Here is a 72089-nt window from a genome sequence, read left to right on the forward strand (position 1 = left end):
ACATGTATCATCTGCAGATTGCGGTTGTTGCATTGCTCTATCAACTGAAAAGGTAACACTCTCATCCTCTATACTTAGGGTCAGTTTCTTACCAAACACGTCTATCATTGCTTTAGCCGTGTTTAAGAATGGTCTTCCTAATATGAGAGGAACTTGAGAATCTTCTTCCATGTCCAGAACAACAAAATCTACTGGAAATACTAAAGTACCAACTTTAACTAGCATGTTCTCCATTATCCCTCTAGGATATTTTATTGATCGATCGGCTAGTTGTATGCTTATTCTTGTTGGTTTCAATTCTCCAAGATCTAGTTTAGCGTATAGTGAATACGGCATTAAATTTATACTAGCACCTAAGTCTGCCAATGCTTCTATTGAACTAAGACTACCCAGAAAACATGAAATTGTGAAACTTCCTGGATCAGATAGTTTTTCTGGTATCTTATTCAACAGCACTGCTGAACAATTAGCATTCATAGTAACGGCCGAGAGTTCTTCCATTTTCTTTCTATTTGAGATTAGATCTTTCAGAAATTTAGCATATCTAGGCATTCCTGAAATCACATCAATGAAAGGAAGATTTACATTTATTTGTTTAAACATATCCAAGAATTTGGATTGCTCAGCTTCAAGTTTCTCTTTCTTCATTTTACTCGGGTAAGGAAGTGGTGGTTGGTATGGTTTAACATAAGGTTTATCCTTAGCTGTGTTATCTTCATTAACCTTTTCAACTACCGGTTCTTTTTCCTTATCTTGATCAGGTTGTGGTTCTTGTGGAGTAGGAATAGCTTCATCAGAAGTTACAGGTATTTCAGGTGGTTTAAGTGTTGTACCACTTCTTGTGGTAATGGCTTTAGCTGTTTCATTCCGGGGGTTAGCATTTGTATCACTAGGTAAACTTCCCGATTTTCTTTCACCTATACACCTTGCTAGGTTACTTACTTCTTGTTCCAAGTTTTGAATAGAAGCTTGTTGATTTCTAAATGCTTGAGCATTTTGTTCATTAGTTTGTTTTTGAGATGTGAAAAACTGCGTTTGAGTTTCAACTAGCTTCGTCATCATATCTTCTAAATTCGGCTTTTTATCATTGGTTTGTGGTGGTTTGTTTTGAAAATTAGGTCTTTGCTGATTGTAAGTATTATTGGATACTTGTTGATTGCTAGGACCTTGTTGGTTGTTGTATGGAATATTTCGATTATAATTCTGGTTTTGATTGTAGATCGGTCTTGGCGGTTGATAATTATTCTGATAATTATTTCCAGGCCTTTGGTTTATGTTTGAAATATTCTCTCTTTGTTCCATTGTTAATTCAATACTGAGACAATCTTTTGTCAAATGTGGTCCTCCACACTGCTCACAACTAATTCGTATTGAGTGGATATCTTTAGTCATCTTTTCCATTCGTCTCTCGACAGCATCTATCTTTGCGGAAATGGAATCTAAGTCATGGCTAGAATCGGCTCTAGCTGCTTTAGATGATCTAACGATATCTTTTTCTTGGTGCCACTCATGTGAGTGGGAAGCACTGTTATCAATAATTTTATAAGCATCAGTTTTGGTTTTCTTCATAATAGAACCACCAGCTGCTATATCTATGTCTTTTCTTGTAGTGATGTCGCATCCTTGGTAGAATATTTGTACTATTTGACAGGTGTCTAAACCATGTTGCGGACATCCTCTTAATAACTTTCCAAATCTAGTCCATGCCTCATATAGAGTTTCATTCGGTTTCTGTGTGAACGTAACAATTTCTCCTTGAAGTCTTATGGCTTTAGATGCCGGAAAGAATTGTTTAAGAAAATTTTCAACTAAAACATCCTATGTATCAATCGCCCCTTCAGATAACGATTCCAACCAATCTTTGGCTTCTCCCTTTAAAGTTCAGGGAAATAACATGAGATATATCTGTTCATCTTCCACTTCTCTTATTTTAAATAGTGTGCAGATCCTATTAAAGGTACGAAGATGTTCATTTAGATCTTCCTTCGGCGCACCACTAAATTGGCATTGATTAGTCACCATGTGTAGAATTTGTCATTTGATTTCATAATCTGGCGCATTAATGTCTGGATGAGTAATTGCGTGACCTTGGCCAGTGCGTTTAGCTCTCATTCGGTCTTCCATACTTAAAGGTTCCAGATTCTCCATAATTGAATTTGTTGAATCGGAATCACTAGAGGATTCTGATTTAATGGTTCGTTCCTCAACAATCTCTGTTTGAATGATTGGTGGTTCCGGAGGAAAATTTAATGGTTCAAGATCTATGAATTGTCCCTGAATATTATCCGGATTCTCAATTGTGAGGTCGGGTTCAAAAAATAGATTATCGGAAATTTGAATTGTAGTACTTGGTTGACTGGATGACGATTCTAAAGAAAAATCAACGGCGGTAATATTTGCTAGATGTCTTGATCTAGTTACAGGTGGTGAACGTCTTGCTCGGTGCATTCAGTGAATATCCTATTAGTTTTTAAAAGGAAAGAAAAATTATATAAGTTATCCAATTAATAGACTTTTCTGATTTTGCCCACGTTTCGAATAGCCAAAAGATGCAGCAGAGGGGCAGGATTCGTTTGGTCTCAATATAATTGAGGACTGTTTGGCTCCAATAACCCGGTCCACGTACAAATCCAACTATTACTACGAACCAGAAAATTTTGATGTCTATCAATTTAACCACTTAAAATAAATTTTCGTAATTTTAAGAAATTTAGATAAGAAGTAGAAAAAAAATCTATGTCCTAAAACTAGAATTGCGAGAAATAAGAAAGAAAAAGAGTGCGTCGAAAAAGGTCGAAAAATAAAAGGCGTCGAAAAATACGAAAGAAAAAAAATGACTTTAAAACTTAAAAACACTCGACTAACCCAACCTTATTACTACCACTAACTTAAAATTATAATCGCAAATTGAGATTACTAATTGGAATGATAATTGATACATAGGTAAAAGGCGTCTAAAAATATTAAAGCTTACAAGTAAAACTATATCTCAAATGGCAATAACTTAAAAAAAAACACTAAAATTTAAAAAGGCGTCTCAAAATTCTAAAGCACCTAGATCTTAGTCTAAAGAAAAAAACTTAAGGGATTTTACGGCAAAGCCTAAAAATCTAAATAAAAAAAAATAACTATGGCAAAAACTATGTTTAAAACTAAAAACTAGCCAAAAACACAAAAGTTACGCTAAAAACAAATAAAAAGGGACAAAATATAAAAATATACTAAAGGTTGTAAAAAAATACAATTTTTTATAAAAATATTATTTTTATATTATTTATTTTATAAAACTATTAATTTTTATATATTAATAAAACTAAATAAACTTAATATTACAAATTAAATAAATAAAACTAAATTAATTAAAATTAATTAACTAATCAAACCCTAATTAGGTTTTAAAATTAATAATAATAATAATTATCCCGTAATTAATGCTGTTAGGGTTCCTATGTGGCCCGTGTCAGACGGCTCCGCGAGTCGCGGTTGGTCCGGTTTAATAACTCCGCGAGTCGCGGAGGGTTCAGGCTCAGACGAGATGCAGGTCAAAATTCAACAGGTCAGTTTTATTTATATTTTATTTATTTATTTTTCTGTTTTAAATAAAATATATTTATATAAATTTAATAAAACTTATATTTTAAAACCTAAAATAAAAATAGAAATATTTTATAATTTTATAAATAAAACTCTTAAAACTAGATTTATATATATATTTTTTTTCGGTTTTTTTTATGTTTTAAATTAAAACAAAATATTTAAATAAAACTTATATTTTTATAAAATAAAAATAAAGAAACTTTATAAAACTTAAATATTTAACAAACTCTTAAAAATATTATATTTTTGTTTTTCAATTTTATATTTTTGAATATTTAAAACGTATTTTTACAAAAGCGTATTTTTTTTATATTAGCAAACTAAAAATAATTTTTTTTTTTATATATTAGTGTTGCGCTTTCGGCATTTAAGTTCCCCGGCAGCGGCGCCAAAAATACTTGATGTTATGCGAGGTGTATATAAAATAACTTATATTTTACAAGGAAATACTATTAAATACGATACAATTTTACTCAAGATATTTATTTATTTATTGAATGGATATACTTAAACCTTGCTACAACACTTATAGGCAGTGTACCTAATCGTACAGTAGTGTAGTTTTTAGTAAGTCCGGTTCGGTTCACAGGGAAAATCTTTTAAACAAAGCTTAATGCTATATTAGTTTTATTTTATAAAAATACAAATATATATATATATATATATATATATATATATATATATATATATATATATATATATATATATATATATATATATATATATATATATATATATATATATATAAGTAATATTATTATTATAAAGGGGGGGTTTTACCGTTTAATGACCGGTTTGTCGATTTTAAAACTTTAGTCGCAGTTAAAACAAAATGTAAAATATTAAATAAATAAAAGACTTAATTTAAAGAGTAAAGTAAATAACGATAATGAAATTGCGATAAATAAAAGTGCGATATAATAAACTTGCGATAATTAAAAAGTACGATAATTAAAAGTGCAATTAAATACAATAACAATAAATAAAAGTGCTATAATTAGAAGTGCAATTAAATATAAAATAAAGGAAATTAAATATGAAATAAAAGAATTATGCTTATTTAAACTTCCGTAATCATGATGTTTGACGTGTTGATTTTAGTTTTATGCCCATGGGTTAATTGTCCTTTGTCCTGGATTATTTAATATGTCCGTCTGGTTTTAGTCCATAACAATCCATCAGTCATAAATATAAAGTGCGAGTGTCCTCGTCAAATTATCCTTATACCCGAAGTCAAATATTCCAACTAATTGGGGACTTAAACTGTAACAAGATTTTAATACTTTGTTTAATAATTACACCAGGATGTCGACTGAGTGTAATCCAAGGTTTTAATACTTTGTTATCAATTATGCCAAGTGTCCTTGTACATAATTTCACCCCTGTTTTACTAATTCTAGTGGCTATTAATCCATTCCCGTGTCCGGTTAAATGAACGATTATTCGTACTTATAAATACCCCGCCCATCGTGTCCGATTGAGTGTATATGGCTATTTATAGGGACGTCCAATTGTAAATCTTTATATTAAAATTAACAAACTATCATTTAGTTAAACAAATATAAAGCCCATTAATAGCCCATAGTCTAATTTCCACAAGTGTCGTTCTTTTGTCCAAACTCCAATTATGGTACAAAGCCTAATTACCCAATTTTAGTAATTAGCCCAACATCATGATTACTTCGGATTAAATAAGCATAATAATAACTTAGCTACGAGACATTAATGTAAAAAGGTTGAACATAACTTACAATGATTAAAAATAGCGTAGCGTTACACGGACATAATTTCGACTTACACCCTTACAACATTCGCTAACATACCCTTATTATTAGAATTAAAATTAAAATTAAAATTAAAATTAAAATATAAATATTTACGTAAAGATATAGAGAAAGAGAGATTTTAGGATATTTTTGCGATCAAACTGCGTTTAATTGCTTTTATAGGGATTTGAGTCCAGGTGAGCTCCGCGACTCGCGCCCTTTTTGCTCTTCAAACTCCGCGAGTCGCGGAGTTTGAAATTACAGCTCACCCAGCTTTGGCTCTTTGTTTGCCGACGAATTATAAATATATTATAATATATATATTAATTTTAAGAATTAATTATATATTATATTATATTTATATACATAGTTAACTTGTAATTTTTAGTCCGTTGCGTCGAGTGTTGAGAGTTGACTCTGGTCCCGGTTCCGAACTTTCGAACGTCCTTGCGAATAATTTAATATCTTGTACTTTGTGTTTTGAATCTTGTACTCTTGTAATTTCGAGACGTTTCTTATCAATAATTGGAACCTCTTTGATTGTCTTTTGTACTTTTGAGCTTTTTGGTCGTTTGCGTCTTCAATTCGTCGAATCTGCCTTTTGTCTTCACCTTTTATTATTTAAACGAATATCACTTGTAAATAGAACAATTGCAACTAAAAACTTTTCTTTCTTGAGGAATAATGCTATGAAATATATGTTCGTTTTTAGCATTATCAAGGCCCAATTAGTATATAAGGAGTTTAAGGGCTTCATTAGAAGGTAAATCAACCTAATTACTCCCTAACCCTAGAAGCCGTTTTCTTCATAATCTATCCCAACAACCTACACAAGTCGGATCGAGACTTTAGGCATCTATCTAATCCGATCCAAATCGATCTGGTTTGACTCAATCGATCCTCAACATCAACAATTCTCGAAAACCTTTGATCCGAAGATCCAATCGAGCTCCATCAATATCAACATTAACCTCTCTTGTTTTATTGACAAGAGTACATTTGGTAATTATGCATTTTATTACCGCAAACAAATACGATACAAAAAGACAATTTTGATCATACCCCACAATTTTTGTCGCTTTAAACCCTCGTTCCTTTATATACACAAATCACATTTCACTTATCATCATATCTTCTTCATTCTATTACAAGTGTAATAAAAACTTAATCAATATCAATACTAAGCATCAAAAACATGCATACAAAAATACTATCTTCTGATAATTCTTTAAAACCCTACACAATGATCTGCAACCAAAAGTATTTGGACTTGTATTCAATGAAAGAATTACCTGAATCACATGCATGGTTATCGCTAGACGATCCGCCTTGTTATAATTCGTCAATTGGTTCCGATGATCAAGTGCCTGTGATTAGCCTCACAGATCCAAATGTTATGGAGCTTGTTGGCCATGCATGCAAAACATGGGGTGTCTTCCAAATTACTGACCATGCTATTCCTAGGAATCTCCTAGAAGAAATGGAGGCTGCTGGTAGAAATTTATTTGCACTTCCAGCTCAGCAGAAGCTTAAAGCTGCTCGAGCTCCAAATGGTGTTTCTGGCTATGGCGTTGCGAGGATTTCGTCGTTTTTTCCAAAATCCATGTGGTCTGAAGGGTTCACTATTATTGGATCGCCTTATGAACATGCTCGTAAACTCTGGCCTGACCGTTATAGTAAATTCTGGTAAGGTGATAAACATTTTGCTATGATGTATAAATAAAAAATGTTCATGTACGAATTGAAAAGTTTAGGTAAAGTTAGAATATATTTCTCTGTTAGGGCTAACGCGAGCAATCCAACCTTATACTCTAATATACGCAGTCCAGCAGGAATACTCCCTGGCTGGTCACCACAAAATAGCTCAGTGGTTTGGGTCCTGAGTTCTTTGCAAGAAACTAAACAGTATATAGTAGCTATATTTATACATCATACATCACTTATATAAATAAATACATTATATTGAAGATAACAGATAAATAATGTACTGTTTTGATATATTTTTCAAAAGTAATGATGTAAATATCCCTGTCCAAAATAGAAACTACAGTCATCTAAAAAACAAAATTATTTAACTTTTGAATATTTCTGATACTTTTAGGACAATAATTCAACATGCACGAATAATAAAAAAAAAATTGATTTTTATTTCTGGTGATTGATGTTTTGCAGTGATGTAATTGAAGAGTATAAAGAAGAGATGAATAAATTAGCTCAAAGACTCATGTCATTGATGTTAGGATCATTAGGTGTGACAATGGAAGATGTAAAATGGGCTGGATCACAAGGATCATGTCCAGCTTTACAACTAAACTCATATCCAGCTTGTCCGGATCCGGATCGTGCCATGGGTCTAGCCGCTCACACCGATTCAACCCTATTAACCATCCTTCACCAAAATAACACAAGTGGACTCCAAGCTCATAAAGAAGGAACCGGATGGATTACGGTCCCACCTATACCCGGTGCACTTGTGGTCAATGTAGGTGACCTTGTTCACATACTATCCAATGGTTTGTATCCAAGTGTGTTGCACCGAGCCATGGTGAACCGGACCAAACACCGGTTGTCAGTGGCATATCTTTATGGACCACCATCTAATGTTCAAATCTCACCTCTTTCAAAACTAACAGACCAAGTTCACCCTCCACTTTATCGATCGGTTACTTGGAGCGAGTATCTTGGCACGAAAGCAAAACACTTCAATAAAGCGTTATCTTCAGTCCGTTTATGTGCGCCTTTGAATGGTTTTTCGGATACGAACGATCAAAATGGTGTACAAGTTGGTTAGTATATGTGTATGCAATATAGTTTTTGTTATTGATATGATGATAACGTTGTATGAGATGAGAGAGTATAAAAAAACAAACTAGTATATTTGAGGTTTTGTCTTGATTATAAGATATAATATCATGTATGTAAGATAAATGACACAATGTACGACAGAGTTATATATGCCCCAAATATGAAGGAAGATCCTCCTCCAAAGAAAAATATAAACTTGTCTAAATCACGCAATGGGTCGAAATTTTAAAAAGATGCTTGAAATGAACATCATCATATCTTAAAATAATTCCCTTTTGAAAACACCCAAAAATTTAAGCACAACATCCAAAATAGAGTAGATTACAAGTAACAACTAGATGAAATAAAGCATGTATGAGGCCATAGTTATAGCAAATAGATGAGAAATTTTGGCACTTCTCGTAAAAAGCATCACATGCATTTATATTGGTCCTTAACCCCGAAAGGGTAGCTTGGTGGTTGAAACTCGAGGTTGCCTTTAAGAAAAAAATGGCCAACCTAAAAGAACGACAATGAGGAAACGTACCTATGAAGATCCGGAAGCATAGAATGCACGTTTGACGGCATTCGTAGTTTTGGTCCTTATTTTTAGACAAAAACATAATGTATATAATAATATGGAGTATGTTCTTTCATCTGAAGGCGTAGACATAAGTTTTAATGTTTGTACGATAACATTCAAATTTCAACCAGTATACCATCAAGGCTAGCTATTAAGCTAAGCTATAACAATGTATGTATAGTTTAATTAAATTCCATTGCAGTACCAAAGTAACTCATCAATCTTGATGTTATGAGAAGTATTGTCATGAACTATATAATGAGGGGGTGTTTTGTGTTTAAAAAATAGACGGACAAAGTGATAAGCTTTTACATAGCTTTCCTAGTAAAATACTTCAATGAACGAACAATTAGAAATTTGACCCGATCAGTTCTTTAGTTTCAAGTTTACAAGATTCATTTAGGTACTTATATCAGGCCAACGTAAACTAGGCCCATACCCATCTCATTCCCTTCTATATTTCAATCCTCGTTAAAAACATTAACCCAGCCCGTTAACCTAATCAATCCGTTTCTACATATTATATTATAATATTATATTATTATTATTATTATATTGGGGTAGGATCAAGAGGGAAGTAACCAATCGGGGGGAAGCGGGGGGAAGCAATTTTTTTTTTTCGTTTTTTGAAAAAACTTTATTCACGAACATTATAGATGAGATGAAAATATGAACATTTAGTAGAGACACTTTGTGATAAATGTTTTTATTTTGGCGGGAAAACGCTCGAAGAAGTAATATATAACAATTATCGTGTTTTTTGAGCGTATTTTGAGGTTTTAGCTATTGGGGTTTAGATATTAGGGTTTAGAAATTTAGAGTTTAGGGTTTAGATTTAGGGTTTAGATTTAGGATTTAGATTGAGTTTTTAACACGAATGGTTTAGAGTTTAGAGTTTAGAGTTTAGAGTTTAGGGTTTGGTGTTTTGGGTTTATGGAATAAACCCAAAACACCAAACCCTAAACCCTAAACCCTAAACCCTAAACTCTAAACTCTAAATCGTGCTAAATTTTACTTCACAAAACATGAAAAAAAAACTTTCATATTCTTCAAGAACAATATTATCTTGAATGTTATTTTTGTCGATCGTTTTCCCGCCTAAATAATAACATTCATCACGAAGTGTCTCTTCTAAATGTTCATATTTTCGTGTGATCTTGATGCTGGAAAAAAAAATTCAAAAAAAACGAAATTTTTTTTTTTTTTGCTTCCCCGCTTCCCCCCGATTGGTTACTTCTCCATTGATCCTGCCACTTATTATATTATACTAATTCCCGTAAATTTATTACTATAATAATCCTATTGACTAAAAACAATTATTTGTTTCACATACTGTTTCCTACCCTTAAACCCGTCGTGTTTTACTTTTTAGCTTTTCCAACGTCATTTGTTTTAAGATCAAACTTCTAGAGACATCTTAACCTAATTTCTTCGCCTACTCTTCCATATCTTCTTCTTCCCTCTCTTCCAATTTAATCACTAAACACGTTCTTGGCAGCCTGTAGCAAACCCCGCTGCCACCTCCTCTACCGCCATCTCCGCCGCTACCTCAAATCCAATCGCTCAGCGTCACGAACCCCCTGCCTGGAATCAATTTTGTTTTTCATAATGAAAGTAGGATAGAATACGTAATGTTATTGATGATCATTTACAATGCAGTGCTTGGTATTTATACATGCTTCATCTAACTAAGAGTCCACTATTTGTGGAACACATGTGACTAACTAACACTCCACTTAATGTGGATTACAAAAGACTCAATCTACAGCTATTAATTTGTGTACAAATATAAATATAACTGCTATGTGTACATATACAACTATATCGACTATTATCCTCCCTCAGTCACAGCCATAATAAAGCGAAGGCAAAGACTGGATCTAAAATCGTTGAAAAGAACGCGTGGTAAACCTTTGGTGAAAATATCCGCAATTCGGAATCTAGTTGGAACATGTAAAACCTTAACTTCGCCTTTTTGGACCTTTTCCCGAACAAAATGTATGTCGAGTTCGATGTGTTTTGTGCGTTGGTGTTGGACTGGGTTATCGGAGAGGTAAGTGGCGCTAACATTAATTATCACACAGAACCAGAGTAGCTTTATGTAAAGGCATATGTAACTCGAGTAACAAGTTTCGTAACCAGTAGGATTCAGCCACTACGTTAGCCACCCCTCGATATTCTGATTCAGCACTTGAACGAGAGATGGTTGGTTGACGTTTGGAGGACCAAAAAATAAGGTTGTCCCCTAAGAATACACAATAGCCCGAGGTGGAACGTCGTGTGTCCAGACAACCACCCCAATCCGAGTCCGTATAAGATACCAGTTCATGTTTCTTTGAACGTGTCATGTGTAACCCCATATGAACGGTTCCCTTTATATACCTGATGATGCGTTTAATGGCCAACATGTGAATGTCTCGTGGGTCGTGCATATGCAAGCAAACTTGTTGAACCGCATATGCAATATCGGGACGTGTGAAAGTTAAATATTGTAACGCCCCTGCCAGACTTCGAAAATATGTAGGATCTTTGTACTTGTCGCCTGCATTTGAACTCAATTTTCCCATCGTGTCTACAGGAGTAGAAATAGGTTGGCATAAAGTCATGCCTGCTCGACTAATGATGTCATTTGCGTAGGCTGTTTGATTGAGGAATAAGCCATCTGATTTTCGTTGAATTGAGATCCCCAAGAATGAGCTTAGATTACCGAGATCCTTCATGGAAAATTCATTAGATAACAAAGATAATAGTGACTCTCGTAAGCTGTCACTATGTAACGACCCAACCCGTTAACCAGCCGAAAATGTGCCATAAAAAAAAAATTCTGGAACTGCTCATCTGGACGGCGTCCAGCACTGAAGGACTGGACGGCGTCCAAGCCCTTTGGACGGCGTCCAAATGATGTGCCAGATTCTGTTTTGGTTAACGTTTACACGCGAGCGGAAAACCCGCTTCCCGACACTTTTAATTGAAAACACTTTCACAATATATTACGATAAGTTAAACTAAGAGTTTTTTCATAATAAAAACCGAGTTATACGACACCGGGCCAACATCGACCCAATTTACTACCATTGACCATTTCGACCCAATTAGTTTACAAAACATAGACCGAGCATGGGATTGGGGATACGCTACCCAATCTTAATCAAATCCAAAAGCAAGTCTCTAAAGCCAACTATGCAAGTCCTCTAGTCCCCGCTCTTACCCGAGCCACCGTCTTCATGCAATCTATAAAAAAGTCAACAACAAGAGGGTAAGCTAACGCTTAGTGAGTGATAACATACTGCATACATATATATGTATAAAATGGACACGCCACACAAAACCAAATACCGCATACCGGAGCATCCAAGCATAAAGGCAAGCTAGTCTAAGCATACCGTAAGATCACTAAGCAACGAGCTAAAGATACATCAACAAAATATAAGTTCACCAACAACGATGTGAACAATGCCAATAAGCTACACCCGGAGGGTTAGCTATATCACGACAATACAACATTATATGTATACAATATATATATATATATATATATATATATATATATATATATATATATATATATATATATATATATATATATATATATATATATATATATATATATATATATATCGAATAACATAATTGCTTACGCTTACAACACAATAACCATGGTTAACCAAATCTTCGCAAGGGAATGACTTCGCGAAACAAGTCATCGATGTTCATAACAACCATTAGTGCACTTAACACTTCGTACACTAACCCCACGGGTGGCATCTTAACACTTCGATACTTCACCTCGGGTGGCGTCTTAACAAGTCGACACTTCACCCCGAGTGGTGTCTTAACACTTCGACACTTCACTCTTCATTTTACTTGAGGTGGCATCTTAACAAGTTGATAATTCACCTCGAGTGGTGCCTTAACACATCGGAACTTCACCCATTATTCTCTTGGAGTGGCATCTTAGCACATCGATACTTCACTCCGGGTGGTGTCTTAACACATCGAAACTTCACCCCGGGTGGCGTCTTAACACATCGACACTTCACCTGTCACATTACTTTGAGTGGTGTCTTAGCACATCGACACTTCACTCGTCACGTGAAATGTGGTGTCTTAGCACATCGACACTTCACATCTCACGCTACAACAAATAAATACATTATATACCTACGCATATAATTATTCCACTCACTAAATTAACCCTTCGTCATTGGGGTTATATAAGTCCACATCACACGCCCATGTGATAACGTACACACAAAGTGTGCACCTCGTCAAAGGTGGTCAACTAAAACGCACAACCGTGCCAATTGGACCTATACACAAGTCCATCAATCCACCTATATGTGAAGTGAGCTCTATAACCGAGAACCACTTCACCCGACCCGCACCCATCCTACACATACATATGCACATAGGATATTAACACTCACCTTGTCGCCTTACTGAATGTTTCCAAGTAATCCGCGACTCGTCAATGGAAAATACCTATTCCATTATCACAAATACCACAACATAATTAGGGTGGATTTACAAACCAACCTAATTTACACTTAGTGCAATTTCGACCCAATTGCACTTCCAAGCACAAACCGCGCCCAAACTAACCAATATTCACTAACACGAGTGAAAATGGTCCTAACACACCAATTAAACCCGATCACTAGTGTTAAACAAGTGTCATACCCATTTTGACACCGAAACCCTAATTTTGACCCATTTCAAAATTAGTTAACCAAACACACCCAAAAGTGTTCCAACACTTCCAATATCACTAAACCTAGTGATTAAACTCATTATCAAACCCTAATCAAGGCTAAATCGTCAACCGACCCAAAACCCGCCAAGTGACAAGAATAACAAGTCACCATAAACCTACTTCATCATCTAGAAGGGTTTTACAACAAACTAGCTCAAAACCCTAACTTGAATATCAAATCTAACAATTGAAATTCAGAGTTTGAGCTTACCAATACTACCACAACGTAGCTAGGAGCGAGATGAACAACTTTAGAACCCGAGCTTTAGCGAGAATCCGACTCCTTCTTCTCCAAATCCACCTCTCTCTCTCTAAAACCCTTACTCTCTCTCTCTCTCTCTAAAACCCTTACTCTCTCTCTCTAGATGAGGTTGAGAGTGTTTGTGTGGGTGTAAAGTGATCCAAAAATGATCAAGGGATCAGCCTTGAAGGCTCCAAACCGGCACCCAAGTGAAATTGCCATTTTACCCATTTATAACAAATTAAAACAGCTGGCTCGACAGACAGTTTGGACGGCGTCCTAAACCTTGGACGGCGTCCCACCTTTTGTCGCTGGACGGCGTCCCCCTATCTGGACGGCGTCCTGATCTACTACAAAATCAGAAACAGAAATAGGGTGTTACAACTCTCCCCCACTTAGAATCGATCACATCCTCGTGATCCTCGTCACTTAACCAAACAGACCACACCCTACGGTCCTCAAACATAAGTCCCAATCCGACTTTCCTAGGCAACTCTTCCCATTGGATCACCTTTAACAACTAAAATCGTCACCCGCGATTTATCAAAACCACATCCGAGCACTAATACCTGCTCAAGTCCCCATATCGGGAAAAACTCAACCAATCTCGTACCGAGATATAAATTCCTTTGCGTACCTTTACCAAGGACAACGCAAAAAGCGACCAAGTCTCAACCTAAGGTCAACAATCTGAAACGATGAAGACCGAACCAAACGAATCCTGACGGATAACACCAATCACTAAACATCCCTTGTAGTGCGCAATACGACCAATACGCAACTACCGTACAACATCACAAGCAACGGCTAAAACCGTTAGCGCCCAAAATGACCATGGCAACGCTAACCCAAGGTGTAAAAAATCGACTATTGTCACACCCGTAACAACACATGAGCGAAGCGCGGCTATCGCATCACTAATCATACAACATGGTCCTCACGACCCCACCATCGTCGTATAAAACAACCAATAGATCACACCACACGGTCCTTACGACCCCACCATTGGTGTATAAAACAACCAATAGATCTCAAAACAACATGGCCGAAACAACCCGAAATATTGTGAATACGAACAACCCGATATTCACGTCCCACAACATAACTCATGAATGGTACTCTCATTTCCCACCGGTACTCGTATTTCCCGATAATGTTATGCCATGACGACGTAACACTACTCCCTTGATGAAGTCAGCGGACCCCGAAGGTCATGCTCCACCAATCTCAACACCGGATGAAGTCAGCGGACCCCGAAAGTCATGCTTCACCGATATAACACCACGCTCATGATGAAGTCAGCGGACCCCGAAGGTCATGCTCCACCAATCGAATACTCCCATGATGAAGTCAGCAGACCCTAAAGGTCATGCTTCATCAATCACCAATACCATGATGAAGTCAGCGGACTCCGAAAGTCATGCTTCATCAATCAACGCCCTTTTAGCCTCGAACGACGAGTAGTGTAACATCGCGCTCTGCTACGCCATAGTGAATCCTAACGGATACCACTAACCATTCACACACTCGAGCAAGAACCACCTATATCAAACATAGGCAAAAAACAATAATTCTCTATAACAAAATCCGGCACACACCTCCCTTAACCGAAGGATTTCACCCTGCTCACCAAATACGTCCATTATCTCTCAACGAGATTCACCACATTACCACCTCGGTGATAATTCAAATCCAAACCATAAGTATAATTTATCTGAAATTGTAATCTACCACAAATTGACCAAAACCAGGTCTCGACAACATTTTCCGGATCTACCAAAAGCATCATCCGAAATCTCACACAAAAACTTCCTCGTGTGGGAGTGTAACTCCCCCACTTAGAACTACGTTCCATATCTACAACTCGTACTATCGTACAGTGCTATCAATGGTAGACTTTACCAACAATTGGGCTCACACGACCCATCACCACGTCTTGCTCCAACCTTGAGCATACGAAGGATTTTAACCTATCCTTAAACACTTCAAACGAAAAGTGTACCACAAATTACACAAACTATACCCTCGCAATCATCCAATTGCTTTAGTTTGTCAAATTTCACCTAGTCACTCATGTACTTAAGGGTTTCACTTCGGTACCCTAAGTACAATGTAACCATAACACAATTGGAGTCGAACACCACACTAGTAGGTATAAAAGAGGCACCTAATGTCGCGTCACGTAGACTCCTTTACCAACATACATCGTGATTCAAAAAAACTCGATTTCTCGGGTTTCATCCCACCCGTCGAACCTCATGGTTCATCAACTTCAACACAAAAGCGAACACGCGCTTAACAACCGACACCAAAACCCATTTCCATGGCTTGTTAGAAACATTTCCCAAATACTAAGGAATGCTTGGTTGCACCAACTCTTACGCCCTTCGCCCAACAATCAAAACGTCACCATAGGGTACTTCCATTAGGAACGTCACCCATGACGATAACATGCACAACACGATGTATTTAACATCATCCAACTCAACGGCACATAATAAATAATCAAAGGACATATTTATAAGAACGAAACGCACCTTAACGTCTCCTTGCCGCCCCCGTCCTCGCTAACTCGGGACATTCTGACTTACGATGTCCTTCTTCTTGGCAATTGAAACATACCGTGCCATCACCCTTTGGCACCGGATGAAATGTCCCATTCATATTGATTATAAACGATCCATATTAATTGATTTCGTCGCGAGGTTTTGACCTCTATATGAGACGTTTTTCAAAGACTGCATTCATTTTTAAAACAACCATAACCTTTATTTTATCTATAAAGGTTTAAAAAGCATTACATAGATTATCAAATAATGATAATCTAAAATATACCGTTTACACACGACCATTACATAATGGTTTACAATAAGAATATATTACATCAAAAATAAGTTTCTTGAATGCAGTTTTTACATAATATCATACAAGCATGGACTCCAAATCTTGTCCTTATTTTAGTATGCAATAGCGGAAGATCTTAATAATCACCTGAGAATAAACATGCTTAAAACATCAACAAAAATGTTGGTGAGTTATAGGTTTAACCTATATATTATCAAATCATAATAATAGACCACAAGATTTCATATTTCAATATACATCCCATACATAGAGATAAAATTCATTCATATGGTGAACACCTGGTAACCGACATTAACAAGATGCATATATAAGAATATCCCCATCATTCCGGGACACCCTTCGGATATGATATAAATTTCGAAGTACTAAAGCATCCGGTACTTTGGATGGGGTTTGTTAGGCCCAATAGATCTATCTTTAGGATTCACGTCAATTAGGGTGTCTGTTCCCTAATTCTTATATTACCAGACTTAATAAAAAGGGGCATATTCGATTTTGATAATTCAACCATAGAATGTAGTTTCACGTACTTGTGTCTATTTTGTAAATCATTTATAAAACCTGCATGTATTCTCATCCCAAAAATATTAGATTTTAAAAGTGGGACTATAACTCACTTTCACAGATTTTTACTTCGTCGGGAAGTAAGACTTGGCCACTGGTCGATTCACGAACCTATAACAAATATGTACATATATATCAAAGTATGTTCAAAATATATTTACAACACTTTTAATACATTTTGATGTTTTAAGTTCATTAAGTCAGCTGTCCTCGTTAGTAACCTACAACTAGTTGTCCAAAGTTAGATGTACAGAAAAAAATTGATATATATTATCTTGAATCAATCCACGACTCAGTGTATACATATCTCAGTATTGATCACAACTCAAACTATATATATTTTGGAATCAACCTCAACCCTGTATAGCTAACTCCAACATTCACATATAGAGTGTCTATGGTTGTTCCGAAATATATATAGATGTGTCGACATGATAGGTCGAAACATTGTATACTTGTCTATGGTATCTCAAGATTACATAATATACAATACAAGTTGATTAAGTTATGGTTGGAATAGATTTGTTACCAATTTTCACGTAGCTAAAATGAGTAGTTTTTACCAATTTTGTTTTGCTCGCCATTTCTTCGTTTCTAATCCATTTTGAGTGATTTAAGCGGCCACGGTTTCGTATTGAACTTGACTTTATGAAACTAAACAGAAAAGGTATAGGTTTATAGTCTGAAATACAAGTTACAAGTCATTTTTGAAAGAGGTAGTCATTTCCGTCGAAAGAACGACATCTTGATGACTGTTTTGAAAAACATACTTTCACTTTGAGTTTAACCATGATTTTTGGATATGGTTTCATGTTCATAAGAAAAATCATTTTCCCAGAAGCATAGCTTTTAAAACAAAGTTTTTCATAGTTTTTAATTATCCAAACCAAAACAGCCCCTGTTGTAACTACGACGGCGTAAATCCGGTTTTAAGGTGTTTATCGTGTTTCCGGGTTTTAAATCATTAAGTTAGCATATAATATAGATATAGATCATGTGTATAGTTGATTTTAAAAGTATAGTTAGAAGGATTAACTTTATTTGCGAACAAGTTTAGAATTAACTAAACTATGTTCTAGTGATTACTAGTTTACCACTTCGAATATGATAGCTTTTTATGTATGAATCGAATGATGTTATGAACATCATTACTACCTTAAGTTCCTTGGATAAACCTACTGGAAAAGAGAAAAATGAATCTAGCTTCAACGGATCCTTGGATGGCTCGAAGTTCTTGAAGCAGAATCATGACACGAAAACAAGTTCAAGTAAGATCATCACTTGAAATAAGATTGTTATAGTTATAGAAATTGAACCAAAGTTTGAATATGATTATTACCTTGTATTAGAATGATAACCTACTATAAGAAACAAAGATTTCTTGAGGTTGGATGATCACCTAACAAGATTGGAAGTGAGCTAGCAAACTTGAAAGTATTCTTGATTTTATGAAACTAGAACTTGTAGAATTTATGAAGAACACTTAGAACTTGAAGATAGAACTTGAGAGAGATTAATTAGATGAAGAAAATTGAAGAATGAAAGTGTTTTTAGGTGTTTTTGGTCGTTGGTGTATTGATTAGATATAAAGGATAGGTAATTTTGTTTTCATGTAAATAAGTCATGAATGATTACTCATATTTTTGTAATTTTATGAGATATTTCATGCTAGTTGCCAAATGATGGTTCTCACATGTGTTAGGTGACTCACATAGGCTGCTAAGAGCTGATCATTGGAGTGTATATACCAATAGTACATACATCTAAAAGCTGTGTATTGTACGAGTACGAATATGGGTGCATACGAGTAGAATTATTGATGAAACTGAACGAGGATGTAATTGTAAGCATTTTTGTTAAGTAGAAGTATTTTGATAAGTGTCTTGAAGTCTTTCAAAAGTGTATGAATACCTATTAAAACAATACATGTATATACATTTTAACTGAGTCGTTAAGTCATCGTTAGTCGTTACATGTAAGTGTTGTTTTGAAACCTTTAGGTTAACGATCTTGTTAAATGTTGTTAACCCAATGTTTATAATATCAAATGAGATTTTAAATTATTATATTATCATGATATTATGATATATTAATATATCTTAATATGATATATACATTTAAATGTCGTTACAACGATAATCGTTACATATATGTCTCGTTTCGAAATCCTTAAGTTAGTAGTCTTGTTTTTACTTATGTAGTTCATTGTTAATACACTTAATGATATATTTAATTATCATATTATCATGTTATATATAATATAGCAATGTATTAATATGCTTCATATATATTTAGTAAGACGTGGTTATAACGATAATCGTTATATGTATCGTTTCGAGTTTCATACGTCAATAGTCTCCTTTTTAAGTATATAACTTATTGTTACTATTTTTAATGAGATACTTGATGATCATTATATCATGTTAAACATATATATTTATTCATTTATGTATCATCATGTCATATACAACTTATAGCGTTCGTGAATCATTGGTCAAACTGGGTAATCAGACGTTTACAAAATTTCTGTTTCAATTAACCAAGTCTTAACAAGTTTGATTGCTTAACATGTTGGAAACATTTAATCATGTAAATATAGTTTTCATTAAACATATAATCATAGAAAGGTTCGAAAAAGTTCGGGTCACTACAGTACCTACCCGTTAAATAAATTTCGTCCTGAAATTTTAAGCAGTTGGAGGTGTTGACGTATCTTCTGGAAATAAATGCGGGTATTTCTTCTTTATCTAATCTTCTCGTTCCCAGGTGAACTCGGGTCCTCTACGAGCATTCCATCAAACCTTAACAATTGGTATCTTGTTTTGCTTAAGTCTTTTAACCTCACGATCCATTATTTCGACGGGTTCTTCGATGAATTGAAGTTTTTCGTTGATTTGGATTTCATCTAACGGAATAGTGAGATCTTCTTTAGCAAAACATTTCTTCAAATTCGAGACGTGGAAAGTGTTTTGTACAGCCGCGAGTTGTTGAGGTAACTCAAGTCGGTAAGCTACTGTTCCGACACGATCAATAATCTTGAATGGTCCAATATACCTTGGATTTAATTTCCCTCGTTTACCAAATCGAACAACACCTTTCCAAGGTGAAACCTTAAGCATGACCATATCTCCAATTTCAAATTCTATATCTTTTCTTTTAATGTCGGCGTAGCTCTTTTGTCGACTTTGGGCGGTTTTCAACCGTTGTTGAATTTGGATGATCTTCTCAGTAGTTTCTTGTATTATCTCCGGACCTGTAATCTGTCTATCCCCCACTTCACTCCAACAAATTGGAGACCTGCACTTTCTACCATAAAGTGCTTCAAATGGCGCCATCTCAATGCTTGAATGGTAGCTGTTGTTGTAGGAAAATTCTGCTAACGGTAGATGTCGATCCCAACTATTTCCGAAATCAATAACACATGCTCGTAGCATGTCTTCAAGCATTTGTATCATCCTTTCGCTCTGCCCATCAGTTTGTGGATGATAGGCAGTACTCATGTCTAGACGAGTTTCTAATGCTTGCTGTAATGTCTGCCAGAATCTTGAAATAAATCTGCCATCCCTATCAGAGATAATAGAGATTGGTATTCCATGTCTGGAGATGACTTCCTTCAAATACAGTCGTGCTAACTTCTCCATCTTGTCATCTTCTCTTATTGGCAGGAAATGTGCTGATTTGGTGAGACGATCAACTATTACCCAAATAGTATCAAAACCACTTGCAGTCCTTGGCAATTTAGTGATGAAATCCATGGTAATGTTTTCCCATTTCCATTCCGGGATTTCGGGTTGTTGAAGTAGACCTGATGGTTTCTGATGCTCAGCTTTGACCTTAGAACACGTCAAACATTCTCCTACGTATTTAGCAACATCGGCTTTCATACCCGGCCACCAAAAATATTTCTTGAGATCCTTGTACATCTTCCCCATTCCAGGATGTATTGAGTATCTGGTTTTATGAGCTTCTCTAAGTACCATTTCTCTCATATTTCCAAATTTTGGTACCCAAATCCTTTTAGCCCTATACCGGGTTCCGTCTTCCCGAATAATAAGATGCTTCTCCGATCCTTTGGGTATTTCATCCTTTAAATTTCCCTATTTTAAAACTCCTTGTTGTGCCTCCTTTATTTGAGTAGTAAGGTTATTGTGAATCATAATATTCATAGATTTTACTCGAATGGGTTCTCTGTCCTTCCTGCTCAAGGCGTCGGCTACCACATTTGCCTTTCTCGGGTGGTAACGAATCTCAAAGTCGTAATCATTCAACAATTCAATCCACCTACGCTGCCTCATATTCAGTTGTTTCTGATTAAATATGTGTTGAAGACTTTTGTGGTCGGTATATATAATACTTTTGACCCCATATAAGTAGTGCCTCCAAGTCTTTAATGCAAAAACAACCGCGCCTAATTCCAAATCATGCATCGTATAATTCTGTTCGTAAATCTTCAATTATCTAGACGCATATGCAATTACTTTCATTCGTTGCATTAATACACAACCGAGACCTTGCTTTGAGGCGTCACAATATATCACAAAATCATCATTCCCTTCAGGTAATGACGATATAGGTGCCGTAGTTAACTTTTTCTTTAACAATTGAAACGCTTTCTTTTGTTCATCTTTCCATTCAAATTTCTTCCCTTTATGAGTTAATGCAGTCAAGGGTTTTGCTATTCTGGAAAAGTCTTGGATGAACCTTCTGTAGTAACCCACTAGTCCTAAAAACTGGCGTATGTGTTTCGGAGTTTTCGGGGTTTCGATCTTTGCTGGATCCACCTGAATACCTTCTTTGTTCACTATGTGACCGAGGAATTGAACTTCTTCCAACCAAAATGCACACTTTGAAAACTTAGCGTACAGTTTTTCTTTTCTCAGCAACTCTAGCACTTTTCTCAAATGTTCTTAGTGCTCTTGATCATTCTTCGAGTAAATAAGTATGTCATCGATGAAAACAATGACAAACTTGTCAAGATATGGCCCACACACTCGGTTCATGAGGTCCATGAAAACAGCTGGTGCGTTAGTCAATCCAAATGGCATAACCATAAACTCGTAATGATCGTAACGCGTCCTAAAAGCAGTCTTTGGAATATCATCCTCCTTCACCCGCATTTGATGATATCCAGAACGTAAATCGATCTTCGAATAAATAGACGAGCCTTGTAGTTGATCAAATAAGTCGTCGATTCTCGGTAGTGGGTAGCGGTTCTTGATGGTAAATTTGTTCAACTCTCGGTAGTCGATACACAACCTGAATGTACCATCTTTCTTCTTGACAAACAAAACAGGAGCTCCCCACGGTGATGTGCTTGGTCGAATGAAACCACGCTCTAAAAGTTCTTGTAATTGGCTATGAAGTTCCTTCATTTCGCTAGTTGCGAGTCTGTATGGAGCACGAGCTATTGGTACAACTCCCGGTACAAGGTCTATTTAAAATTCAACGGATCGGTGTGGAGGTAGTCCCGGTAATTCTTTTGGAAATACATCGAGAAATTCTTTTGCGACGGGAATATCATTGATGTTCTTTTCTTCGGAATTCACTTTCTCGACGTGTGCTAGTACAGCATAGCAACCTTTTCTTATTAGTTTTTGTGCCTTCAGGTTACTAATAAGATTTAACTTCGCGTTGCTTTTTTCTCCGTACACCATTAAGGGTTTTCCTTTTTCTCGTATAATGCGAATTGCATTTTTGTAACAAACGATCTCTGCTTTCACTTCTCTCAACCAGTCCATACCGATTATCACATCAAAACTCCCTAACTCTACTGGTATCAAGTCAATCTTAAATGTTTCGCTAACCATTTTAATTTCTCGATTCCGACATATATTATCTGCTGCAATTAATTTACCATTTGCTAATTCGAGTAAAAATTTACTATCCAAAGGCGCCAATGGGCAACTTAATTTAGCACAAAATTCTCTACTCATATAGCTTCTATCCGCACCCGAATCAAATAAAACATAAGCAGATTTATCGTCAATAAGAAACGTACCCGTAACAAGCTCCGGGTCTTCCCGTGCCTCTGCCGCATTAATAATGAAAACTCTTCCACGACCTTGTCCATTCGTGTTCTCCTGGTTCGGGCAATTTCTAATAGTGTGGCCCAGTTTTCCACATTTATAACAAACTACATTGGAATAACTTGCTCCGACACTACTTGCTCCACCATTACTCGTTCTGATACCATTTGTTCCTTTCGTTCTGTTAACCCCTGGTCCGTAGACCTCACACTTCGCCGCGCTATGACCATTTCTTTTACACTTGTTGCAAAATTTGGTGCAGAACCCCTAGTGATACTTTTCACACCTTTGGCATAGCTGCTTCTGATTATTGTTATTGTTGCGGTTCTTATTGTTGTTGGGATGATTGTTATAGTTGTTGTTGTTGTTGTTGTTGTTGTTGTTGTTGTTGTTGTTGTTGTTGTTGTTGTTGGACCGTTTGTTGTAGTTGCGATTGTTGTTGCGATTGTTGGGATAGTTGTTGCGATTATTGTTGTAATTGCTGTTGTTGTTGTATTGGTGATTCTTATCACCGTTTTCCTCCCACTTTCTTTTAACTTGCTTCACATTGGCCTCTTCAGCCGCCTGTTCTTTAATTCTTTCCTCAATCTGATTCACTAGTTTGTGAGCCATTCTACATGCCTGTTGTATGGAGGCGGGCTCGTGTGAACTTATATCTTCTTGGATTCTTTCCGGTAATCCTTTCACAAACGCGTCGATCTTCTCTTCCTCATCTTCGAACGCTCCCGGACACAATAGGCACAATTCTGTGAATCGTATTTCATATGTGGTAATATCAAATCCTTGGGTTCGTAACCCTCTAAGTTCTGTCTTGAGCTTATTGACCTCGGTTCTGGGACGGTACTTCTCGTTCATCAAGTGCTTGAATGCTGACCACGGTAGTGCGTAAGCATCATCTTGTCCCACTTGCTCTAGATATGTATTCCACCATGTTAACGCAGTACCTGTGAAGGTATGCATAGCGTACTTCACTTTGTCCTCTTCAGTACACTTACTTATGGCAAACACCGATTCGACCTTCTCGGTCCACCGTTTCAATCCGATCGGTCCTTCGGTTCCATCAAATTCCAAAGGTTTGCAGGCAGTGAATTCTTTGTAGGTGAATCCTACACGATTTCCTGTACTGCTAGATCCAAGGTTATTGTTGGTATGTAGCGCAGCCTGTACTGCGGCTATGTTTGCAGCAAGAAAGGTACGAAATTCCTATTCGCTCATATTCATGGTTTGTCGAGTAGTCGGTGCCATTTCCTTCAAATAGTCAAATGAAACAAGTTAATCATACAGAATATTAAGAGTAGTCAATAGTATCTCGTAGCATAATATGAACTCATTTATAAAAGCTTTTTCTTCATATTAGCGTTTTATAAGTTTAAATTCGGGTAGTACCTACCCGTTAAGTTCATACTTAGTAGCTAATATACAATTCAACTACTACAATTCTATATGAAAAACTGATTATAATAATATTTCGCGTTCAAACTTTTTCACAATATTTTACAAACTTACAATACCGCTTATTTTACATATAACATGAAATATAGCACACAATAACTTTGATACAAGATAGTTGTGAAGATAATTCTAGCTAGTACACAAGTCGCTCAGCAAAGGCAATAAAGACACGTAATTCATACGTCCAGAAACAAGTCATGCATTCTGGTTTTACTAGGACTACTTCCCATCCTTGGTCTTGTGGAACATAACCGTTATGGCCGTTGATAAGACAGCGTGTTGTAACGTCGTCAAAGGGACGAGGGTTACGTAATGTCCAACAGTCCCGTAACAATCTAAAAACCTTGTTTCTCACCCCAACTACTGAGTCCGTCACTTGTGGGAACATTTTTTTTAATAGTTGTAGCCCGATGTTCTTGTTCTCACTTTGGTGAGAAGCAAACATTACTAACCCGTAAGCATAACATGCTTCTTTATGTTGCATGTTAGCCGCTTTTTCTAAATCACGAAGTCCTATATTCGGATATATTGAGTCAAAATAATTTCTTAACCCGTTGCGTAAAATAGCATTTGGGTTCCCCGCAATATATGCGTCAAAGTAAACACGTCGTAACTTATGGATTTTCCAATGTGATATCCTCCATCTTTCGAACGAAAGCCTTTTATAAACCAAGACATTCTTGGAACGTTCTTCGAATGTCTTACAAACTGATCTCACCTTAAATATTTGTGCTGAGGAATTCTGACCGACTCTAGACAAGATTTCATCAATCATGTCTCCAGGTAGGTCTCTTAAAATATTGGGTTGTCTATCCATTTTGTGTTTTTATACTGTAAAATAGACAAGAGTTAGATTCATAAAAAAAATACTTATTAATACAAGCAATTTTTACATATATCATAAAGCATAAGCACACTATATTACATATATTACACCACACGAATACAACTATCTTATTCCGACTCGCTCGTTTCTTCTTCTTCGGTTTTGGTTCGTTTTGCCAAGTTTAAGTTTCTAGGGATATATGATGTTCCCCTAATACGAGTCGTCGTTTTCCACATTGGTTTAGAAAAACCTGGTGGTTTAGAGGTTCCCGGGTTATTGTCACAACTTAAGAAATACGGGTGTTGACGATACATATAAAGTTCATCGGGTTTGGAATCAAATTTCTCTATTTTTATGCCCTTTTCCTTATTGTTCTCTTTTGCCTTATTAAATTGTGTTGGGGTAATTTCTATAACATCATCGGAATCCTTGTCGGGATCCGATTCATCAGAGAATTGGTAATCCTCCCAATACTTTGCTTCCTTGGCGGAAACACCATTGACCATAATTAACTTTGGTCGGTTGGTTGAGGATTTTCTTCTACTTAACCATTTTATTATTTCCTCCACTGGTTCTATTTCTTCTTCCGGTTCCGATTCTTCTTCCGGTTCCGATTCTTCTTCCGATTCCGACTCTTCTTCCGGTTCCTCTTCGGGAACTTGTGAATCAGTCCACGAATTATTCCAATTTACATTTGACTCTTCATTATTATTAGGTGAGTCAATGGGACTTGTTCTAGAGGTAGACATCTATCACATAATATCAAACGCGTTAAGAGATTAATATATCACATAATATTCACATGTTAAAAATATATAGTTTCCAACAAAATTTGTTAAGCAATCATTTTTCAAGTAAACACGGTCGAAGTCCAGACTCACTAATGCATCCTAACAAACTCGATAAGACACACTAATGCAAAATTCTGGTTCTCTAAGACCAACGCTCGGATACCAACTGAAATGTCCCGTTCATATTGATTATAAACGTTCCATATTAATTGATTTCGTCGCGAGGTTTTGACCTCTATATGAGACGTTTTTCAAAGACTGCATTCATTTTTAAAACAACCATAACCTTTATTTTATCTATAAAGGTTTAAAAAGCATTACGTAGATTATCAAATAATGATAATCTAAAATATACCGTTTACACACGACCATTACATAATGGTTTATATTACATCAAAAATAAGTTTCTTGAATGCAGTTTTTACATAATATCATACAAGCATGGACTCCAAATCTTGTCCTTATTTTAGTATGCAATAGCGGAAGCTCTTAATAATCACCTGAGAATAAACATGCTTAAAACGTCAACAAAAATGTTGGTGAGTTATAGGTTTAACCTATATATTATCAAATCATAATAATAGACCACAAGATTTCATATTTCAATATACATCCCATACATAGAGATAAAATTCATTCATATGGTGAACACCTGGTAACCGACAGTAACAAGATACATATATAAGAATATCCCCATCAATCCGGGACACCCTTCGAATATGATATAAATTTCGAAGTACTAAAGCATCCGGTACTTTGGATGGGGTTTGTTAGGCCCAATAGATCTATCTTTAGGATTCGCGTCAATTAGGGTGTCTGTTCCCTAATTCTTATATTACCAGACTTAATAAAAAGGGGCATATTCGATTTCGATAATTCAACCATAGAATGTAGTTTAACGTACTTGTGTCTATTTTGTAAATCATTTATAAAACCTGCATGTATTCTCATCTCAAAAATATTAGATTTTAAAAGTGGGACTATAACTCACTTTCACAGATTTTTACTTCGTCGGGAAGTAAGACTTGGCCACTGGTCGATTAACGAACCTATAACAAATATGTACATATATATCAAAGTATGTTCAAAATATATTTACAACACTTTTAATACATTTTGATATTTTAAGTTCATTAAGTCAGCTGTCCTCGTTAGTAACCTACAACTAGTTGTCCAAAGTTAGATGTACAGAAATAAAAATTGATATATATTATCTTGAATCAATCCACGACCCAGTGTATACATATCTCAGTATTGATCACAACTCAAACTATATATATTTTGGAATCAACCTCAACCCTGTATAGCTAACTCCAACATTCACATATAGAGTGTCTATGGTTGTTCCGAAATATATATAGATGTGTCGACATGATAGGTTGAAACATTGTATACGTGTCTATGGTATCTCAAGATTACATAATATACAATACAAGTTGATTAAGTTATGGTTGGAATAGATTTGTTACCAATTTTCACGTAGCTAAAATGAATAGTTTTTACCAATTTTGTTTTGCTCGCCATTTCTTCGTTTCTAATCCGTTTTGAGTGATTTAAGCGGCCAAGATTTCGTATTGAACTTGACTTTATGAAACTAAACATAAAAGGTATAGGTTTATAGTCAGAAATACAAGTTACAAGTCGTTTTTGAAAGAGGTAGTCATTTCCGTCGAAAGAACGACATCTTGATGACTGTTTTGAAAAACATACTTTCACTTTGAGTTTAACCATGATTTTTGGATATGGTTTCATGTTCATAAGAAAAATCATTTTCCCAGAAGTATAGCTTTTAAATCAAAGTTTTTCATAGTTTTTAATTATCCAAACCAAAACAGCCCCCGGTTGTAACTACGACGGCGTAAATCCGGTTTTAAGGTGTTTATCGTGTTTCCGGGTTTTAAATCATTAAGTTAGCATATAATATAGATATAGATCATGTGTATAGTTGATTTTAAAAGTGTAGTTAGAAGGATTAACTTTATTTGCGAACAAGTTTAGAATTAACTAAACTATGTTCTAGTGATTACTAGTTTACCACTTCGAATATGATAGCTTTTTATGTATGAATCGAATGATGTTATGAATATCATTACTACCTTAAGTTCCTTGGATAAACCTACTGGAAAAGAGAAAAATGGATCTAGCTTCAACGGATCCTTGGATGGCTCGAAGTTCTTGAAGCAGAATCATGACACGAAAACAAGTTCAAGTAAGATCATCACTTGAAATAAGATTGTTATAGTTATAGAAATTGAACCAAAGTTTGAATATGATTATTACCTTGTATTAGAATGATAACCTACTGTAAGAAACAAAGATTTCTTGAGGTTGGATGATCACCTTACAAGATTGGAAGTGAGCTAGCAAACTTGAAAGTATTCTTGATTTTATGAAACTAGAACTTGTAGAATTTACGAAGAACACTTAGAACTTGAAGATAGAACTTGAGAGAGATCAATTAGATGAAGAAAATTGAAGAATGAAAGTGTTTGTAGGTGTTTTTGGTCGTTGGTGTATGGATTAGATATAAAGGATATGTAATTTTGTTTTCATGTAAATAAGTCATGAATGATTACTCATATTTTTGTAATTTTATGAGATATTTCATGCTAGTTGCCAAATGATGGTTCCCACATGTGTTAAGTAACTCACATGGGCTGCTAAGAGCTGATCATTGGAGTGTATATACCAATAGTACATACATCTAAAAGCTGTGTATTGTACGAGTACGAATACGGGTGCATACGAGTAGAATTGTTGATGAAACTGAACGAGGATGTAATTGTAAGAATTTTTGTTAAGTAGAAGTATTTTGATAAGTGTATTGAAGTATTTCAAAAGAGTATGAATACCTATTAAAACACTACATGTATATACATTTTAACTGAGTCGTTAAGTCATCGTTAGTCGTTACATGTAAGTGTTGTTTTGAAACCTTTAGGTTAACGATCTTGTTAAATGTTGTTAAACCAATGTTTATAATATCAAATGAGATTTTAAATTATTATATTATCATGATATTATGATATATTAATATATCTTAATATGATATATACATTTAAATGTCGTTACAACGATAATCGTTACATATATGTCTCGTTTCGAAATCCTTAAGTTAGTAGTCTTGTTTTTACTTATGTAGTTCATTGTTAATACACTTAATGATATATTTAATTATCATATTATCATGTTATATATAATATAACAATGTATTAATATGCTTCATATATATTTAGTAAGACGTGGTTATAACGATAATCGTTATATGTATCGTTTCGAGTTTCATACGTCAATAGTCTCCTTTTTAAGTATATAACTTATTGTTACTATTTTTAATGAGATACTTGATGATCATTATATCATGTTAAACATATATATTTATTCGTTTATGTATCATCATGTCATATACAACTTATAGCGTTCGTGAATCATTGGTCAAACTGGGTAATCAGACGTTTACAAAATTTCCGTTTCAATTAACCAAGTCTTAACAAGTTTGATTGCTTAACATGTTGGAAACATTTAATCATGTAAATATAGTTTTCATTAAACATATAATCATAGAAAGGTTCGAAAAAGTTCGGGTCACTACACCGGACATTCCCAAGACTTGCGACCCCTAATGCCACAATTGTAACACCTAGACGCACTAGAATCCGATATACCCGTCCGTGTACCACCCGTGCTCACGCTTGGACCCATAGTCCTCTTACTTGGAGTACCATAAGAGACAACCTTTCTCTCCCTTGAAGGTTCACCAACCTTCGATCGCAAATACGACTCGAAACCTCTAGCCGCGGCGAATAACTCCGCAAACGTTTTCGCCTGAACTCTGCTAATCTTACTCTTCAAGTCATCATTCAAGGTTCGATAGAAATTCTGCATCAACAAATGATCATTCCCCAAATACTCCGGGCAAAAACGAGCCTTCGCCATAAAGGTCGTCTTGAGAGTATTTAAATCCATAGAACCTTGTTGCAAATTTCGCAACTCATTACGCATTTCCGATAAATCGACTGAAGTTCGGAATACTTCCTATCCATTTCTTCTCGAAACGCACTCATTTGCTCCGAAACAGCGGCCGCAACTCTAGCGTTAAACTCAGCGTCGTTCATCTCGATCCCATTTCCCGTCGCCATTCTAAGGAATGCAAAGCGATTAGACCACGAACGTATAAAATCACACGCACAACACCGCCCCATCTTGCTAAACATTCGTCGTACATCACTTATTAGACATGATTTACACCCGTAATAAGGTTTGCAAGTCCTTATTACGCATACACGCCGTATCGACTCGTTAGTACAACGACCGCCTCACTTGATGATATATGCAAACACAAACAAAATTCTATGCGATATAAACACACGCGAGAATTATTATCACATCACAATAGCATATTAATAATATCCGCATTACTAATATAAATGTTAGTCAACCTATAAACAAGGCACTAGCTAGAACCCATTCCGACCCGTAATCCTACAAGTCCTGCAACAATTAAGCACACACAAAAGTCTAAGTCTAGGCACCTATCTCAAGTCACCTAAATCCCTTAGACCATGCTCTGATACCACTTGTAACGACCCAACCCGTTAACCATCCGAAAATGTGCCATAAAAAAAAATTCTGGAACTGCTCATCTGGACGGCGTCCAGCACTGAAGGACTGGACGGCGTCCAAGCCCTTTGGACGGCGTCCAAATGATGTGCCAGATTCTATTTTGGTTAACGTTTACACGCGAGCGGAAAACCCACTTCCCGACACTTTTAATTGAAAACACTTTCACAATATATTACGATAAGTTAAACTAAGAGTTTTTCATAATAAAAACCGAGTTTTACGACACCGGGCCCACATCGACCCCATTTACTACCATTGACCATTTCGACCTAATTAGTTTACAAAACATAGACCGAGCATGGGATTGGGGATACGCTACCCAATCTTAATCAAATCCAAAAGCAAGTCTCTAAAGCCAACTATGCAAGTCCTCTAGTCCCCGCTCTTATCCGAGCCACCGTCTTCATGCAATCTATAAAAAAGTCAACAACGAGAGGGTAAGCTAACGCTTAGTGAGTGATAACATACTACATACATATATATGTATAAAATGGACAAGCCACACAAAACCAAATACCGCATACCGGAGCATCCAAGCATAAAGGCAAGCTAGTCTAAGCATACCGTAAGATCACTAAGCAACGAGCTAAAGATACATCAACAAAATATAAGTTCACCAACAACGATGTGAACAATGCCAATAAGCTACACCCGGAGGGTTAGCTACATCACGACAATACAACATTATATGTATACAATATATATATATATATATATATATATATATATATATATATATATATATATATATATATATATATATATATATATATATCGAATAACATAATTGCTTACGCTTACAACACAATAACCATGGTTAACCAAATCTTCGCAAGGGAATGACTTCGCGAAACAAGTCATCGATGTTCATAACAACCATTAGTGCACTTAACACTTCGTACAATAACCCCACGGATGGCATCTTAACACTTCGATACTTCACCTCGGGTGGCGTCTTAACACATCGACACTTCACCCCGAGTGGTGTCTTAACACTCCAACACTTCACTCTTCATTTTACTTGAGGTGGCATCTTAACAAGTCAATACTTCACCTCGAGTGGCGCCTTAACACATCGGCACTTCACCCGTTATTCTCTTGGAGTGGCATCTTAGCACATCGATACTTCACTCCGGGTGGTGTCTTAACACATCGACACTTCACCCCGGGTGGCGTCTTAACACATCGACACTTCACCCGTCACATTACTTTGAGTGGTGTCTTAGCACATCGACACTTCACTCCTCACGTGAAATGTGGTGTCTTAGCACATCGACACTTCACATCTCACGCTACAACAAATAAATACATTATATACCTACGCATATAATTATTCCACTCACTATATTAACCCTTCGTCATTGGGGTTATATAAGTCCACATCACACGCCCATGTGATAACGTACACACAAAGTGTGCACCTCGTCAAAGGTGGTCAACCAAAACGCACAACCGTGCCAATTGGACCTATACACAAGTCCATCAATCCACCTATATGTGAAGTGAGCTCTATAACCGAGAACCACTTCACCCGACCCGCACCCATCCTACACATACATATGCACATAGGATATTAACACTCACCTTGTCGCCTTGCTGAATGCTTTCAAGTAATCCGCGACTCGTCAATGGAAAATACCTGTTCCATTATCACAAATACCACAACATAATTAGGGTGGATTTACAAACCAACCCAATTTACACATAGTGCAATTTCGACCCAATTGCACTTCCAAGCACAAACCGCACCGAAACTAACCAATATTCACTAACACGAGTGAAAATGGTCCTAACACACCAATTAAACCCGATCACTAGTGTTAAACAAGTGTCATTCCCATTTTGACGCCGAAACCCTAATTTTGACCTATTTCAAAATTAGTTAACCAAACACACCCAAAAGTGTTCCAACACTTCCAATATCACTAAACCTAGTGATTAAACTCATTATCAAACCCTAATCAAGGCCAAATCATCAACCGACCCAAAACCCGCCAAGTGACAAGAATAACAAGTCACCATAAACCTACTTCATCATCTAGAAGGGTTTTACAATAAACTAGCTCAAAACCCTAACTTGAATATCAAATCTAACAATTGAAATTCGGAGTTTGAGCTTACCAATACTACCACAATGTAGCTAGGAGCGAGATGAACAACTTTAGAACCCGAGCTTTAGCGAGAATCCGACTCCTTCTTCTCCAAATCCACCTCTCTCTCTCTAAAACCCTTACTCTCTCTCTAGATGAGGTTGAGAGTGTTTGTGTGGGTGTAAAGTAATCCAAAAATGATCAAGGGATCAGCCTTGAAGGCTCCAAACCGGCACCCAAGTGAAATTACCATTTTACCTATTTATAACAAATTAAAACAGCTGGCTCGACAGACAGTTTGGACGGTGTCCTAAACCTTGGACGGCGTCCCACCTTTTGTTGCTGGACGGCGTCCCCCTATCTGGACGGCGTCCCGATCTACTACAAAATCAGAAACAGAAACAGGGTGTTACACACTATTGTGTTTCACGTGTAACATTCATGTAAATGATCATTGATAACTCCTAAATTATACAGTTTTTTTATAACATTTTGAGGAGTTATCTTAGTATTTTTGAGTCATTTTGATACTAAAACACAATAAAATGGGTAAAAATGGGAAAAAGATATTTCTAATGATTATGTCCAAGTTATGTATTAAACATGATCAAAAATGAAGAAAATTGCAGATCGGCTGTATGAAGCCGCCGGCATGGTTCTAAGGAAGCCGCCGGCTTTGAAGGAAAAATACCAAAATGTTCCAGAATCGATAATAATTGAAAGAACTTGTTGATCAAGAAAAAGGCAAAGGGAGCCGCCGGCTTCCCAATGAAGCCGCCGGCCTGGTTTACACGTTTTCTCAACTTATTGATCAAGTTCAAGTAAAAATGGAAACAAAATCAAGATAAAATCAGAAAGATCCGGCGAATCAAGTGAAGCCGCCAGCATGGCTATGAAGCCGCCGGCTTCAGTATGACGGTTATAAGGATTGACTTGCTAATCAAGTTTAACTTGCACGAGGAGTCACTGACTCAAGGCAAGTCGCCGACTTCCCAATGAAGCCGCCGACTTGGCAAACCGCCCCAGAATACTATAAATTGAAGCCCCTGGTCTCAGTTTTCATATGTTCAAAAATTCAGAAGTTTGTAGAAGTAGATAGTTCGTTTTTTTAGGGGTTTTCTCTAAACCCTTAGGTTAGATTTACTCTTTCGTAATCAAGATTCAAGATTTTATTCAAGTAATTTTACATCTACCTTCTTTACAAGGTATGATTCTATCTTTAATTTATTGTTTTGTCTATTTTATTTTCTGTAATTGTTTCTGTTCATCTTTATCATGAACTAAACGTTCATAGTGATTACGTGGACGAAATTCAAACTTCATCTGGAATTCAGATGAAGCCGCCGGCTTCACACTCAAGCCGCCGGCTTGGTGTGAAGGAAGCCGCCTGTGACGACCCGAAAAATTTCGACTAATTTTGAACCAAACTCACGATACGATTTCATATTTTGACATGTTAAGAAAAGCCTGTTAGGTTAAGTCTAAAAATTTTTGAACCGTTTCATATATTCAATTGACCTTCGACCATTCTCGATAATTCACGAACCACTATTTGTAAATAGTTATGTGTGTGTGTGTGTGTGTGTGTATATATATATATATATATATATATATAATTGGAAATATAATTCGAAACATTATATGTTGTTGTTATTAAAACGAATTATGTAAAATAAAATAAAAATAGAATATTATAATAATTATTATTTACAACATAACTATATATAAATAAAGTATAGTAAAAATAAATATTAAATGATTGTAATATTCATTTGATGTTCCGATTGATATTAAGCAAACTAAATTCAAACTTATATGATTTTAAAATAAACGGTAATCCGAAAATGAGTTCTATAAATTATAAACTTATTAAAAATGTATTTAGGAGTTGTTTGTTAAATTTTAGAACTTTTTATATTTTACCCAGAATTGAGAGGGACCGTTGATGTAATTTTTATTTAATAAATTAATAATCAAATTTTATACCATAATGACCAGAATAAATAAATGAACTTAATTTAAAAAAAATTTGGGATTTTTAGGAACACTTTTATTTTTAACTGTTTAGCAATAGACACGATATAATATCCTATTAAAGTGTCGGTAGAAAGAATCAAAACCTCGGCTGCATTACTATTTGAATGTGATTTACTTTTCAATTCATAATTGCACGTTTAATTAATTTATTATATTCTTTATCAACTTACTATCAACTTTATGAGATTATATATGCATTTACTTATGCAGAGGAACAAACAACCACACTCCCATTCTTACTATTGTTCTTGATTATCTTTTCAAAAACTAAAACTCATATTTGGTTAACTACTACTACTACTTCTGTCCTACTTCTATTTACAAGTCCGATCACTAATCACTACTACATTTCGGCTCATATAGTGCCCCTCATTTAGATGTGATTACCAAATATCACGTCTAATTAAACATAAGGAACACGTCTAATTAAGATTAAACTTAATATAAAAACAGAACACGTCTTAATAATTGATGCAACACGTCTAATTGAACAATCGGGACACGTCTAATTAAATTTACTAGTCAAAAATACGGAACACATCTAAACAACAGAAGGTGCACGTCTAATTACAAACCAGCAACATGTCTAAATAAGTATAACACCTCTAATTGGTTACCACGTCTAATTAGTTTTACCGGGAACACGTCTAATTGACAACACGTCTAATTAATATACCTAAGATGCACACAACATCACAAGGAACACGTCTAATTATGCTATCACGTCTAAATACTTACCAGGCACACGTCTAAGTAACCTAACACATCTAATTTTTCATATAACCCCCGTAGCACATTAACGGAAGTTAGTTTTCTGTAAACATGACCCCATAAACACGTATACACATTCCCATAAACATAAACTTGAAATCCTCTATCCTATATAAACATAAACCACAAACACTTAATCTGGAAATAATACCAACATTGGACATAAATCTAGACATAAGTAAACAACAACTAGACATAACCATGGGACATAAATCAGTATTCATTTCGATCAACATAATTACATAACAAATTCTTAAAGTTAATTACATTGGTTGCACAATTTACATCACCAAAAGGAGTTACAATTAAAACATTACGCGCTGATTTACATTCACATAACGCGTAAGCTTCAAAAATGAACCATCCATACTTACACATCCAAAGTTTCGTAAAAAAGCATCTAAACATCCCAAACACATATACCATTCATACCTACTAATTACTGAAACTGCCCATACAAACACAAAAAATGCAGAAACCTAACCTCTGCTTCCATACCCAAACATCCCAAACACATACTGTCAATCGAAGTTGTGAACGTCATCTCATGCAAATTCAAACTTTCGCTGCCTGCGGTTGAATACCATCCAAATTTCGTCCCCCGGACTATAGCCACATAAACGAACAAATTTCTTCCAGCCAGAAGAAACACACAAGTTGGGTTTTTTTCTGTTCTTCTCCTCCAAAAGCCCCCAGGTGTGAACTCGGTCATCTATGTCAACGCATTGATAAGAATTTCCTTTCTTTAACTCCGGTGCTTTCTCAAGAAGCTCTTTTGGTAAACGTTGAATCACATTCGTATTATAATTGTTAAACAATGCATCAATATTCGTGAAGAACATGTAAAATATGTAAGGGCATGCTTGGTTGGGGTTACCCTAAAGTGGTTAATGGGTCTTAAACAACTAACCAAAAGAATTCATCCGAGTATTAAACTATGTCTTATTCAACTAATCTTTTAATAGAAAATAATATAATTCATAGTAATGCAAGATAAGATTTCAGTGATGATGTATACACTTAGGGTGTGCTTGCATACAATATGAATCTCATTGTATTCGTATTACCATTACTTTCCTATTGCCCTTACCATTCATAATTTTGAACCAAGCACACCATAAGTGTCAAATGCACACATGTATGCAATAAATAATGGTTGAGTCAAGTATATTATTTATGAAAATAATAGTAACTTACCAACACATTCCCTTTTGGTACGTCAAAGAAACACCAGACATGAGTATACTTCAACCTTGGAGGAGCGTTCGCAACTGCAGCCACAAACTCTTTAGCCTTGATCATCACAACGTCGTCATTATCACCCATGTTTTCTTCATTAAATAATGCATTTAAGCAAACATATGTCAGATACATATCAATTGAAAAAGCCTTATATTTATTTCAAAGTATTATTAATTTAAATTCTTGTCTAACAGCACCAAAATTGTTAACATAAGGATATACTGAAAGTCTATATACATGTGAAATTTTGTGATGTTGTAAAAAAACAAAAAGATGTCTTAAGTTCTATAAAAAAATTTAAATTTATATACTTTAAATAATAATTAAATTGCAAAAGGATTTGTTAACTCTGTCATTCATAATAAAAAAATTTGTTAGAAAAACCATAAGCAGCAAGATTGTTAAAATCTTGCAACAATGAATCATTTTACAAATACACATGACTGTTTCGACAATGAAGCATTTTTAAGGAAGCATTTTTAAGGGTTCTACGTAATATGTGAACCAAATAATCAAATCGATGAAAAAGCAAACAAATAAAGAAAGAATCATTAAATTGGTGATAGATTATGCAATTTTAAAGGAAAAAAAATAGTTGCTTGAGTATAAACCCTAAGCAAAGTCGAAGCTAAAGTTTAACATATTAAAATACTTCTTTAACAATTTTTAATAGATCGATAACTGTATAGAAGTATTATAAATGATGATCGAGAAAAAAGAATAACCTGATCAACTTAGAGATGCACGAACGAAAGTAGGTTAAGCAGTTTCGATGTCGAAGGATGGAAGCAAGTGAAGAAGATCTTTTGATCTTCTGTATATATTTAAATAAAATATGAAGCTCGGTTACCGATATCATCTAATGGGTCGGTTTGCAACTTAAAATGGATCCTTAATTGGGCTTGGGTCGGTTTAAAACTTTTAATGGATCCTTAACTGGGCTTGGACGTAACACCAACTATGAACACGTCTAAATAACAAATTATGTAACACGTCCAATTAATAAACTAAGAGCTAAAAAATAGGAAGTTTGTTACGATCGAGTTTGAATTTGATTTTAATTAGGAAAACTATACTTATAATTAAAATACAAAATTAACTATACTATAATTATCTATAACTAATAACTTATATAATCACCCATAAAATCTTATAAAAAAAATAATACGAACGTACAAGAGTTATCTATTCATTCATTCATTCATAGCTTTTAAGTTTAATCCATTCATTGATCATCATCTTCAGCTGTAGTTTTCGTATTCAATCAGAGGTAACACTTTCTTTCTTTTTATGTTTTGTTGTTATGTTGAATTTAATACATATGGTTGTTGTTTGTAATCATACTAGAAAATATAGTTGTAATTGGTAATATTGTAATTGAATCAGTGATCTGGAACTGAAGTTTTGGATATTTTTGTGCTAGTCCCTGTACGAATACAATTGTAATCAATTAATTGTATTCAATTGTTTTGCTGTAACAATCAGCTAATAATACTATAAAACGACACAATTGATATGATTGATTCTATATTCGACTCTACAACAAAACAAAACTGTTAACACATGCAGAGCATACAAGTGTGCAGGAACCAAACAAACAAAACATACACACCAATATAATACATCTGTATATGCCAGCCATTGCACAGAACATAAATTGTTGCAGAATTGCCCACAGAAACATAAAACTACATATATACTGTGTACACAAACCTATTAAAACATGTTACATTATCATAACAAAATAACGTTAGTTTCCAACAAAGTAAGCATACAAAAGTTACATCAACATTTCAAGTATCGATCAAGGATATTTAGTCCATAACAATTGGATTAATTTCAGTCATACCTTTTCCATCTTTGACGAAAATTTTTTTTGATAGCTTGATCTTTAGGATTCATTCCGATTTCCTTCTTCTTATTGGTTGTACCGGAATTTTTTCTTCAATTCTTGGATTCTTCAACATTGCATCTTTTTCTTTAATCACTGGATCGCTTTCTTCTTCGCTCTCCAGTTCTCCTCCTTTTGCTGATTCTCCATCGTCACCATCTTCGTCAGTTGATTGCTCTTGTTCTTCTTCTTCGGTCTATGTATCTGAGGCTTCTTCAATCACGGGATAGTCATCAAAATTCTCATGGTTGACAATATCTTCTTCGATCACTGGATCTTCATCATGCTTCTCATTGTCAACAATAACTACATCGGTCGCTGGATCTTCATGAAGATTCTCATTGTCAACCATCTTCTCATTGTCATCAACAGCCCGATTCTGATCATACAATATTTCATTGATAGGGTCAAAAACAAATAATAGAGAATACTATAATGATGTTATTCGACCACCAAACGTTGTTAAAAAACTAAAGAATAGATTAACCATTAAGCACCTGCAAAAAATTTGATCAATTATATCAATTACCTTTGTGTTTTTCAAGGCTAAAACCACGTTATGCTTTTTACCGCTCCCCACTTTCTGCTTTTTACCACTTTTGCTAAACCCAATTGTGCTACTAAGACCCCTTGTCCTACCACCATGTTCTTTGCCAACATGTAGTAACAAGGGATCCCCGCCCTCTTTATCAGTTTTTACCTGGATTAAAACAACAAACGTACGTAGGGATGACAATGGTCAAAGCTTCCAATCACCCATATTTATAAAAACAATTAAAAAAGAAAAAGAATAATTGAAAAATTTTTAAAAATGAAATTTTGAAAAATATATATGAAAAAGGGATGATTTATATCGATAAAATTGAAGAATGATTCATATAGGATTGTAAACAAGCAATAAAGTAATCGGTTATAGTACAATTAGGAATTAATAAGGCTAATAATAAAAAGAAAAAAATTATGTTACCATCTTATCTATCAGCGACGTATCGGCACATAATTTCCTCTTTCCTCCCGTATCGATCTTCGTCCTACCCAACACATAGTTCCTTGTAGCAGTATCAGTGATATCGTGGTACACACTATGCTTTTCTGGATCATTTTGTTCCTGCAACCATTTTTCTTGTTGGCCTCGATACCCGCAACGACCAACATGGGCAATGCTTTCTTTCTCTTTTTGCAGTGCGTTTATGAGTCCTTGTTCTCGTAGTTTCTTTACATTTTACATGGGATTTTGGAGCACATTTGTTACAAAATACATAATTAACTACATAGAGTTAAAAAATAAATGAGTAACACTAACCCATTTTGTTGGTGTGTCTTCAAGTTCACAAAACTTAGTCCATTTTTCTGGACTTATGAATTCATACTCTTTATCTTCCTTATAAGGAAGCTTCCCTTCATCCATATAATTTTGTAGCTTCCTTCTGAATCTCGTAAACACACTGTTTGCAATGTTTAAGTGTCTGTTTCTTAGCAAAATCGTCTTTTATAGCATGTTGTTTCTGTAGATGTTTAAAATAAGTGGTCAATGTTGTTACATATATAAAGACAGAATTACTTAAACCCAAATTTCTTAGATCTTAGTAATTTATACCTTAATTTTCAACCACAAGGCATCTTTGTCTTCGGGATGTACCTTTTTCCAAGTATCGACAAGAAAATTAATCCTACGCCTTGTCAAAACACCTATGTTACTGGAAAAGGCTTTTTGATTTTTTCCTATAGCTTCGCCGAGTCTGTTGAATTCAACCTCACCGGATATTTTTTCAGTTGCTTGTTGACGCCTCTTTTCGGCGAAACATAATTTTTCTGAAATTCCTCGTTCATATCTGTATCATTGTTATCATGTCGGTCCTGTGCACATAAAAAATACATTAGTCAACAACACAATAATTAAATCTTAAAGTTATCATGTTTGTGCTTTAGTTTGATATGTGTTTTGCTTGTCACTTATCAGATCATTTTCTATACATAACTAGTTTATCTGTTGGTTTCTATACAGAATTCATAAAACATATTGTCCATAATGGTTGGACACTTGAACCCTACCACATTTGTTTTCTTGACCGATGAAAAATCAAAGTTTTAACAACACTTAAAAATTGAACCCAACAAAAATTCATAACCTGAACAACAGTAAGTAAAGTAGTTTTATTAATTCTAGTAACATAACAAGAACAACATACTAGACATAAAGCTTTTATTACTTCTACCTATATATCATTTTTATGTCAATAACTAGTATACTTAAAGAATTCATAAAACAAACACAACAAGAAGTAACATGAACAAGAACATCATTCAAAATTAAAGTAATGTACTTATAGAATTCATATTAGCAGTTCGTTTGTACAATTTATTTGCTGTTCTTTTAGTGTAACGAATTCCTGCAAATTAAAATCGAAGATAACATAATTAAAATACTGAAGATTGAAATCAAAATTGAATTAGAATCGAACATGCATATAAAAAGTAAATCAAACAATTCGATTGGGGAACTCACCAGACATCTTACTTCTTGTACGATTTAGAAATTAGGTTATACAAATTGAATAGGATTGGGTTTTATTGCAGATTGAACAATTACGGGGTCTTGTTATATCTATTAGGGTTCAAAGAATGTCGATGGTGATCGACGAGTAATTGGGATTTGGAAGTTGGGAATTGGGGTTCAAGTACAGAATGTCGATGAGTAATGTTGATGGTGATACAGATGAATTATGTTATTAATTAAATACAGATGATAATAATTAAATACTTATAAATTATGATATTATATTTACTTATGTTATTATATATATATATATATATATATATATATATATATATATATATATATATATATATATATATATATATATACTTATACTTATAAATTATAATAATAATTAAATACATCATAGTTGTTGATTAATTTGTATTAATCCTTTAATTTTCTAATTTTTATACAGATGGATCGGATTGATCGGACTAAATGGATGTACGACATAGGACGGACTAGCACCGACTATCTGAAACGGCTTGAAGAATTTATAACCATTGCGGAAACTGATCAATTAAATAAAGGAAGCACTGTAATCATTTGTCCTTGTAAAAATGTATGAATGGGAAGTCCTTCAAGGATTCTACCGATATCAGAAATCATCTTATAATAAATGAATTTATGAGAGGGTACATGTGTTGGTCTTATCACGGTGAATCATTAACCGATCATAACCCAGGCTCTTCAGATTCCAATCAATTAAACGAAGAAGATTCATACATTAGTGATAACGATAATTTTGAGGCCATGTTTGAGGATATTGAGGATAATGTTGACGAAAAGTATCATGAGAAATTTGAACAACTCAAAGTTGACTCTGAAAAACCATTATACAACGGTTGTACGAAATTTTCAAAACTTTTTGCCATGATAAAACTGTTAAATCTAAAAGCAAACAATGGTTGGAGTGACACAAGTTTCACTAACTTGTTAGAGTTGTTGCATAAAATGCTCCCCGAAGATAATGAGTTGCCGGTTTCAACATACTATGCCAAGAAATTGATGTTCCCGATGGAATTGGAAATATAAAGAATACATGCATGTCCAAATGATTGTATGCTATATAGGAATGAAAATGAAAACCTTCATGAGTGTAAGGTATGTAGTACATCTAGGTATAAACGTGGAAAACCAACTGACGAAGACAGTGATGAAAATGGACCTCCTGCAAAAGTATTGTGGTATTTCCCTATCATACCAAGATTGAAGAGGTTATTTGCGAATGCCAAAACTGCAAAATTATTACGTTGGCATGCAGAAGAGCGTAAAAAGGATGGAAAAATAAGACATGTGGCCGATTCAGTTCAATGGAGAACTATTGATAACGAATTTGAAGACTTTGGGAATGAGATACGAAATATTAGGTTGGGACTTAGTTCAGATGGAATGAATCCTTTCGGAGATTTGAGTAGCGGTCATAGCACGTGGCCTGTTTTGTTATACATTTACAACCTTCCATCTTGGCTATGTATGAAACGAAAACACATAATGCTATCCCTTTTAATTCAAGGCCCAAAACAACCTGGAAACGACATTGATGTTTTTTTGGCACCGTTGATTGATGACTTAAAGTTACTATGGGATACCGGTGTACAAATCTATGATTCATACAAGAAAGAGTACTTCCAACTACGGGCAATGTTTTTTTGCACCATTAACAATTTTCCAGCGTATGGTAATTTATCTGGATATACTACGAAAGGGAAAAAGGCATGTCCTGTTTGTGAGAAAAATACTCACTCGATATGGTTGAAAAATTGTAGGAAACCAGCATTTATGGGACATAGAAGAGAGCTTGCTGTGAATCACCCTTATCGCTCCAAAAAAGACTTATTTGATGGTACTGTAGAGAAAAGCGTTCTACCTCCACGATCGGATGGAAAAACTATTTTCAAAATGGTTAAGAAGCTAAAAGTTGTGTTGGGAAAAACCAGTAATGGTCCGCCGAAAGCGATGTGGAAAAAAAATCCATATTTTGGGAATTACCATATTGGAAGCATTTGCGCGTCTGGAATTGTCTAGATGTTATGCATATCGAGAAAAATGTTTGTGAAAGTTTGGTGGGGTTACTGTTGAACATTCCTGGAAAAATAAAAGACGGAATTAAGGTTCGAAAGGACATGGAACGAATGAATATCAGACCTGAGTTATCACCTAAACCAATACCAGGACGGATCACCAAGTTTCTTCCCCCAGCTTGTTACACCATGTCGAAGGACGAGAAAACTAAATTTTGCGAATGTTTATATGGTGTTAAGGTTCCATCAGGTTATTCGTCTAACATTAGGAAATTGGTTTTGATGAAAGATTTGAAGTTATCTGGTATGAAGTCACATGACCGCCATGTACTAATGACTCAGATGATTCCTATTGCAATTCGTGGAATTTTACCTGACCGCATATGACACACAATAACAAAACTATGCTTATTTTTCAACATGATTCATTCGAAGGTGATTGATCCTGAGGTTTTGAATGAATATCAAAGAGATATTATACTCACTCTTTGTGAACTTGAGATGTATTTTCCACCTTCTTTCTTTGATGTCATGGTTCACTTGGTTTCTCACATTGTCGGAGAAATCAGGGAATCCGGTCCAGTTTTCTTACGCTACATGTATCCATTCGAAAGATATATGAGTATCTTAAAAGGGTATGTAAGGAACCACAATCGACCAGAAGGTAGTATCGTTGAAGGATATGCTTCCGAAGAGGTCATCGACTTCTGCACAGACTATATGGATGGGATCAAAAGTGTCGGGATTCCATTAAGTAAACATTGTAGACTATCTGGCCAAGGGACAATTGGGCGCGATTTGGGGTATCCAAAAAATGTTGGCGATATACATGACGCACATTTTACTGTGTTACAATACACTACAGCTATTGATCCGTACATACAGGAGCACGAGTCATGCTTGAAACGAGAGAACCGTCAATGGAATGCAATATGGTTGGCTAAAGAACACAAAGACAAATTTTCAGAATGGTTGAAAGATAAAGTTAGGAGCACACTTCCAAATGTTGATAAAACAGTACAGGTTTTAGCATTCGGTCCCAGACAAGTGATAAGATATCAAGGCTATGAGATTAATGGGTATACATTTCACAAAACACAAGATGATAAGGGTAGGACACAAAATAGCAGAGTGACGGTCATAGCCTCTCAGACTGAAGTAACCATTGTCAATCGTGAAGAAAGATTAAGGATCGCTAAAAACTCATATTACGGTGTCATTGAAGAAATATGGGAATTAGAATACGGCGGTTCGGTCTTTGTACCCTTGTTTAAGTGTAAGTGGGCTGATAATCAAAAAGGAGTTAAAATTGATGAAGATGGTTTTACGACAGTAAATCTATCCACTAATGGTTATCTGACAGAACCATTTGTTTTAGCAACACTAGTTACCCAAGTATTTTATATTGAAGACCCGAAGGAAAGCAGGTAGCACGTGGTACAATTCGGAAAACGACGGATTGTTGGTGTTGAAGATGTTGTCGATGAGGAAGAATACAACCAATTTGACGAGTTACCTCCCTTTTCAGTCAGTGTTGCACCTATGAATGAAGTTAATGAAAATGATACAATTTATTTCAGAGAAGACCACCGTGAGGGAGACGAGGTCCAAGATACATAAAATTTTATTATTGATATTTTTATTATGAAGTTGTAGGTATTTTTTAATTATTGAATTTATATTTTTAAAATTTTTTATACACACAAGATTTATTGTGTTAATATTTAATACTTATTGATATTATTTTTATAGAGTAAGCTTTTATTATTATTTTACTGAAATCTATTATTATTATTTTTAATAATATTAGTATTATTTTCTTAATCATGTAATTAAACCAATTAACATTGAAATTAAGATTGGTAATTGTTGCCCGCTAAATAATTCATCATCGACCGGCAAATGATTAAAATCTATTCAAATAATCCAAATCTAATACACGATTACACAAAAACCAGCTCATATCAACTTTCTTCTCGTAACCGCCATAGAACAACACGACTTCAACCCTAATACCCCAAGCTTCGATCGAAAACCCCTAAATCATTTACTACAATACTCGGATGCTTCAACATATTTGAATTCTTAATTAAACCATTGGAATTCTTCATTAACCTATTTACTGCTTCAATTCGAACCAACTGCATTAAATCGACAATATCTGCTTCAATCATTTATCATGGTACGTGTATTAATTGCTTATAGTATGTATATATAGCTAATTAGGATAGATGTATTTATACATATACAGAATTATGAATTATAATTTATGAATATTGTTTCTGTACAGTTATAAGTGTAAATGGTTTTGTACAGTTAATTGAAAATGTTAGTAATGTTATGTACAGTTAATTATGAATTATGACTTATGAATTATGAATTATGAATATTGTGTGCAGAATAATGAATCAAATGGTTTTGTACAGAATTATGAATTATAAATTATGAATATTGTGAATTACGAATTATGAATATTGTGATTATATTATGAATTATGAATTATGAATACTGTGTCTGTATGAAATGATGATTTATGAATATTGTGTCTGTACAGAATTATGATTTTGTACAGAATTATGAATTATGAGTATTGTGTCTGTACAGAATTGAAAATGTTAGTAATGTTACATTTGTATTTACTAATGTGTATGGTGTACAGAATCAAAACAATAACATTGCAATTGATATGGGTGTTGTTGCCCAACAACCACAAAGGAATAACAAGACAAAGAGAGGTGTTAACAAACTAAAAACACCAGTGGTTCCGATTGATATAGAGTTTAACAATTTCGGGGAAGCCATTGGAGAAAATCAAAAGATTTTTTCCACTAATATAGGTGTTATAACTAGGCGAAGGATTGATTATCTTGTAGATGATTGGCAACTAATACCTAAAAAGGAGAAAGATGCATTATGTTTGGAAATCAAGGTAACCAATTAGTGATTTTAGCGTATGTATTCGTTATTTATTTATGTATCAACTAAATTTAATTCAACAGGAAACACATTTCATCCGAGATGATTTTGCAAAGATAAAAACACTTCATCATTACAACGGGGCGTTTAAGAGATTTAGGTACAAGTTACGCAAGTATATGGATGAAAATCCTTCCTTATGAAGAAGTTGAAGATTATTTTTTAATTATCCCGGATAAATGGAGAACGTTTTGTGAACGAGAAAACACACCAGCAAAAAGGGTTAGTTTTATTCATTGAACGTCTAATGGTTTTGTATTTAGATTGTGCTATTTTAACTGATGTGTTCTGTAATCATATGTAACATGTTAAGGAACTTCGAGAAAAAGGGAGGAAAAACGCGTTGAAACCAAATAAAGATGATTATGCCCTTGTTGGTCGGTCAGGATATCGTGGCCATGAAAAAAAGTGGGAGCTGGAAAGAAATGTTCCTAACAAGCGTACGATATACCATGATATCAGTAATCCCGCTGCGAGGAATTATGGTTTGGGCAGGATGAGGCCAGATAAAGAAGTGAAGACGAAATCTCCCGCTGCAAATTCGTCGCGTATAGATAAAATTGTATTAGAATTTAATTTGTATTAATTTATATTCTTATAATTAAGTATTTAAAATACTTGTATGACATAAACTTTTTTGTTTATTTGTTTCAGGTTAGGACAGATAAAGCGGGTCGGGATGCGTTGTTAGAACATGTAGGGAAAGAACATGGAGATAGAACTAGGGGTCTTAGTAGCATGTTAGGCTATAGCACGGGCCTACAACGAAAAAGACAAAAGGTAGAACAAGTATTTACAGTGGAAAATATAAAGGCAATAGTAGACGAGCATATAGACGAGCGTATAGAAGAGCGTAAAACAAAATAAAATTCCGGTTCACATGCTGACTCAGAGATACAGATGCCACTAATGGACGCACAAGTAGTAGACGAACAAGTGATGTGGCATGATGAGGTAGTTGATAACAATCAAGATCTGGAAGAACAAATGAGAGTTGAGGAAATGCATAGAGAGGATGAAAGGTGGATAGAGGAGGAAAAAACGAGGGCGGAGGAAAGGCATAGAGAGGAGGTCAGGCGGATAGAGGTACAAAAGAGTAGGGAGGAGGAAAGGCGTATAGAGGAGGAAGAGAGGAGACAGGTTGAACAGCGAAGAGTGGTTGAACAGCAAAGGGTGATGAAACAACATAACGTGGAGGGACTAGCCATGCAAAATCAAGGGTCTCGTGAATCGAGGGATCGGGCGAAATACAAATCGCTGTTAAATTTGTAAACCACACAGGTAATTGGCGGTTTTTCATTCACTTAAAATTGGATTATAAACTAATAAATACATTTTTTGTTTTGCTGTTGTTTTTAGGAGCCGGTTGTAGTCTACTTATTTGACCCGGATCGTATAAACCATATTGTATGTGCTAAGGGTACGATATACCCAACTAACGAAGATACAGAAGTAGATGGGGAAAAAGTGTTACCTTTTTACATGAAGGTTAAAATAACAAAAATTATTAAGGGTTACATGTCCACGAGAATTCCAATACCGCTAAAAGGCGTTTCAAAAGATTCGAAGAAGGAGATCTTAAAGGATGTCGTAGGACTACATGTTCAATGGCCTGTTATGAAAATGGCTCCCTTCAATCGTACTGTGCAAGAAAGTAATGGGAAAATACCAGGGTTGACACCACAATCAGTGATTGAATTGCAACAAATAAAGGTTATTGTTTTTACTCTCAATTATTGTAAAAAAATTTTACTCATTATTCTTCTATGTGATACATAACTTTATACTTTTAACTATAAATGTAATTTTTCCTTATTCATGTTCACTATAGACGCATACAGAAATCATGTTGCTGAATCCCAAAAGTACAGAACCTATACCGCGTGCTAGGGGGATTTTGTATGGAACCAACCATACCCAAATACATGGACAACGTATGTTACCAGGATACATGAAGGTGTCAGTAAAACATGTCTTGCCTCGCTATGAATCTGTGTTGCTTCCAATACCAGATAAATATTTTGAGATTAATACATTGAAGGAAGCTGTAGGGGCTTTCATACCATGGCCTGTCTTGAGAATACGTCTGTTAAATAAAAAGGTACCTACATAATTGCTTATTTTTAGAATTTTCTAAAATGATAAATCACTAACATACAACAGTAACTACAAAACTAGTGTGATTAGTAACTATTTTTTAATGTAAATATTATATTTGTTAACAGGAGTGTGAAACAAAATAAAACACTGGTGAATTACAAAAAAAAAAAAAATGATAAAAACGTTACTCCAAGTAATAAGCAGATGGATATAAGTGCTGCTCCTATTAGTAAGCAGGTATATGTTCAACGTAGTACTCACTATATATAATTCAACTTACAAAATTATATTAATATATAAAAAAATTTTGATGATGTGGTGTTCAGGTTGTTGCAACTAACCAACCAATAACAGATTTACAAAATAAGAAAAAACAAGATGTGCTTACCCAGCTGATCATATTGGAGAATGCCATACCTGACAGACCAATTATACAAGAAGTGTATACTAGATGGATGACTAGAGAAGATCCTACATCCGGATGTACAATTAATACCCCTCCTGGTGTGTTTGCAGGCGTAACAGGTAATTTGGTAACTACGATTGATGTTGATGACATCATGACATTTTGGAAAAAGGGTTGGTTGGATTGCAGCATTATATTTTCCTTCATGATGTAAGTACATTTATGTTATCTTTTGCACATGTTTTCATATTCATATAGGTTACATTGACAGTAACATGTTTTCATATGTATCATATTTTACTTATGCACATGTTTGACTATAGTTTAAGTTGAATGGTAACATCATTTGGCCTTTTACTTCATATTTGTTAGGGGTCTATACAACTTTATGAAAATAGCCTTTACCAAACCATATGGGTTAATTAACCCTTATTCGATCCAAGGAAAATTGATTGAATCTGGCAAAAATGATGTGATAGACTACTTGAAGACCGCCTTCAAATCCACTTATGATTATTTCTTCGCACCATATGTTCAGAAGTATGTAAATCTTCAAATTATATCATTACTAATATATATAACAATGCTTATATATATTTTTTCTTCTAAATGAACGTTGTTTTTGTTTTTCTAGAGGCCATTGGGTGTTGTTTTTTGTATCGCTAAAAGAGAACAAAGGAATTATACTTGATTCACTAAATAGGAAACAACAGAAGACGATAAATAATTATCTACTCGCAGATTGTATAAATCAGTAAGACGGCTTTGCTTATTTTAATTAATTGTTTATTTAAATAATATTTTAAATAACAGTATTCTGCATTAACTGTTAGTTATTTGTATTTTTATCTAATTTTCAATAGGGCTAGGGGTCCTTTGAAATGGGAAGTAGTCAAGGTTTGTACAAACATCTATAGTCTTATGTTAATGTTGAGGTTCATATGTTTATGTTAATGTTATTGTATACGTTTTACATGTTAAACGCGTTTGCAATTGTCATGCAGTGCAATCAACAACCAGGCAGTTGGGAGTGCGGTTACTATGTCCTCAGTTGGATGTATTCGATCGCAAGTGGTGGTATAAAGAGAGAATTTCATATTGACGAAGTAAGTTGTTGGTATTGTGAAAAATTACTAAATTATTTTTGTTTGTGTATTTTTAAATATAACTTATACTTTATTATATATGTTAATATAAAATATATAATAAAGTATATATTGGGAATCTATTTGAAATCTACAGCTTTCAAGGGATGAAAGTTGCCTTTCTACCATCGATCTAGATGATATTTTTGAAAGATGGCATTTGTGGAGTCCTTTTTGATCTCAACAAGGTATGTTATAATGATTGTATAATTATAAGTTAAATTAACTATTTGTATTACTATTTGCACTGATAAAGAATCATTTTGCATATCAAGTTTGCATTAATTGATGTCATATTTGGATGTTTATGTAGGTTTATAGCAGAATGACATACTTGGATGCTTACAAAATGGGCAGAATGCTAGTTGGGACTTGGATGCTTACAAAATGGGCAGAATGCTAGTTGGGCGTGATATATATTTGGTGCAAAGACCTTCGTTTTTTCTATGTTTAAAGTATATTAACGATAGATGTATTTTGTATTACATTTTGTTAGATATAGCTACAAATCAAATACATTATGTCAATTGTATAGTTGAGTGTGGTGTAACAATTTTAATTTGTCTATCTGTAGAATGTTTATACATTTATTTATAATCATGTAATAATTTTTTCAGTTAAACCACTTTTACAGCACATTTTATTTATCAGCAGAAACTTACCTAGCTAACACGTCTAATTGGTAACTTGCAAACACGTCTAATTGCTAACACGTCTAATTGATAGTCTGTTGTATTTGGCGTGAAATTTTGAATGGTAGTTAATATTAGCGGCTATTTAAAAATTTAATATTATATTCTGATATTTAAAAAATTTGGGAAAAAAATGGCGGGCACAAGTTAATACGGGACACGACTAATTGGGTTTTCAAATTCATCAAGAACACGTCTAGTTCTTACTAATAACACGACTAATTACACTAACGGAACACGTCCAAATGGCTTTTGACCACGTCTATTTGAAGTAATGGAACACGTCTAACTGACATAACGGACCACGTCTAATTGAGATAACGGAACACGTCTAACTACCTACCGTCTAACCTCTGTTGAACACGTCTATTTGTTGAGATTCGACACGTCTATATAAGTTTATTAGACCGGTGCAAGGAACCGGTGTAATTGGAAATATCAATTAGAGCTGTGCCATTTAGACGTGCCATTCAACATGTCTACATGGCCTTTTACACACGTCCAAATATCCCGTTCTATAGTAGTGAATAAACATCACCTTGTTCTAGTTTTAGGATCACCAAACCATAACCATTACCATTCCATACTTGAAACCATTTGATCACCTTTCACAACCAAACTCAAACATCATCGATTTACCATACGCCAACATCGAGACACAACCCGTTTCTTTTCTTCTTGTTTATTTGATTAAGATAAACCAAACACCACTCTCATCTACTTCATATTTCTGTTTTCAGTCATGAATAACCCCAATACCCATGAATACCACTATCGGGAACCCAGTAAGACACCGCCATCACCTAATCTACCACCACCTTAACCTTCAAACTATAACTCACACACCACCATCGATTACCATTCTTTCACTATCAACAGAACCGCCACCATTGCCATCATCTTCAACAAACAACAACCATCTTTTGTTACTATATGTTATTGCATGAATAAGCTTCGGTTTCATTTGATAAACAACACCAACACAACACCCAAAAATTTAAACCATTTGCTTCTTGCGGCTTCTCGATGATCACAACACAACTAAACCGAAGTACTATCTATCGAACAAAACTCCTCTACGGCTACTACTTTTACTTTTCGTTGCTAGTCGAACACCATCTCAACTCTCTACGATCATCAAAATAGCCTCCAACGAACTGGTACTTCACCCCAACTCCACCTCTCTCTCATCTTCCTTTTTTCTCTTTTCTATTTTCTTTTCGGAAGTGAACAACCAAACCACTGACACCACCTTTTTGTTGTGGTTCAAATCACAACCATTACCACCCATCTCCGAATATCACTCACCATGAACACCCTACAATACCTTAAAACCCGCTACCCAAAACCACCTTGAAACCACCACTTCAAATCCATGTTACTTGTTGTTCGAACCTGCTGATCAACGAAGCTAAAACCAACAATTCTCTGGCCACTATTTGTATTATCACGATCACTATAATCTGCAACTATTTCCGTTCTATCATTGTTGCTATCATGTTGCTGCTTCCCTTCGTTACTATTGTTCGTTCTCGGTCAATTCTGTTTTCTGATCGAACAAAACATATCAAAACCAACACCATCAAACCATCAATGCATTCATATGTGTTGTAGTGATTATGATAAAGATGATGATAATTGAAACATGACAATTTAATACGTGGGCATTTAAGATTGTAAAGTGATGTGTTGGCTTAGTTTTTCAAAGACTACGGGCCACACCAAATATACAAAAAGATAAAGGTGGATACTTTAATAGTAATTGACATTTTGTCATCTCCTTAAACTAGTGGGGCAATCGGCTATTTGAGGGGCCAAATTCGAATCAATTTCCTACATGGACTCCATAAATTGGAACAACTTATAATATTCTTTTTTGTCTATTATATTACTCAAAACTTTTGACTAATCAATTGTTTAAGATGTCACTGCTCCGATCTTTGTTGCTGTACGAAACCCAAACAAAAACCAAACCACCATCAATCACTATTTATTAAACCATCACTATCGAACCTACTATGTACATCTTCTGTTTCTATTACGATGATGATGAACCATGATGATAAACTACGATGATGAACTGAAACAACTCCATCATTTATTGTTCGCTACTACCGCCACTATTTTGCTGCCACTATACCAAAACCTACGACCTATTTTTGTTTTCATGAAACAAACCGTAGCCAAACCGGAAAATTTGTTGATGTTAATTGCGTCTTGGGCTGCAAGCCACTAATATATTAAATGGGTTGAAATCATGAGTATTTGAATTAGCTAGTTGGGCCGAGGTTATTTTGGGCCACGTATTGTTTTTCTGTTGGGCCAAATGTTACGAGGAATAAGGTGAAACTGAAACAAATACGGGTTATATATAATTATTATCTCGTTAAAATCAGAAAAATGATGACAGACGAGTGGTTTGGGTGTGTTTTGGGGCAGCGAGAGGTCGGAGGTTCGAGCCGGGCTGTAGCAATTCTTTTTAGAAAGCTTATTCTATTAAGGTAGCCTTATTATATTTTATTATTATTATTATCATTAATATCATTATTATTATTAAAATAAGTATTATTAGTATTAATATCATTATTATTATCATTATTAGTAAAATTATTATTATTATTATTATAGTTATTATTATTACTAATATTATTATTATCATTTTTATTACTAAAAATATTAAAATTATCATTTTCAGTAAAATTATTATTATTATTATTATTATTATTATTATTATTATTATTATTATTATAATTAAAAGTATTATTAAAGTTATCATTTTTCTACCATGGTTATTAAAAGTATCATTTTTATCATTATTATAACTATTATTATTATTATTATGAAACAACTTTTTTTATCTATTATTATCGATATTATTTTATCGAATAACTATTAGTTATATAAAAATATATTTACTACATATAACATAATTATATTAATATTTTTACAATAAATATTAATAAATGTAATTAATTAGGTTATTAATGAAAAACATAACTAATGTAACAATTAAGACACTAATAATACATAAATTGTTTGATTACCATTATACGTGTTAATATATATATATATATATATATATATATATATATATATATATATATATATATATATATATATATATATATATATATATATATATATATATATATATATATATGAATGATATAGGTTCGTGAATCCGAGGCCAACCCTGCATTGTTCAGTATTGTCGTATGCATATTTTTACTACAAAATATCGTATTGTGAGTTCATTTGATCCCTTTTACTCTTTACATTTTTGGGACTGAGAATACATGCGCTGTTTTTATAACTGCTTTATTAAATGCTTTTGAAATATATTTTGAACTGCGAATACATAAAATGCTTTTATAAATGTTTGACGAGATAGACACAAGCAGAACATTCCTCGAATGAATTATTGTGCAGACAGAAGTTCTGTGGATTATTATTGAATTAGTTGGACGTTATAATTGCAACTAATTGTTGTGAATATTTCCCCTGATTATTATTGCTTGGTAACCTAAGAATTAGAAACAGGTATGGCCCTAATTCACGCGAATCTAAAATGTAGCTACCGGGTTTAACACCCCCACCCAGAATGTTCACTAGACGGAAGAGCTAGTGGGCATGGTGTTTAGTACTTCGAAGTTTATATATTATTACAGACTGATGTTCTGTTTTGGGGATATTATTGATGCGCATTAAATGTTAAGGTCGGTTACCAAGCCAAACAATGAAAGCAAAGTGAATGTTATGCATCGAGAGAATGATTTTAAACACAGGTTATGTGTATGTTATTTTTGTGCACGAGATATGTGTATGGTTATTAAAAATCGCGAGGCAACCTACAGGGGAGAAAAGGATACGAACCTACTCTGCCAAGCATTATGAAAAATGATTTTGTACACGAGATAGGTGTACTGTATTTAAATCTTGTGGTCTATCAAAATTATAGAATTTTATTGTTTATGATAAACCTATGAACTTACCAACCTTTTGGTTGACACCTTTAAAACATGTTTATTCTCAGGTATTAAAGAAATCTTTCGCTGTGCATTTGCTCATTTTAAAGATATTACATGGAGTCGTTCATGGCATATAGAGGTCAGAACCTCGCAATGGGACCATCTATTGAAGACTTCGTCCAGGAGGATTAGGACGGGGTATGCCATGTGGTATCAGAGCGATGGTCTTAGCGAACCAGGTCTTGCATTAGTGTGACTAACTAGTAGTTGTTAGGATGCATTAATGAGGCTGGACTTCAACCTAGTAGTTGTTAGGATACATTAATAAGTCTGGACATGAACCCGGTCTGCATGTCAAAATTTTTGCTTAGCATACCCTGTCAAAAAATATCTACTTATCATTTTCAGTCTCTATACGTCTTAATGCAATTACTGTATATATGATGTACAGACAAATTCATATCCCATCACATTAAACCTTGTCTGACACGTTTCCTTAATTTCCTCCATAATCTACGAGATCTTCTGTACTATATATAAGTATTAGGTATTCTATGTAATTAGAATATCATCCAATATCCGAAAATCATTTCATATCGAAAATCATTTATCTAACCATGCAAGATGAATTCTGCAACCAGTTCAAGTTCCTCGGATTCGATAGCTATTCCGATATGGATTTCTACTCGAATTCTGAAAGCAGTGTAACCAGAATAGATCAACAAATTAGCCATTATCAATTTTGGATGAATTGGGGATGGGTTCGTAGTCGACTTAATAAATAGAGACAAGAAAAAGGAGATCCTTTCCACCAATCAAATTTCCCTCTTGGCGAAAAACCTGAAACACCTACCGGTGAACCAGTTCGAAACACCATCTTCACTCTCATTTCTCAGATAGCTCGTAACGATTACGTAATAGCTACTATTATAAACCTTATTCATCCACTCATTCCAACCGTCAATCATCCCGGAGTAATAGAAGAAGTCAACGAGCTTCGCGCTCGAGTAGTGGCGTTGGAAATTATGGTGCAAAAATTACCAGCTTCAGCAACATCACCGACATCAACAGCACCACCAGCATCAGCACCGACAGCACCAGTACCACTAACAACAACATCCGCAGCACACACCTCAACATCACAACCTATATCTCGAGCATGATCTTCATTCTGTATATTCGTTCTACATGGCGATTATGTAATCTCTAATGTTTTAGAGATTATATATTCTAGTTCTAACGGTAAATCAAATGAGATTAATATCATATTGACTCGTTAAATCCATGATTACATCTGAAGAAAATGTATATGCAAGTATATTTTCATAAAGATTGTAATTAAAAATTCTTTTGTACAAACTGTTAATGGTGAAAATATTTTAACGGGTAGGTAATACTCGATGAATATTTAGATTTCACATTAATAAGTTACACTGTACATTCTTCAATTCAGATTCAACAGTCATAACAATACTGCTCAAATCCATACATATACGTATCCGTTCACCAAAGAACAACTATTCTTATTCAAATTCAATTTCATATTCGGATTTTGACCGATCAGAATCCAAGTCAAGATTTGACAAGTGGCATAATGAAGAAAATAATGAACAAAATAAAATTTATTAGTAACCAATTAATTAACTACGTAAAACTTTAAACCTATACTAACCAAAACCTAGCTAACTGTTCCTAACTAACTATTCCTATATCCGTTATGACTAATTCCGTATAATATATCAGTCTTGGTTGAACTATTAGACTATTGGACTACTAACATTGGACTACTATCATTGGACAATTAAAAAGTATTAAAAGAGTAGGAAATATTAATTATAACACATTTTTGATTTAAAATCTCGTTAATAATTAACATCTACTACAATTAAATATTTCCTCAAGTTGCCACTTGATTTCATCTTAAACATCCTTTGTATCTTGACGATTACAATCAGCATTTAATCATCTAAAAACACAATTCTCTTGAAGCCACCTCGGATTGATAACCGTTGATTCAGATATGGTAGCATTAAATGCAGAGGAAACAACAAAATTGTAGATGGTCTAAATGGCTAAAGTTGGACAATAAAGAATGAAATGTTGGGAACGCTCGATAGAAAATTTAAAAAAAAAACCGGATTGAGCTAACTATGAAGGAGGTTGTGGACAAATCACCAGGACTAAAACTGTATTTAATGAATCCAGATGATTTTGTATCTGATGAACTCTTTAGCGAATATTTTTCTCATTATTTATTCTAAATCCTTGTGGAAGGATTTTCTTCATCAACCTTCGATCTTAGAAATTCCAAAATATCGTCATAAATATCTTTGATATTTCTGAAGATTTATTCATAAATATTATTGTCCGAAATTATCTATCTCTTCATGCTATCTGTGTTACATCATAAAAGAAACTATTTTAGTTTCTATCCTTTTATAAAATTTGAGTTTAAATTATGAATGAATTCCTGAAGAAGTGTTAGGAATTGAAGCATGAGTTAGTATAATATAATGACCCCCGGCCAACGTGATTATATTACAGTAAGTCATGCTGAATTTCTAATGGAATGTGATGATGGTTCACAGACCTTACCCTCATCATGTGTCATGTTACACGACTTTACATTCTATTTAACCTCTAAACATATCAAGAAAATATTCTCTTGATATTTCTATCTTTCCGTGATTCTGGTAATTTGACAAATCAAATCGTGCTATTACCTTTCTTTTCTGCATAGTATATTATGATCATTCGAAACTTCATACCTACGAATCTGAGACATCTTAATCGCTTTACTTAAGGCCGGGAAGAGAAAACAGAAGCATGGAGCTTCGAAATATAAATAGGAGTATAAATCAAAGCAAAAGGAGAGATCATTAACCGTGGATGTCAATAATTATGGAAAGATAGACGCAAGGAAGGTTTATGAAAACCACTACCCCAAGGGTGAAGTAGAAGTAAATAGATTCCTCCGGTGGGAGTTGGAATAGAAGGATGATTGTTGCGATACTCAGAATGAAGTCAAGAATCAGAACTGGATTAAGCATTTTCACAATCTTGAGAAGTATGAAGAAAGTAAAGGAATGGTGAAAATAATGGAACGGAGGAGGTGAATTTATAGTGAAATATCAACCATAGAAATCGAGGCAGATTAGCGCATTGAATTAAAGAGGATTCTGATTTCCTTAAATCCTGAAGAATCATATCTTATATAGATTACAAAGATTTTCTTTAAACTCCTTGAATTCCGAAATTTAACAGTGACTACGTCAAAAGTTAAGACGAACCTCTATTTAATTCATTTCACTCTTTTGTGATAGCTTCACTCGTACGCTTCACATAATAGAATCGTTTTATCTATATTAATCAATAATGATGAAACTCTATTTATTAACTCATATTCGTCATGAAAACATTCTTATTGTTAGCCATGACAACCTCACTCAAATTTCGGGACGAAATTTCTTTAACGGGTAGGTACTGTGACGACCCGAAAAATTTTGACTAATTTTGAACCAAACTCACGATACGATTTCATATTTTGACATGTTAAGAAAAGCCTGTTAGGTTGAGTCTCAAAAATTTTGAACCGTTTCATATATTCAATTGACCTTCGACCATTCCCGATGATTCACGAACCACTATTTGTAAATGGTTATGTGTGAATATATTTATATATATAAAATAATTGGAAATATAATTCGAAACATTATATGTTGTTGTTATTAAAACAAATTATGTAAAATAAAATAAAAATAGAATATTATAATAATTATTATTTACAACATAACTATAACTATATATAAATAAAGTATAGTAAAAATAAATATTAAATGATTGTAATATTCGTTTGATGTTCCGATTGATATTAAGCAAACTAAATTCAAACTTATATGATTTTAAAATAAACGGTAATCCGAAAATGAGTTCTAAAAATTATAGACTTATTAAAAATGTATTTAGGAGTTTTTTGTTAAATTTTAGAACTTTTTATATTTTACCCAGAATTGAGAGGGACAGTTGATGTAATTTTTATTTAATAAATTAATAATCAAATTTTATACCATAATGACCAGAATAAATAAATGAACTTAATTTAAAAAAAAATTGAGATTTTTAGGAACACTTTTATTTTTAACTGTTTAGCAATAGACACGATATAATATCCTATTAAAGTGTCGGTAGAAAGAACCAAAACCTCGGCTGCATTACTATTTGAATGTGATTTACTTTTCAATTCATAATTGCACGTTTAATTAATTTATTATATTTTTTATCAACTTACAATCAACTTTATGAGATTATATATGCATTTACTTATGCAGAGGAACAAACAACCACACTCTCATTCTTACTATTGTTCTTGATTATCTTTTCAAAAACTAAAACTCATATTTGGTTAACTACTACTACTTCTGGACTACTTCTATTTACAAGTCCGATCACTAATAAACGTCACCTTGTTCTAGTTTTAGGATCACCATACCATAACCATTACCATTCCATACTTGAAACCATTTGATCACCTTTCACAACCAAACTCAAACATCATCGAGTTAATTATTGTCGTTCCATTCGAATATCATACGCCAACATCTAGACACAACCCGTTTCTTTTATTCTTGTTTATTTGATTAAGATAAACCAAACACCACTCTCATCTACTTCATATTTCTGTTTTCAGTCGTGAATAACCCCAACACCCATGAATACCACTATCGGGAACCCAGTAAGATACCACCATCACCTAATCTACCACCACCTTAACCTTCAAATTATAACTCACACACCACAATCGATTACCATTCTTTCACTATCAACAGAACCGCCACCATTGCCATCATCTTCAACAAACAACAACCATCTTTTGTTACTATATGTTATTGCATGAATAAGCTTCGGTTTCGTTTGATAAACAACACCAACACAACACCCAAAAATTTAAACCATTTGCTTCTTGCGGCTTCTCGATGATCACAACACAACTAAACCGAAGTACTATCTATCCAACAACACTCCTCTACGGCTACTACTTTTACTTTTCGTTGCTAGTCGAACACCATCTCAACTCTCTACGATCATCAAAACAGCCTCCAACGAACTGGTACTTCACCCCAACTCCACTTCTCTCTCATCTTCCTTTTCTCTCTTTTCTCTTTTCTTTTCGAAAGTGAACAACCAAACCACTGCCACCACCTTTTTGTTGTGGTTCAAACCACAACCATTACCACCCATCTCCGAACCTCACTCACCATGAACACCCTATAATACCTTACAGCTCACTACCCAAAACCACCTTGAAACCACCACTTCAAACCCATGTTACTTGTTGTTCGAACCTGCTGATCAACGAAGCCAAAACCAACAATTCACCGGCCACTATTTTTATTATCACGATCATTATAATCTGCAACTATTTCTGTTCTATCATTGTTGCTATCATGTTGCTGCTTCCATTCGTTACTATTGTTCGTTCTCGGTCAATTCTGTTTTCTGATCGAATAAAACATATCAAAACCAACACCATCAAACCATCGATGCATTCATATGTGTTGTAGTGATTATGATAAAGATGATGATAATTGAAACATGACAATTTAATAGGTGGGCATTTAAGATTGTAAAGTGATGTGTTGGCTTAGTTTTTCAAAGACTACGGGCCACACCAAATATCACAATATATAAAAAAAGATAAAGGTGGATACTTTAACAGTAATTGACATTTTGTCATATCCTTAAAATAGTGGGGAAATCGGCTATTTGAGGGGCCAAATTCGAATCAATTTCCTACAGGGACTCCATAAATTGGAACAACTTATAATATTCTTTTTTGTCTATTATATTACTCAAAACTTTTGACTAATCAATTGTTTAAGATGTCACTGCTCCGATCTTTGTTGTTGTACGAAACCCAAACAAAAACCAAACCACCATCAATCACTATTTATTAAACCATCACTATCGAACCTACTATGTACGTCTTCTGTTTCTATCACGATGATGATGAACCATGATGATAAACTATGATGATGAACCGAAACAACTCCATCATTTATTGTTCGCTACTACCGCCACTATTTTGCTGCCGCTATACCAAAACCTACGACCTATTCTTGTTTTCATGCGGCAAACCGTAGCCAAACCGAAAAATTTGTTGATGTTAATTTCGTCTTGGGCTGTAAGCCACTAATATATTAAATGGGTTGAAATCATGAGTCTTTGAATTAGCTAGTTGGGCCGAGGTTATTTTGGGCCATGTATTGTTTTTCTGTTGGGCCAAATGTTACGAGGAATAAGGTGAAACAGAAACAAATACGGGTTATATATAATTATTATCTCGTTAAAATCAATAAAATGATGACAGACGAGTGGTTTGGGTGTGTTTTGTGACAGCGAGAGGTCGGAGGTTCGAGCCGGGCTGTAGCAATTCTTTTTAGAAAGCTTATTCTATTAAGGTAGCCTTATTATATTTTATTATTATTATTATTATTATTATCAATAATATCATTATTATTATTAAAATAAGTATTATTAGTATTAATATCATTATTATTATCATTATCATTATCAGTAAAATTATTATTATTATAGTTATTATTATTACTAATATTATTATTATCATTTTTATTACTAAAAATATTAAAATTATCATTTTCAGTAAAATTATTATTATTATTATTATTATTATTGTTATTATTATTATTATTATTATTTTTTTTATTAAAAGTATTATTAAAGTTATCATTTTTCTACCATTGTTATTAAAAGTATCATTTTTATCATTATTATAACTATTATTATTATTATGAAACAACTTTTTTTATCTATTATTATCGATATTATTTTATCGAATAACTATTAGTTATATAAAAACTATATTTACTACATATAACATAATTATATTAATATTTTTACAATAAATATTAATAAATGTAATTAATTAGGTTATTAATGAAAAACGTAACTAATGTAACAATTAAGACACTAATAATACATAAATTGTTTGATTACCATTATGCGTGTTAATATATATATGAATGATATAGGTTCGTGAATTCGAGGCCAACCCTGCATTGTTCAGTATTGTCGTATGCATATTTTTACTACAAAATATCGTATTGTGAGTTCATTTGATCCCTTTTACTCTTTACATTTTTGAGACTGAGAATACATGCGCTGTTTTTATAATTGCTTTATTAAATGCTTTTGAAATATATTTTGAACTGCGAATACATGAAATGCTTTTATAAATGTTTGACGAGATAGACACAAGCAAAACATTCCTCGAATGAATTATTATGCAGACAGACAGAAGTTCTGTGGATTATTATTGAATTAGTTGGACGTTATAATTGTCACTAATTATTGTGAATATTTCCCCTGATTATTATTGCTTGGTAACCTAAGAATTAGAAACGGGTATGGCCCTAATTCACGCGAATCCTAAAGGTAGCTACCGGGTTTAACACCCCACCCAGAATGTTCACTAGACGGAAGAGCTAGTGGGCATGGTGTTTAGTACTTCGAAGTTTATATATTATTACAGACTGATGTTCTGTTTTGGGGATATTATTGATGCGCATTATATGTTAAGGTCGGTTACCAAGCCAAGCAATGAAAGCAAAGTGAATGTTATGTATCGAGAGAATGATTTTATATACAGGTTATGTGTATGTTATTTTTGTGCACGAGATATGTGTACGGTTATTAAAAATCGTGAGGCAACCTACGGGGGAGAAAAGGATACAGACCTACTCTGCCAAGCATTATGAAAAATGGTTTTGTACACAAGATAGGTGTACTGTATTTAAATCTTGTGGTCTATCAAAATTACAGAATTTTATTGTCTATGATAAACCTATGAACTCACCAACCTTTTGGTTGACACTTTTAAAACATGTTTATTCTCAGGTATTAAAGAAATCTTCCGCTGTGCATTAGCTCATTTTAATGATATTACATGGAGTCGTTCATGGCATATAGAGGTCAGAACCTCGCAATGGGACCATCTGTTGAAGACTTCGTCCAGGAGGATTAGGACGGGGTATGACACCGCCGGCTTCGTGCTTCGTCCTGTGCAGTTTCTGGTTCTTTTCCAGATCTGTATGGTTGAGTTTCTGTGATGATCTTTAAATTGTTTTGAATCTGTTTTGCTTGATTACACTTGTTTGCCATGCTTAATGTTTAAATAACATGATTTTAAGGTTGATTAGTCCTTGATCTGATAAATCTATTATTTGATTCATGCTACTTGTTTAGATCTAGTCTATCAAACTTGTTAAATTGAATTGCATGCAACTAAGTTAAAGAGTTTAATAGTGATAAACTTATTTGATTTGAATTACGCTTATATAATAGAGGTTGATATTGTTAGGTTTAATTGAAAATCCTTCATTTGGATTTGTTCAATTAATGATTGCATGAAAACTTAGTAGTAATTGGCTTTCAGCTAGTAACTTGAGTTGATCTACTTGGTGTTTAATAGCTTATATAATTTGTCAGTCTATTTGCATATTGATCCTCATCACAAGATTGGTATGTATCATGTAATTGAATTGAACATGAAGAATTAAGATGTTAGTTATGCACATCACATATCTAGCATATGCTTTAAATCCTACTTATTGATTGATATGCAACACTTAGTTTAACCTGTTAAGGGATAATAATTGGTCTATGATTGTTATTCTACTTTGTGTTAATATAAGTCGTGAAACTTATTTAATATGAATCCCGTATGAATTGATTGTTCATGTAATCACTTGTATAATCACTTGTATAATCACTTGTATAATTATTTGTATCTTTATCTTTATTTTTGAATCTTCAATTCCTTATGTTATTATGTTTATCTTTTAAAAAGCAAACTCTTTCCTAAGAGAAATCTATCCTATAAAAGACATAAAAATATATCTTTAATTCTTTAATAAGAATTAAATAATAAAAACAACTCTTATCGACACCACCCGTCTCATGGGACGATAACCTTACATACTACCTTTGATCGGGTTTTGTTGCTCGTTAGGGTGTTAAAGTGTAATAATTAAAAGGTTTTATAAATTTAAAAGTTGATGATTAAGCTAAGCACTACTGCACACACTTTCAACACATCAACTTTTTGGCGCCACTGCCGGGGACTGGCGTGGTAAATACGGAAATTGGATATACTTTGGTTATTGATATTTCTTGAAAACGGGTGATGACTGTCTTCCTTTAGGAGAGGGTTGCTGGGGTTCCGATTTAAAGGCTCCTGCCCAAACCTAGACGCTGACGGGTCACTTAAGTATTGAAAGATTCAATAGGCCGTGTATGTTTGATTATTCGTTGTTATGCGATAAAAGTTGTTATTTAATATTTATATTATTAATTACGTCTCTAATATTTAATATATTTAATAATTTAAAATCTACTTATACTCTAAGATACTTCTTAAATAGAAAATCTAAATATATAAATCCTTTAAGGCTTAAAAGATTTTCTCCTAAAACATTTCTTTTCATGATTCTAGATCAAATGATTACTCGATCCAAGAAACCGGTCTTACAAAGAACGTTGTCAAATCCTGATATATTATTTAAACTTTCTAAGGATTCGAAAATAGTTAAGAAATTAGATTTCCAAGAAGGAACTACTTCTAGTGATGATTCGTTATCTAGCCCTCCATCCAGTCCTGATTCTAATTTGGGATGTCTTTTTGGTTCAGAAATTGAAATGACTGATTCAATGAAAGCGTTAATGAAAGTTGGTCGGGAAGGATTAGGTCATGCTATTACTCAGCCCGAAATTAAAAAGAATTTTGATATTAAGGGTCCTATTTTTCATTTGCTAAAAGATAATCAATTTAGGGGTACGGAGAAGGAAGATGCTAATGCCCACATTCGGAATTTTAAAGAAAACTGTAATCTGTTTAACATTAATAATGTGGAGAGTAATATTATTTATCTTCGTCTCTTCCCATGGTCACTAAAGGATGAAGCTAGGGAATGGTTGAACTCGTTATCTGAAGGAGATATTACTAGTTGGGATACAATGGTTGCGAAGTTTCTCACTCGATTCTTTCCTGCGTCTAAAACTGTCACCCTTCAAACTGAAATTGCTAATTTTCATCAGAAAACTAACGAGTCTCTTTATTCTGCGTGGGTTCGATTTGGTCAAATGCTTAGAGGTTGTCCGCAACATGGTTTGGATAAGTTTAAAAAGGTAACTACTTTCTATAAGGGTTGTGATATTGCTACAAGAAGAGAAATTGATACATCTGCTGGAGGAAACATTATGAGCAAAACTGCCGAAGAAGCCGAAACTCTTATTAACAAGTTGGCTGCTCATTCCCATGAATGGCACCAAGACTTAAAGATATTTCTCGTTCGGTGAAATCTGTTAGTTATGATTCTGAAGATATGGTTAAAGCTATGAATGTGCAATTGGGTAATTTAGGAAGGCAGATTGAAAAGCTTACTAAGGAAATACATATGATTAAGGTAGGTTGTGAAAAATGTCAAGGTCCTCATACTACTAAAGATTGTGTTGCTAGTCTTACCATGGAGCAAGTCGAGAATGTTTCGTATGTTAATCAATTTCAAGGAAACCCGAATTACCGAAATAATTATAATACGCCTTATCCTGCTAATAATAATAAAAACCCACCTGGTTTCTTTCCTGTTAGAGCACCCTTCATTCCAAATTCTTCTAATGCTCAAAAATCTAATCTTGAAGAAAGCATCCTCACTTTTATCAAAAATCAAAATGAAGCTAATGATAACATAAAAGTTCAACTTTCCCAAGTACAAAATAATCATCAAGCGTCAATTCAAAACTTAGAACGCAATGTTACTAAGTTATTCAAACTTATCGAGGGAAAAGTTCCAGTTGAATCTGAAGTTTCTAAGGAAGTTCGATCTGAAAAGGAAAATGCGGTTACTTTTATTAATATAGATGATAGTGATGACAGTGAAGGTTCTGATGATTCTAAATATGATTTTGACAAGGGGCCTAGGGAAAATGATCCTGAATATAATAGGTTTTGGGAAACTGTTAAGGGAATATCTGAAAGAGAACATCTTGGAAGAAAAGCAGTCCGTGAATATGTAGCCTCTAGAGGAGCTGATATAATGTGGGAATATGAATTGACTGAGGAGGAATTGTCCAAAAAGGTAGAAGAAATGAATGGTAGATATCCTGATTCGGAGGAAGAAGATGTTTCTACTAAAACCAAATCCATTAAGGAAGAGGATACTGAGTTAAATGAATATATGGACAAAGTAGTTGAAGCAACCACTCGCAAGATAGATAATGAAGCCGAAGAAGTCACAAAGTTCGCTGAATCATTGGAAGGAAATAAGCGTTGGGTATTTATTCCACCACGTAATGAAATTCAGGATGATAATCTGGTTAAGGAAAAAGAATTTGTTAGTGAAGTACCATTAAAACCAATTGAAATCTCAATCTCCGACTTTCCGATAGTTCGTGCTAATTCTGGAGAATTTCATATCCCTTGTGAAATTAATGGTTCCACATCTGTTCGTGCGTTAGCTGATAGTGGGTCTAGTGTGAATATTATGCCTTTTGGTATGTTTGAGCGATTGAAGTTAAACACGCTAGAACCTATTGATGGGATTGTTTATTTGGTACTCAAAGTTTAAGTCGTCCAAGGGGTATTGTGAAAAATGTCGAGGTTAACATAGGGTCAACTAAATTTCTTATTCATTTCCTTGTTATGGACATGGTGGAACATAAAATCACACCTATTCTTTTGGGAACACCAATTCTGTCCATATCCAAAGCCATCATCAATTATGTCAGTAATACTATTATTATTCATCAAGGACATCATAGTGAAACCCTGCCTATAACTTCAAAATCAGGTTTGAAAAGGAAGTTGAATGAGTATGAAAAAAGTAAGTGTGAAGAGAATAATCCTAAGGAGTAATTCCTTGAGAAGAAAAGAGACGCGCAAACGACTCTATAATCAAAACTACCTATCTCTATATGTTTGTTTATTAGGACTCTATTATGTCCAAGTGTTTTAATTGTTTTATTACTTTATTGTGAATGTAAGAGCAATATAACTCCTAAGTGTTTAAATGTTTAAGTGATGAAGAATTATTAATAAAATATTATGTTCGTATTATGTTTGTGTTATTTAATATTCTTGTCAAGTTATTTATTCAATTCAAAAGAAGTCTGCAAAAATGCTCGCAAATCATATTATGATCCTACAAATCGAGTAACATCGCTCTTTCCCTTATTTTTTTTATTATGTCCTTTATTTATTTATTTCATTCTTTTATTTATAAATGCAATGAGGACATTGCATAATCTAAGTGTGGGGAGGGAAGTGATTAATCACTTGAAAAAGTATAAAAGATACTATCAAATTTTCCCGAAAAGGTTGAAAAATGGGTATAATTTTAAAAAAAAAATTCAATTTTTCGAAAGTATAAATTCTTAGTCAAACTTATGTCTTTCTACTAACTTAATCTTAATGCTAATAAAAGAACTACTCTCAATTTCGAGATCGGATTACTTGTTTAAGATAAGGAAGTTAAAAGCCAAAAATTGTGAAACGAATGCAAGCTTATAGCCACTACCATATGGCATAAGAAGCATGGACCACTGAGGCAGCAAAAGAGTCCCAAATAAGGGCCAATTTAGAAAATTGCCAAATGTAAAGCAAATGCTAAGCATGAAAGTAAAAGAAATGAAAAGGAAAAAGAGCCCATTGAAGGCCAACAAAAGAAAAGAGTTCCAATGAGAACCATATATTTATAAAAGTTAGAAAATAAAAGAGTCCAATGATGACCACACTGTATAAATCTGACTTAATAAACCTTTAGGACTACTTGTAATCCTTGGTCTGGTTCAGACTAGTTCTTATGAATAATAAATACTAACTTCTTATTAAGACATACTTTTGACTTTGCAATTTTAGTTTAATACCCATGATATAATTTATAAGGTTTACTTGAGGACAAGTAAAGGTTTAAGTGTGGGGAATTTGATAACTCCTAAATTATACAGTTTTTTGATAACATTTTGAGGAGTTATCTTAGTATTTTTGAGTCATTTTGATACCAAAACACACTAAAATGGGTAAAAATGGGAAAAACATATTTCTAATGATTATGTCCAAGTTATGTATTAAACAGGATCAAAAATGAAGAAAATTACAGATCGACTGTATGAAGCCGCCGGCATGGTTCTAAGGAAGCCGCCGGCTTTGAAGGAAAAATACCAGAATGTTCCAGAATCGATAATAATTGAAAGAACTTGTTGATCAAGAAAAAGGCAAAGGAAGCCGCCGGCTTCCCAATGAAGCCGCCGGCCTGGTTTACACGTTTTCTCAACTTATTGATCAAGTTCAAGTAAAAATGGAAACAAAATCAAGATAAAATCAGAAAGATCCGGCGAATCAAGTGAAGCCGCCGGCATGGCTATGAAGCCGCCGGCTTCAGTATGACGGTTATAAGGATTGACTTTCTAATCAAGTTTAACTTGCACGAGGAGTCACCGACTCAAGGCAAGCCGCCGGCTTCCCAATGAAGCCGCCGGCTTGGCAAACCGCCCCAGAATACTATAAATTGAAGCCCCTGGTCTCAGTTTTCATATGTTCAAAAATTCAGAAGTTTGTAGAAGTAGATAGTTCATTTTTTTAGGGGTTTTCTCTAAACTCTTAGGTTAGATTTACTCTTTTGTAATCAAGATTCAAGATTTTATTCAAGTAATTTTACATCTACCTTCTTTACAAGGTATGATTCTATCTTTAATTTATTGTTTTGTCTATTTTATTTTCTGTAATTATTTCTGTTCATATTTTATCATGAACTAAACGTTCATAGTGATTACGTGGACGAAAGTCAAACTTCATCTGGAATTCAGATGAAGCCGCCGGCTTCACACTCAAGCCGCCGGCTTGGTGTGAAGGAAGCCGCCGGCTTCGTGCTTCGTCCTGTGCAGTTTATGGTTCTTTTCCAGATCTGTATGGTTGAGTTTCTGTGATGATCTTTAAACTGTTGAACCTGTTTTGCTTGACTACACTTGTTTGCCATGCTTAATGTTTAAATAACATGATTTTAAGGTTGATTAGTCCTTGATCTGATAAATCTATTATTTGATTCATGCTACTTGTTTAGATCTAGTCCATCAAACTTGTTAAATTGAATTGCATGCAACTAAGTTAAAGAGTTTAATAGTGATAAACTTATTTGATTTGAATTACGCTTATATAATAGAGGTTGATATTGTTAGGTTTAATCGAAGATCCTTCGTTTGGATTTGTTTAATTAATGATTGCATGAAAACTTAGTAGTAACTGGCTTTCAGCTAGTAACTTGAGTTGATCTACTTGGTGTTTAATAGCTTATATAATTTGTCAGTCTATTTGCATATTGATCCTCATCATAAGATTAGTATGTATCATGTAATTGAATTGAACATGAAGAATTAAGATGTTAGTTATGCACATCGCATATCTAGCATATGCTTTAAATCCTACTTATTGATTGATATGCAACACTTAGTTTAACATATTAAGGGATAATAATTGGTCTATGATTGTTATTCTACTTTGTGTTAATATAAGTCATGAAACTTATTTAATATGAATCCCGTATGAATTGATTGTCTATGTAATCACTTGTATAATCACTTGTATAATCGCTTGTATAATCACTTGTATACTTATTTGTATCTTTATCTTTATTTTTGAATCTTCAATTCCTTATGTTATTATGTTTATCTTTTAAAAAGCAAACTCTTTCCTAAGAGAAATATATCCTATAAAAGACATAAAAATATATCTTTAATTCTTTAATAAGAATTAAATAATAAAAACAACTCTTATCGACACCACCCGTCTCATGGGACGATAACCTTACATACTACCTCTGATCGGGTTTTGTTGCTCGTTAGGGTGTTAAAGTGTAATAATTAAAAGGTTTTATAAATTTAAAAGTTGAAGATTAAGCTAAGCACTACTGCACACACTTTCAACACATCAATCATCAATAACATTATGTATTCTATCCTACTTTCATGGTATCAGATTCTTAATCGATCCATTCCTTCTTCATCTAAACCTAGTCGATTCTTCCAACACTACAAATGGCCGATCAAACCAAGTTTCATCCCGCCATCTCAGTGCACAACATCAAAACCCTCATCCCAATCACTCTTGAAATCAACAAAAGTCACTATTCTTCTTGGGCTGAACTATTTGAAATCCACTGTCGTGCTTATGGTGTAATCGATCATATCATCCTACCTACACCACCAACAGATCCAGCATCTGTTTCCGAACCTGCACCCCAAGTCGACACCCAATTATGGGCTCGTTTAGACGTTGTGGTCCCACAATGGATTTATGGGACTATTTCCCATGATCTTCTTCTCACAATTCTGCAAAAAGGTGCTATAGCAAGACAAGCTTGGGACCAACTCAAAAGCATTTTCCAAGACAATGAAAGCTCACGTGCAGTTCACCTTCGCACTCAATTTTCCAACACTCGTTTGGAAAACTTCACTGATGTCTCCTCCTACTGTCAAGAATTGAAATCGATTGCTGACCAACTATCGAATGTTGGACCCAAAGTTGAAGAAAATAATCTTGTGCTGCAACTTGTCACCGGTTTGGGTGATAACTATGAAAGCATTGCGACCCTAATTAGCCACACCAAACCATTACCCTCCTTCTACGACGCTCGCTCTATGTTGATTCTCGAAGAAACCCGCAAGGGAAAACAGCCTGCACACAATCCCTCCAACAATCCAACAGCGCTGATCTCTACCAACTCGAACAATTCGGTGCGAAACAACAACAGCGGACCATCGAACACATCAACACCTCGCAATCTTATGTCAAAGTTCAGGGAATGAGGTACTGGTCGTAATCCTAGAGGAAGGGGGTCGAGTAACAGAGGAAGAGGTCGCAGTTATTATAACTCTCCACCATACTGGCAGCAACAAAATTGGACCTGGCCCAATCAAACTACTTCCAACTGGACTCCAGGCCCATGCCCGTATCCTTCTACTCCCTGGATTCATTATGTTATAGAATCCATTATGTTTCACGTGTTGCTACACGAATGTTGTAAGTATCTGGTCAGCAGCTGAGTGATGCTGATTTGGATACGATGTTGTTGTTATAACGTCTAGACAAATGGCATAGGTTACAACTGGCTAATAGATTAAGTAGTTCCTCTCGATGTAAGGTCAGTAATGTTATTGAAAATGTTGTTCAAATAAGGTGCTCAGATGATTGCTTCTCCAGTGACTTAGAGTGTGTACGGTCTCTGTCGCTGACCAACTGATAGTTAATGTTGCATCTGCCACCCTGGTATGGTTTGTCCATTGTTTTGTTTTTGCACGGTAAATTTAGATGTTGTTATTAGTGCACAATTTTGATACTTTTATATGTTATATCAGTTGGCTACTCAATTGCAATTGTGATGGATGTAAGCGGGTCGGGGACTACATATTCGATCTCTGCTCAATCTAGAGGTATGTCAGCACAGTTTTTACACTATTATAACATCTTTCTGTAGTTTTAATATTCTAATGTTGTTTAGCTGTCTTTATTGTTAGTGTGATTTCATGGTTATGGTACATTAGTTTACTTTATGTAGAGTTTTAAGTTTAAAGGATGTAAAGTGCTCAAACAGATAATGATTTTGAACAGAGTTAATTGCTAAAAGATTAGTATTTTTCATAGTTAGTAAAACTTGGCACCCTTTTTAAAAAAATCATACTTGCTGATCGGATAACAATGCTTCTTATATAATAATGGGTACAAAATTGTTAAAGTTATTACTGCATGCTCATAGTTACTGAAGTTCAGTTCCTTTTGTTTAAATCATAATTTTGGAACATGATGGCTAATGAATGATGATAGTATTATTGCTTCATTTAAATATATCTAACAGAGTGTCAACAAGTTGACTTTTAAAATTGGTTTATATGCTTTGATTACTATTAACATAATATTAAATATTATAAATATTATTACTAATATACATCTCGCATTAACACGTATTCAGCACTTTATGCTTGGCGATCTGATGGAAATGCATCTAAGAGTAATGGGTACAAATCGCTTCTACTTACTCCTCACCTAAATCAATATTCTTCGGTAAAGGATTAACCAAATCTGTATCATTCATACACAAAAAAACTTTCATTTAAAAACGGTTGTTGCTGAAAAATTTGTCGTAATTGATGTAGGTCTAACTTATTCAGCTGTCAATGCATCGGGAGATGGAAAACCTGTTATTGTTACTAACATTGAAGGTCAATATACATGAAGAACGAAGATAGGTTACTTTGACAGATTGCTAAAAGGCA

At 34.2% G+C, this 72089-nt stretch overlaps 2 protein-coding genes and 1 long non-coding RNA gene across 3 annotated transcripts; 2 read left to right on the forward strand and 1 right to left on the reverse strand.

Moving 5' to 3' along the window:
- The first annotated feature begins 6525 nt into the window (after positions 1-6525).
- On the forward strand, positions 6526-8301 carry LOC139845605 (gibberellin 3-beta-dioxygenase 1-like). The gene is made up of 2 exons (XM_071835866.1): positions 6526-7049; positions 7536-8301. Exons 1-2 carry the CDS (start codon positions 6559-6561, stop codon positions 8152-8154), a joined length of 1110 nt encoding a protein of 369 aa, XP_071691967.1. The 5' UTR covers positions 6526-6558; the 3' UTR covers positions 8155-8301.
- Positions 8302-10799: 2498 nt separating this feature from the next.
- On the reverse strand, positions 10800-36313 carry LOC139842916 (uncharacterized mitochondrial protein AtMg00810-like). Its single transcript, XM_071833014.1, has 3 exons — positions 36254-36313; positions 35737-35877; positions 10800-11444 (listed from the first exon to the last, which is right to left on the reverse strand). Exons 1-3 carry the CDS (start codon positions 36311-36313, stop codon positions 10800-10802), a joined length of 846 nt encoding a protein of 281 aa, XP_071689115.1.
- A 34732-nt stretch (positions 36314-71045) lies between these two features.
- On the forward strand, positions 71046-71854 carry LOC139845606 (uncharacterized). Its single transcript, XR_011758399.1, has 3 exons — positions 71046-71085; positions 71175-71249; positions 71786-71854. It is a non-coding gene; the product is annotated as an uncharacterized lncRNA (long non-coding RNA).
- The last annotated feature ends 235 nt before the right edge of the window (positions 71855-72089 follow it).

Source organism: Rutidosis leptorrhynchoides, chromosome 4 (assembly GCF_046630445.1).
Source record: "Rutidosis leptorrhynchoides isolate AG116_Rl617_1_P2 chromosome 4, CSIRO_AGI_Rlap_v1, whole genome shotgun sequence".
NCBI lineage: Eukaryota > Viridiplantae > Streptophyta > Magnoliopsida > Asterales > Asteraceae > Rutidosis > Rutidosis leptorrhynchoides.

Coding starts and splice junctions, on each gene's coding strand:
- LOC139845605 (XM_071835866.1), top strand. CDS start 6,559: ATGCATACAAAAATACTATCTTCTGATAATTCTTTAAAACCCTACACA. Junction 7,050..7,535: donor GACCGTTATAGTAAATTCTG/GTAAGGTGATAA, acceptor GATGTTTTGCAG/TGATGTAATTGAAGAGTATA.
- LOC139842916 (XM_071833014.1), bottom strand. CDS start 36,313: ATGACGTTCACAACTTCGATTGACAGTATGTGTTTGGGATGTTTGGGT. Junction 35,878..36,253: donor GTTTGGGTATGGAAGCAGAG/GTTAGGTTTCTG, acceptor ATGTTTATATAG/GATAGAGGATTTCAAGTTTA. Junction 11,445..35,736: donor GTTACTTAGACGTGTGCCTG/GTAAGTATTTAG, acceptor TTTTCCATGAAG/GATCTCGGTAATCTAAGCTC.